Here is a 67,831-nt window from a genome sequence, read left to right as displayed (position 1 = left end):
GTATGTGGATTGCTGTAGTTGCTGGGGGTGTATGTGGATTGCAGCTTTGACCTCCTGGGCTCAAGAGATCCACCCACCTCAGCTCCACAAGTAGCTGAGACTACAGCCGCATGCCACCACGCCCGGCTAATTTTTAAATTTTTGTTTAAAGATGAGGTCTCGGCCGGGCGCGGTGGCTCAAGCCTGTAATCCCAGCACTTTGGGAGGCCGAGGCGGGTGGATCACAAGGTCAGGAGATCGAGACTATCCTGGCTAACATGGTGAAACCCCGTCTCTACTAAAAATACAAAAAACTAGCCGGGCGCGGTAGCAGGCGCCTGTAGTCCCAGCTACTTGGGAGGCTGAGGCAGGAGAATGGCGTGAACCCGGGGGGCGGAGCTTGCAGTGAGCCGAGATCGCGCCACTGCACTCCAGCCTGGGAGCACAGCGAGACTCCGTCTCAAAAAAAAAAAAAAAAAAAAGATGAGGTCTCACTGTGTTGCCCAGGCTGGTCTCAAACCTGCCTCAAGTGATCCTCCTGCCTCAGCCTCCCAAAGAGCTGGGATTATAGGCGTGAGCCACCGCACCTGGCCAACAACAGAGCTCTGTTTCCTCACAGCTCTAGAGGCTGGAAGCCCAAGATCAAGATGTCAGCAGGGCTGGTTCTCCTGAGGCCTTTCTCCTTGGCTTGCCTTTGGCCATCTTCTCCCTGTGTCCTCACATGGTCGTCCCTCTGTGCGTGTCTGTGTCCTGATTTCCTCTTCTTATAAGGACATCAGTCACACTGGATGAGGGCCCGCCCACTCTAGTGACCTCATTTTACCTCTTTAAAGACCCTCTCTCCAAATACAGCCACATTCAGCAGTATGAGGGGTTAGGACTCCAACATATGAGTTTTGGGGAGACACAATTCAGTAATAACACAGAGGGCAATAATGCGGCCACGCAACAGCACACCTCGGGAAGAGGCGCAGACTCAGAGATCCAGCCCTGGGTGCTCACAGAGCCGGAGGCATGAGCAGTAACGGGCGGGGGCGATGCCAAGGAGGCCCCTCCACAGGCGTTTCACTGAACCTGCACCTGGCAGCTGATGGCTCAGAAATTAAAGAAACCAATCTGGGCGCAGCAGCTCACACCTGTAATCCCAGCACTTTGGGAGGCCAAGGCAGGAGGATTGCTTGAGCCTAGGAGTTTGAGACCAGCCTGGGCAACATAGCGAGATTGTCTCTACAGATTTTTTTTAAAAAACTTAGCCAGTTAGCAGGAATTTCTGGCGTCAGGGGAAAAAAAAAATTAGCTGGGTGTGCAATTAGCCCTGTGTGGTGATGCACAAATGTAGTCCCAGCTACTCGGGAGGCCTGGGCAGGAGACTCACCTGAGCCCAGGAGGTGGAGGTTGCAGTGAGCCACGACTGTGCTGCCGCCCTCCAGCCTGGAAGACAGAGAAAAACCCTGTCTTTAAAAAAAAAAAAAAAAGGTGGGGGGGTATGTGTAGTGGCTCATACCTGTAATCTCAACGCTTCAGGAGGCTGAGGCAGGTCATCACCTGAGGCCAGGAGTCCGAGACCAGCCTGACCAACATGGTGAAATCCCATCTCTACTAAAAATATAAAAATTAGCTGGGTATGGTGGCAGATGCCTGTAATCCCAGCTACTCAGGAGGCTGAGGCAGGAGAATCGCTTGGACCCGGGAGGCAGAGGTTGTAGTGAGCCAAGATCGCACCACTGCACTCCAGCCTGGACAACAAGCATGAAACTGTATCTCAAAAAAAAAAAAAAAAAAAAGAACAACATCAGAAGTTCCTGTCTTCAGGGAGTTTAGCTTCTAGGAAATCGTTTCCACTCGTGACAAAATCCACAATTCCTAACTGGCTTTCTTTTTTTTTTTTTTTTTTTTTGAGAGAGATTTTTTTTTTTTGAGACTGAGTCTGGCTCTGTCGCCCAGGCTGGAGTGCGGTGGCCGGATCTCAGCTCACTGCAAGCTCCGCCTCCCGGGTTCACGCCATTCTCCTGCCTCAGCCTCCCGAGTAGCTGGGACCACAGGCGCCCGCCACTTCGCCCGGCTAGTTTTTGTATTTTTTAGTAGAGACGGGGTTTCACCGTGTTAGCCAGGATGGTCTCGATCTCCTGACCTCGTGATCCGCCCGTCTCGGCCTCCCAAAGTGCTGGGATTACAGGCTTGAGCCACCGCGCCCGGCCCTAACTGGCTTTCTTACCCAGGATAGGTTACCTTTCCCCCAGGTGTCTCAAAAATACCTTTTTGCCTCAAACACGGCTTTGCTGTCATGAGAAGCCAAACGAGGTCATTGGAGAAATTGCATGGTATCCCTCCATCTCCATAGCTATGGGCTTGTAAGAAAGCAGGGTAGAAATTCACCACATACTGTTATTGTTTTATTTAACTTTTTAGAGATGCCACCACGCTCAGCTAATTAAAAAAAAAATTTTTTTTTACTCTGTTGCCCAGACTGGAGTGCAGTGGCACAATCTCGGCTCACTGCAACCTCTGCCTCCCGGGTTCAAGTAATTCTCCTGCCTCAGCCTGCAGAGTAGCTGAGATTACAGGCATGCGCCACCACATTCGACTAGTTTTTTGTGTTTCTAGTAGAGAAGGGGTTTCACCATGTTGACCAGGCTGGTCTCGAACTCCTGACCTCAAGCGATCCACCCGCCTCAGCCTCCCAAAGTGCTGGGATTACAGGCATGAGCCACAGTGCCCGGCCTTTTTAAAACTTTTTTTTAGAGATAGGGTCTCATTGTGTTGTCCGGGCTGGTCTTAAACTCCTGGCCTCAAAGGATCCTCCCGCCTCGGTCTCTGAAAGCATTGGGATTTCAGGCCTGAGCCCCCGGCTGGGCCCCAGCACGCTGTAACTATTGGCACTGCTGGTGATGCTTGGGTGGCCATGCTGTTAGGGTGGGCTCTGGAGGGAGGTGGGAGTTGGAGGAGGTGGAGATGGCCTATGGGAAAGAGTCCAAGCTGAGGGGCCATCGGGGGGACCACAGGGGAACAGAGCAGCTAGCCCAGGTGGCCCTTGGCTTCTGCACACCTCCCACACTTGTCCCTCTGCCCCAGGCACACCCCTGGCACTGAAGCAGCTCCCGAAACCCCGCACGTCCCTCCGCGGCTTCCTGTACGAGTTCTGTGTGGGGCTCTCGCTGGGCGTACACTCAGCCATCGTGACAGCCTACGGCATTGGCATCGAGTCAGCACAATCCTACAGCTTCCTGACAGAGCCCGTCCTGCACGGGGACCTCATGGCCTTCATCCAGCCCAAGGTGCGTAGGCAGACCCCAAGCCGCCTTCGAGTGCCTCTCCTGCCTCACAGGAACGTCCTGAGCAGCCTGGGCCGCAGGAACCACAGCCACTGCGTTGGGCCTCCCCGGGCCTCCCCTACCCCCCGGAGGCCCCTCACGGGGCCCACAGGACTCGTGGAGTTGTTAGGCCTCTTTGGAGTTCACAGACATCACAGAACCCACACGATACACTATGGAGACCCACCAGCTAGCATCGGGTCACACTGGACCCCAATCAAGTCACAGGCCCTACAGGGTCACCCGAGGCCCCACTTAACCTACAGGCCCTACAGGGTCACCCGAGGCCCCGTTTAACCTACAGGCCCTACAGGGTCACCCGAGGCCCCGCTTAACCTACAGGCCCTACAGGGTTGCCCCAGGCCCCACTAAACCCACAGGCCCCATGGGGTCACCCCAGGTCCCACTAAACCCACAGGCCTCATAGAGTCACACTAGGCCTTATGGGGTCACTCTAGGCCCCCTAAACCCACAGGCCTCACAGGTCACACTAGGCCCCACTAAACCCACAGGCCTCATGGGGTCACACTAGGCCCCACTAAACCCACAGGCCTCATGGGGTCATACTAGGCCCCAATAAACCTACAGGCCTCACAGGTCACACTAGGCCTCACAGGGTCACCCTAGGGCCCCACTACACCCACAGGCCTCATGGGGTCACACTAGGCCCCAATAAACCTACAGGCCCCATAGTCATACTAGGCCTTATGGGGTCACTCTAGGCCCCCTAAACCTACAGGCCTCACAGGTCACACTAGGCCTCACAGGGTCACCCTAGGCCCCACTAAACCCACAGGCCTCATGGGGTCACAGTAGGCCCCAATAAACCCACAGGCCTCATGGGGTCACACTAGGCCCCAATAAACCTACAGGCCTCACAGGTCACACGAGGCCTCACCTGGTCACCCTAGGGCCCCACTACACCCACAAGCCCCATGGGGTCACAGTAGGCCTTATGGGGTCACCCTAGGCCTCCTAAACCCACAGGCCTCACAGGTCACACGGCCTCACGGCGCTATTCACCATCTTCCTTACCGGCCTCCTAAGTGTCCTGGGCCTGCTTCCTGGGCTGAGGAGGGGCCCCGCGGTCTCGGTTGCCTTCCGTGGCCTCGGGGCACTGGGCCCTGACCCCTCTCCCGGCAGGTGGGCCTCCCACAGCCCGCAGTGCACCGCTGCGCCGCCCAGCTGGCCTCCGCCCTGGAGCACATCCACGCCCGCGGCCTGGTGTACCGGGACCTGAAGCCGGAGAACGTCCTGGTGTGCGACCCGGACTGCCGGCACTTCAAGCTGACCGACTTCGGCCACACGAGGCCTCGCGGGACCCTGCTGCGCCTGGCCGGGCCGCCCATCCCCTACACGGCCCCCGAGCTCTGCGCGCCCCCGCCCCTCCCGGAGGGCCTGCCCATTCAGCCCGCCCTGGACGCCTGGGCGCTGGGCGTCCTGGTCTTCTGCCTGCTCACGGGCTACTTCCCCTGGGACCAGCCCCTGGCCGAGGCCGACCCCTTCTACGAGGACTTCCTCATGTGGCAGGCGTCGGGCCAGCCCCAGGACCGTCCTCAGCCCTGGTTCGGCCTGGCCCCCGCGGCCGACGCGCTTCTGTGGGGGCTGCTGGACCCTCACCCCCGAAGGAGGAGCGCTGTGAGCTCCATCAGGGAGCACCTGGGGCGCCCCTGGAGGCAGCGGGAGGGTGAGGCTGAAGAAGTGGGAGGGGTGGAAGAGGAGGCTGGGCAGTGAGGAGGCCTCGGGGGATGCAGAAAGGAAAGCTGCGCCATTGAGGCCTCCAAGGCCAAGGGCTTTTGGTTTCTCCTCTGTGTGTTTTCATCCATGGGGCTTGGGGCTCCCCTCTGCGTCCTCCTCCTCTCTCCTCTCTGCAGGCTGTATGCCTCCCTGGGTCCATGGGGGCCTCAGACCTCTGCATGTCCCTCCATACCTGCCGCCACCTTCCCCAGGGTCTCAGACCTCCGCGTGTCTCTCGGTACCTGCCGCCACCTTCCTCAGGGCCTCTGCACTCGCTGTTTGCTCGGGACACTTTAGGCTCATCCCCTCACCCCTGCGTTTTCATTTTGTTTTGAGACAGGGTCTCGCTCTGTCTCCCAGGCTGGAGTGCAGTGGTGCGATCTCTGCTCACTGCCGTCTCGAAATCTACAGCTCAAACAATCCTCCTGCCTCAGCCTCCTGAGTAGCTTGAGACTACAGGCATGTGCCACCACTCAAGGCTAATTTTTAACTTTTTTTAAGAGATGGACGGATCTTGCTATGTTGCCCAGGTGGGTCTCAACTCCCGGCCTCAAACAATCCTCCTGCCTCAGCCTCCTGAGTAGCTGGGACTACAGGCATGTGCCACCATGCTCGGCTAATTTTTAAAATTTTTTTAGAGATGGTGGGGGGCGAGTCCTGCTAGCTCAGGCTAGTCTCAAACTCCTGGCCTCAAGTGAGTCTCCCACCTCAGCCTCCCACAGTGCTGGGGTTACAGCTGTGCATCCTAAATGCTTACTGTCTGCCTCCTCATCCCCCCACTCTATTATTTCTCTAGAACACGGGTCTTCTTCTAACTGTATGCCTTACTTTTTGTGGTTATTTTGTGAGCTCCTGGCGTTGGAGGTCTTTGCAACCTCCCATTTGCTGACGGACTCATGTACCCAGCCATGGCCTGCAGCAGGGGTCAGGAAACGTCTGTTAAATAAATGAACCCGTCCGGTGTGGCACGGCCTCCCCTCCGTCCCTGTCCTCCTGCCGTCCTCTCTCCTTCTCTCCGGCCGGGTCTCCCTCCCATGCGGCACCACCCTCTCTGTGATGTGTTTTGCCTTCTCTCGCCCCAGCCGCCCTGCAAATAAACTGCGTCTGGCACTCAGATCCCAGTGCTGCTGTGAGTCTGTCTGCTCGGGAACAAGAAGGGGAATTTGCATCAGAGGGCGTGTGGAGGGGGACGGGAGGTGCAGAGGTGGAGAGACAGAGACAGAGAAACAGAGAGCAGGGAGAGATGGAGAGAGACAGAGACACACACACAGAGAAACAGAGAGATGGGGGAGAGAAAAAGGAGAGATGCAGATAGAGAAACAGACACCCAGAAAAAGAAACAGGTGGAGGAAGAGAGAGAGAGAGTGTCAGCGAAACAGAGAGACACAAACACATACAGAGGTAGAAAGAGAAATGGGGAGAGAGAGAAACAGAGAGATGGAGAGAGACAAACACAGAGAGAGAGAGAGAGAGAGAGAGAGATGCAGAGAGAGAAAGACAGAGAGGAAGAAAGAGAGAGAGAGACGGAGGGGCGAGGATGAGCCGCCTGAGCTCATGGTGCTGCCTGAGCCTCCCCGCTGTCCTCTAGGGTGTCCTGGCGGCAGCCTCCCCGCTGTCCTGTAGGGTGTCCTGGCGGCAGAGCTGTGGGCAGGAGGGAGTGAGCCACTTGCTTCTAAGAATCCCTTTCCTTTACCAAAGTGTGTGTGCTAACAATGGAATGAAAAATACGGTCCTCAAAGCTTCCATCAAGGAACTCTATATGCATGTGTGGATAAGTGTGAGTGTGTGTGTGTGAGAGTGTGTGTATGTAAGAGTGTGTGTGAGAGTGCATGAGTGGGAGAGTGTGTGTGCGCATATGTGAGCGTGCACATGCGTGCAAGTGTGAATGTCATGGGACCATGAGTATGTGTGCACCAGTGTGAGTGTGCATGTGTCCATGTGTGCACGTGTGTGCCAGTGAGTGTGCGTGAGTGTGCGCATGTGTGCAAGTGTGAATATCCTGTGTGCATGAGTGTGTGCATGTGTGTGACTGAGTGTGTGTGCATATATGAGTGCAAGTGTGCACATGTGTGCAAAGTGTGTGTGGTGTATGCATGTGCATGTGTGAGTACAAGTGTGCACATGTGTACAAGTGTGACGGTCATGTGTGAGCACGAGTATCTGTGCACCAGTGTGAGTGTGCATGTGTCACCACGAGTGTGTGTGTGCATGTGTGCGTGTGTGTACATGTATGTGTGCACATGTGTGCAAGTGTGACTGTCATGTGTGAGCATGAGTATGTGTGTGCCACTGAGTGCATGTGTCTCCACGAGTGTATGTGTGCACGTATGAGTGTGCACATGTGTGCAAGTGTGAATGTCATGGGTGAGCATGTGTACGTGTGTGAGTGTGTGTGTGCACGTGTGCAAGTGTGTCGTATGAGTATGTGTACGCCAGTGTAAGTGTGCATGTGTGAGCATGAGTGTGTGCACGTGTGTGAGTGCATACGCATGTAAAGGAGGGAGGATGGGGTTATGTCTCACTGCGCATGGATGATAATACGGCTTTATGCCTGTTGTGTGTCCATGAGCATCCGAGCTTGTGTGTGCTGACGTACTTGTGTGTATGTGGGGTGAATGTGACTCGCAATGTGTGGACATCGGATCCGTGTGTGTGCGCACACATGCCTGTCAATGTGTAGCCAGGGTGAGAAGGTCACGCAGGCGCCGCGGGCGGGCGCCGCCTGGGCCCTCTCTCCTTCGCACCTTCCTCCTCTCTCCCTGGCCCCTGCTTGGCAGCTGCCCTGTTTGCAAACACTCAGTCTTCCTCTCGGCTCCCTCCTTGGCCGCAGGCCCGGAGCGAGGCTACAGCTCGGAGCTGGATCGTGTGTCACGCACTCCCTGGCCCCTGCATACCCCGCAGGGCCCCTGCTGTGGCCACGGAGGTGTCGCCTGGAGCAGGACTGACAGCAGGTGTTCTCCTGTGGAGTGACCCCAAGGAGCCTTTGAATCCAGGTTCGAACCATAGCGCTGGGGCCTCTGACCTGGACAATCCGGGTGAGCTTCCTGGAGTAGGGATCATTGGAGAGAAGACAGGCGTCAACAACGGGAGTGGGGCAGTGGGGGGTGGGGGTGGAATATTTCAAGACCTCCTGCCCCTTTATCTGTGAATGTGAAATAACCTGAGCTGTTAGGCCAAGAATGTGTCCCAAAAAGCAAGAGGTGGGTGGGATGCGGCATGCTGGGTGGGAGTGGAGACTGGGCAGGGGGCAGCGGGGACGGGGTGCTGATTGTTGGCGGCAGCTGAGGATTATCTGGAAGGCGATAATGACCAGCTTGTCACCGGCAAAACGCAGGGGAGGGACATAAACTTCCCAGGAAGGGCCTGACACTGACAGGCAGGCAGGGACGACACTAATTAATGCTTGGTGCTGACCGTAGGCTGCACCCCAACCAGGGATCTCGGAGGCCACATCTGCTCCCCGACCTGTCCCCAAGATGGTGGCGGGGGTCCCTGGGCTCACCCCACGGGGCAGCCAGGTTCCTGCCATGCCCACATACCAGGCCGGGGGGGCAAGGCCCAGAGTGGAACCCAGCTGGTCTCCTGCGCATGGTCCCTGCTGTTAACCTCCAGGGATGTCCTGCCGCTCAGAGGGAGGAGGGGCTTGGGGGCATGGGGGTGAGGGTGTGTGCGCGGGTGTGAGTGTGTGAGCGTGAGGGAGCTGTGTGTGGGGGTGAACATAAACGTTTCAGAGTATGGGTGTAGGTGTGACTGAGGATGAGTGTGAGATTGTGAGATTAGTGTGCATGAAAGAGACCAAGACATTGTATGAGAAAGCATGCATGTGTGTGAAAGAATATAAAAGCATGGCCGGGCGCGGTGGCACATGCCTCGAATCCCAGCACTTTGGGAGGACATCACACTTCTACTCAATGAAGAGAAACATTTTTCAGCCCAGAGGTCTCTTATTTTTTTTTTTTTAACACCTATTATGCCATGAATTCATAGGGAATAGGTTCCAGCAGCTCAGGCTCCTTCAGGATCACGAGGTCAGGAGATTGAGACCACCCTGGCTAACGTGGAGAAACCCCGTCTCTACTTAAAAAAAAAAATTACAAAAAATTAGCCAGGCGTGGTGGTGGGCACCTGTAGCTACTTGGGAGGCTGAGGCAGGAGAATGGCGTGAACCCAGGAGTCAGAGGTTGCAGTGAGCCAAGATCGCTCCACTGCGCTCCAGCCTGGGCGACAGACTGAGACTCCATCTCAAACAAACAAACAAAAAAAATAGAATATAAAAGCATGGGCCGGGCACGGTGGCTTACGCCTCGAATCCCAGCACCTTGGGAGGCTGAGGCAGGAAGATGGCTTGAGGCCAGGAGTTTGAGACTAGCCTGGGCAACTAGTTTATTGAAAGTGTGTATTATCTTTTTTTCTTTTCTTTGTTTTTGTTTTGTTTTGTTTTTTGTTTTTGAGACAGAATTTTGTTTTTGTCACCCAGGCTGGAGTGCAGTGGTGCAATCTTGGCTCACTTCACCCTCCGCCTCCCGAGTTCAAGTGATTCTCCTGCTTCAGCCTCCCAAGTAGCTGGGACTACAGGTGCCCAACACCACGCCCAGCTAATTTTTGCATTTTTAGTAAAGACAGGGTTTCACCATGTTGGCCAGGCTGGTCTTGAACTCCTGATGTCAAGTGATCCTCTTGCCTCGGCCTCCCGAAGTGCTGATATTACAGGCGTGAGCCACTGCACCTGGCCTTAGTGATTTTGCTTTTCAGTATCATTATTTAAGAAATACATTTTGTAAGGCTACAGGTGCCATACATAGTGATTCCTCTGATGGATCTGGGCAAAGTCAATTGAAAACCTCCTGGAGGGAACCGCCATCTTCCAGTAATTTGCCAAAATGACGAACACAAAGGGAAAGGGGAGAGGCACCCGATATATGTTCTCTAGGCCTTTTAGAAAACATGGAGTTGTTCCTTTGGCCACGTATATGCGAATCTATAAGAAAGGTGATATCGTAGACATCAAGGGAATGGGTACCGTTCAAAAAGGAATGCCCCACAAGTGTTACCATGGCAAAACTGGGAGAGTCTACAACGTTACCCAGCATGCTGTTGGCATTGTTGTAAACAAACAAGTTAAGGGCAAGATTCTTGCCAAGAGAATTAATGTACGTATTGAGCACATTAAGCATTCTAAGAGCAGAGATAGCTTCCTGAAACGCGTGAAGGAAAATGATCAGAAAAAGAAAGAAGCCAAAGAGAAAGGTACCTGGGTTCAACTGAAGCGCCAGCCTGCTCCACCCAGAGAAGCACACTTTGTGAGAACCAATGGGAAGGAGCCTGAGCTGCTGGAACCTATTCCCTATGAATTCATGGCATAATAGGTGTTAAAAAAAAAAAAATAAGAGACCTCTGGGCTGAAAAATGTTTCTCTTCATTGAGTAGAAGTGTGATGTCCTCTCCCCCAAAGAAATACTTAAAGCAAATTTTAGTTGTGTCCTAATTCATTATGTAATGTCTTTCCTATTCAAATTTAATGTATTCCTTGCTGAAGGATGTAAGGTAGCTTATTGTGCAACCGATTACTCAGTTGGTTAGAAAATGGCCAGGTATTATGTATGAAATATTTGTACTGGTTTGAAGATAGTCTTAAATCATCAAGGAAGAAATAAAGTAATTTTTTTTTCAAAAAAAAAAGAAAACCTCCTGGAAAGGATTCACCATTCTAGATGTCATCATGAAGGACATTCGTGACTCAGAAAAGGAAGTCAAAATGTCAACATTAACAGGAGTTTGGAAGAAGTTGATTCCAACCATTATGGATGACTTTGAGAGGTTCAAGACTTCAGTGGGAAGTCACTTCGGATGTAGTGGAAATAGCAACAAAACTAGAATTAGAAGCGGAGCCTGAAGATGGGATTAAATTCCTGCCATCTCATGATAACACTTGAACAGACAAGGAGTGCTTCTTATGAATGAGCACCAAAAAAAGCAGTTTCTTGAGATGGAAAGTACTTCTGGTGAAGATGCTGCGAATGTTGTTTAAACCACAATAAAGGATTTAGAATGTTAATAAACTTACTTGATAAAGTAGAGGCTGGGTTGGAGAATATTAACTCCAATTTTTTTTTTCTTTTTTAGAGTCAGGGTCTTGCTCTGTTGTCCCGGCTGGAGCACAGTGGCACAATCATAGCTCACTGCAGCCTCCATCTCCCGGGCTAAGTGATCCTTCCATCTCAGCTTCCCAGGTAGCTGGGACTATAGGTGCACTCCACCACACCTGGCTAATTGTTTGTTTGTTTGTTTGTTTTTGAGATGGAGTCTCACTCTATCGCCCAGGCTGGAGTGCGGTGGCGTGATCTCGGCTCACTGCAAGCTCCGCCTCCCGGGTTCACACCATTTTCCTGCCTCGGCCTCCCGAGTAGCTGGGACTACAGACGCCCGCCACCACGCCTGACTAATTTTGTTGTATTTTTAGTAGAAACAGGGTTTCATCGCGTTAACCAGGATGGTCTCGATCTCCTGACCTCGTGATCCGCCCGCCTCGGCCTCCCAAAGTGCTGGGATTACAGGCGTGAGCCACCGTGCCTGGCCGGCTAATTTTTAACTTCTTCCTACAGACAGGGTCTTGCTATGTTGCCCATGTTGGTCTCAAACTCCTGGGCTCAAGTAATCCTCCTGCCTCAGCCTCCCAAAGTGCTGGGATTACAGGCGTGAGCCACTATGCCCGGCCTGACTCCAATTTTGAAAGAAATTTTTACTGTGGAGTAAATATTATCAAACAGCATCGCATGCTACAGAGAAATCTTTCAGGAAAGAAAGAGTCAATTGATGCAGCAAACTTCATTATTGTCTTATTTTAAGAAATTGCCACCCCAGGCTCCAGTAACCATCACCCTGATCAGTCAGCAGCCACCAACATCAAGGCAAGATCCTCCACCAGCAAAAAGATTATGACTTGCCAAAGACTCAGGCGGTCATTAGCATGTTTAGCAATAAAGTATTTTTAATTAAAGTATGTAATTAAATACTTTTTTTTTCTTTTTCAGATAGAGTCTCGCCCTGTCACACAGGCTGGAGTGCAATGGCATCAGCTTGGCTCGCTGCAACCTTCGCCTCCCGGGTTCAAGCAATTCTCCTGCCTCAGCCTCCCTCCTGGGATTACAGGCGCACACCGCCATGCCCAGATTAAATACTTTTTTAGACATGATGCTACTGTACACTGAATAGTCTACTGTATGGGCTGGGGCAGCGGCTCACGCCTGTAATCCCAAGACCTTGGGAAGCCGAGGCAGGCAGATCACCTAAGGTTGGGAGTTTGAGACCAGCCTAGCCAACATGGTGAAACCTCATATCTACAAAATTACAAAAATTAGCCGGGTGTGGTAGTGAGCATCTGTAGTCCCAGCTACTCAGGAGGCTGAGGTGGGAGAATCGCTTGAGCCCAGGAGGTCAAGCCTGCAGTCAGCGGTGATTATACCACTGCACTCCAGGCTGGGCAACAGAGCGAGACCCTGTCTCAAAAAAAAAAAAAAAAAAAAAAAGGCCAGGTGTGGTGGCTCACACCTGTAATCCCAGTACTTTGGGAGGTCAAGGTGGGTGGATCAGGAACTCCTGAGGTCAGGAGTTCAAGATCAGCCTGGTCAACATGGTGAAACCTGCCTCTATTAAAAATACAAAAATTAGCTGGGCATGGTGGTGGGCACCTGTAATCCCACCCACTGGGGAGGCTGAGGCAGGAAAATTGCTTGAACCTGGGAGGAGGAGGTTGTAGTGAGCTGAGATCACGCCACTGCACTCCAGCCTGGGCAACAGAGCAAGACTTTGTCTCAAAAAAAAAAAAAAAAAGTTTAAAAAAAGGCAGAATTTGCTTTGGTGGCTCTGGGCAGAGCATGAGATTCCGGGTTTATAAACAGCTTCCACGTGAGGCCAATGCTGCAGGCCTGTGGGTCACATATTGAGGTGCCAGGAATATGAGAAGATGACTTTAGAGTACGGATCCAGCATCGGACCCAGCTCTCACTCACGCAAACCGCTTACCTGCTGCGTTCTTCGGACCCTCCTGTGTCAGCGCTCATAGGAGACCATGTCCAATGCCCAGGGAAAATCAAAGATATGTGTCTTCCTTCATACCCCTTATCTCATGAAGGAAATCCTCTCTGCTCCAGCTTTGTTGTGTGTGTGTGTGTGTGTGTGTGTGTGTACCATAACCGCTGTTGAATTTCATCAAATGTTTTCTGCGGTTCTGTGTGTGTGTGTGTGTGTGTGTGTAGCATGTACCATAATGGCTGTTGAATTTCATCGTATGTTTTTCTCTGTGTCAACTGAGCTTGCTGGGCCTATGCAGCTACTGTTTTGGGCTCATTGCAAGCTGGCAGGCAGAGGATCGAGCTCAGCTGTCCCGTGGGAGGTGTCCGGAGCCAGGGCCAGCAGTGGGCGGGGGCTGGCCACCCATTCTGGCCGTGGGCCCTGGGGCCAGATGTTTGGGCTTAACTGCCTGGCCAAGCAGGGATAGAGTGACTGGGTAATTAAGCACTACCTTCTACAGAGCTGGCAGAAGGTGGCAGGGGGCGGAGGGGCCTAAGACCAGAGTGCCCGACAGCACCCCCCTCCACCTCTAGCCTGCAGAGAGGGGCCGGGAGCCCGAACCCCAGGCTGGGCCCTCTGTTACTTTTGATGGGGGTGACCCAAAGCCAGGGTTCATCTGCTCCCACCTGGACATGGAAAAGGAGCCGTTTTCTTCCACGTTGGGGTGCTGCCCTGTGACCCCCCGACTACCCAGGGCAGAAGCTCTCCCCTCAGCCTCCCCAGGGAACCAGTCAGCAGTTATTTAAGTCTCGGGGCTTAATGAGATCTGGGGAACAGAATTCTCAGCGTGTTCCTTCGCCCGCTGGCAGGAGCACACAGTCCATCCATCAGGACCCCCAGACATTATCCGCCCCCCTCCCCCCGCCACGCAAGTAACTGGACCCTGTTGGCCTTTGCAGGTCTGCGGGGGCGCCAGCCTCCATCACCTTCCACGACCTCTGAGCCGAGAGAGGAGGAGGAGGAGGAGGAAATGGTTTCCTGCCTGAGGCTGCAGGAGCCAGAATCAGAGTAGCGGGGTCTTCCAAGACGGCCCCCAATTTACAAACCAGCAAGCTGAGGCACAGAGATGGGAAGGAGCCCACCCACGGTCGCTTGGAGTGGGGCAGCCATGGAAGCCCTAATCTGGAAACCCAGGCCACGGTCAAAGCACGGAAATTCCTATCATCGTATTCAGGGTTTGAGTCCCTGGCTCTGCTGTGTGCCCTTTGGCAACGGGCCTGCCCTCTCTGAGCCTCAGAGTCCTGTCTGAAACGGGGATCAAAGTTCCTCCCTCAAAGGGCTGTGGTGAGGACTGGATGTGCGTTAGCACAGAAAAGTACAGGCAGGCGTGGTCACAAGCACCGTCGTTAACCGAGCACATTCTACATGCCACTTTGTCCTTATCCGCACTGCCACATTTAATCCTCACAACCCCACGAGGCAGGTGCTATTGCTCTTCCCATTTTACAGGTGAGAAAACTGAGGCTCAGAGAAGGGTGGGAAACTGCCAGAGTTCCACAGGCGGGACATGGTTAAGCCAGAACTTGAACCCAGGTCAGTCTGACACCGCTGTGGAATATTTTCTTTCTTTCTTTCTTTTTTAATAAAGATGGGGGTCTCACTATGTTTCTGGTCTGGAACTCCTGGCCTCAAGCCATCCTCCCACCTCGGCCTCCCAAAGTGCTGGGATTATAGACATGAGCCACTACGGCCAGCCGAAATATTATTTTAAAAGCAAGGGCCCTGCGTGCCAAGCATGGCCCACCACGTGTTCCCTGAGTGATCCGGGGCACATGACCAAACCTCTCTGTGCCTGGATGCCCAGATCTGCAGAATGGGGATAAATACAATAATTGCTCTCACACGACGGGCGCTTGTCAAGAGCCATCGTAAGCACTCTCCTAGGTATTAACTTATTCAATCATTACAGCAACCCCATGAGGCATGTGTACTATTATTATCCCTGTTTTATAGTTGGAGAAGATGAGACCCAGAGGTTAAGTAACTGGTTTATGTTTACTCCCAGCAAGGACTCAAACTCAGGAATCCAGGCTGCAATACGCACCTCCTCATCTGCTGAGCCGTGGTAACAGTACCCTCCTCGGCAGGCACTCGTTAACACAAAATGACATCACCATCCATGCAAAGCCCTTAGAACAGAGCCTGACACATAGGAAGTGCCCAAGAAATATCAGTCATGATGATGATGATGATGATGCACTCTTTCATTCAAAAGATATTAATTATCGAGTGTGTACTCTGCATCGGCTTCTTTCCTAGAAACTGGGCTTCCATCCATGAACAAGGCCAAGTTTTTGCTCACATGAAGCTTCATCATTGTCACAGCCATCATCACAGTCATCACCACCGGGATCATCTTTACCACCATAATCACCATCACCATCACCATCATTACCATCATTGCCTCGTCACCACGGCTGTTCCTTCACAGTCATCACCACCATGATCACCTTTCACACCATCATTGCCATCATTATCACCACCACTACCACCATCACCATCACCATCAATGTGACCATCATCCCCATAATCACCCTTATCACCATCATCACCACCACCACCATCATCATTACCATCATTCCCTCATCCCCATGACCACTCCCTCATGACCAGCGCCATCATCATCACTGTGATCATCACCACCATCATCATCATGGTCATTGCCTCATCACCATGACAATTCTCTCACGATCATCACTATCAGCATCACCATCATTTCACCATCTTCATCATCAACATTCCCACCATCACCACCATCATTACCATCATTCCCTCATCCCCATGACCACTCCCTCATGACCAGCGCCATCATCACCACCACCATCATCACCATCATTTCACCATCTTCATCATCATCATCATTCCCACCATCACCACCACCACCATCATTATAGTCACTGCCTCAACACCATGACCATTCCCTCATGATCATCAGCATTATTTCACCATCTTCACCACCACCACCACCACCACCACCATCTTACCATTCTCATTATCATGATCCTCACCACAGTGATCGTCCTCCTATCACGATCACCATCAAGATCATCACCATCATCACCACCCTCATAATCATCGCCATCGTCAACACCGCCTTGCATGGCACCTGGGCTATTCACATATCAAGATCAATCTTGTAATTCTATTTCTCTAGAATTTCCCAAAAACACCATCCACACCTTGTTTTTAATTAGGCACTTTGGTTTTTTTTGTTTTGTTTTGATCGGGAATGTCTTACGCCCCTCAAATCCTGGAGAGGGTCACACGTCTCCCCTCAGAGGCCTTTCTTCTTCCTCTGGGGTAGTGGTGGTTGGTGCAGGCATGCTGGTGGTCCAGGCCATCTCTACCACTCTCTTCACGGCCTCACCCAGCTGCCCCAGACCCCGGGCAGCCTCTACCAGCTGGGTCAGCCCCAGCAGCAGGGCTTGGCGCTCCTGCCGGTCCTGTTCCACGACCTGGGTCAGTCTCTGCAGCTGACCACCCACATCCCTCACGGCAGCCACCAGTTCCACCAGGGCAGGTGGCTCACAAGCCATGACCCTTACAGGTGGTGTTGGGGCCACACATGGACCATGGGGGCCTGGGCTCTGACCAGGGGTTGGCCCTAGGGTGAGGGGGTCAAGGGGAGGATGATCCAAGGGGTGGGCTATCAGGGAGAGGTGGGGGTCAGGAGACATAGTGAGGTCAGAGGCTGAGTGTGGGGTATGGGTGGGTGGAGGGGTTAGGTTGGGGCTCTGGCTTCTGGGTGGCTTGAAGTCCTCAGTGGACAGTGGGTCCATGCTTGTGGCTGTGGAGGACCTGGAGGGGCTGGACTCCAAGGCTGGAGAGGGCTCTAAGGTGGGTATCTGGGATGTGGAGGTGTGAGGGGCAGGTGCTGTGAAGGTCAACTGGGGGTGCAGACTGGGCTTGACTGTTGGTGCTAGAGTGGGAGAGGAGAGTTCTGTCCCCAAGGAGGTTGGAAGGGACTTAGTAGTGATGATAGGGGTTGAGGAAGAGTCAGGAGTTGTGGTGGGGTGAGGGGTCGTGGTGGGGTCAGGAGTCGTGGTGGGGTGAGGGNGGAGTTGTGGTGGGGTGAGGGGTCGTGGTGGGGTCAGGAGTCGTGGTGGGGTGAGGGGTCGTGGTGGGGTCAGGAGTCGTGATGGGGTGAGGGGTTGTGGTGGGGTGAGGGGTTGTGGTGGGATGAGGGGTTGTGGTGGGGTGAGGGGTTGTGGTGGGGTAAGGAGTTGTGGGGTGAGGGATCATGGTGGGCTGCATGGTGGTGAAGGGTTGAGGGGTTGTGGTGGGGTCAGGAATCATGGTGGAGTGAGTGGTGGTGGTGGGATGAGGGGTTGTGGTGGGGTGAGGGGTTGTGGGGTGAGGGGTTGTGGTGGGCTGCATGGTGGTGAAGGGTTGAGGGGTTGTGGTAGGGTCAGGAATCATGGTGGAGTAAGTGATGGTAGTGGGTTGAGGGGTCGTGGTGGGGTGAGTGGTGGTAGGGAACTGAGGGGTCACAGTAGGGTTAGGGGTTGTGGTGTGGTTAGGGGTCATGGTGGGATCAGGGATAGTAGTGGGGTGAGGGCTTGGGGAGGGGGCTGGGGATCTGGAATATTCCGAGACTGTACTGGAGTATGGAGTTGTGTCCAAGTCTGGGGTTGTGTCAGATTCTGGGATCTGCTCTGAGGTAGGGGAAAGGCTGGTCACCTCCAACGGTGTAGAAGGGTCAGAGGTCAGCTCTTTGGGCAAGGTGGGTAAGGGCGTGGGCGAGGGCTCCGGGGTCAACGCTGGAACCACACTGGAGTCAGGGGTGGACAAAGCAAAGTCAGGGCTTGTCAGGATGAGGTCGGGGTTCGTCCGGGAGGTCGGGTCTGGGGTGGGTGGTGAAGTGTCCGGAGGGTCAGAGGTCGCCTCGGGCGTCAAGGCTGGGTGGGGAGTGAGCTCTGGACTGCAGTCAGAGGTCAGCGCTGGGCCTGGGGGTCCCGGAGAGGCGGAGGGACCTGGGGACGGGGTTGCGGGCGCTGTCCTGGTCGCACCGGGCCGCGGTGGCCGGCGCTCGGGCCAGGGTTTCCTCGGGGAACCTGGAGGAGGAGGAAAGACAGACGGACGGTCTGAGGTCAGCCGGCTCCGCCCACTACGCGTCCCGCCCCGCCCCTCGAGGAGTCGACCAATGGAGAGGCGCAGAGCCTCGAGACGTCATGGGTCACCGGCAGACTTCACCCGGCCCTAGGGCCCCTCCTCCCTGCCTCCTCCGATGTCTCCAGGCGCCACCTGGTGTCCTCCGCTGCGGAGGGGCACGCGGGTCGAGGGAGTGGGTGCAGGAGGGTGAGGTGAGGGAGGGATGCGGGGGATGCTGGGGCGCGGGAGCGGGGGGAGTGCTCAGAAGCGTGCAGCATACGAGAGGATTCCGAGACAGCGGGGGACTGGGCGATGTGGGGAGCCGGGGAAGGCAGGGAGACGAAAGAGGCTCCGAAGGGAAATTTTAGTAATCAAAATACATTTATGGAATTTTTAAATTTATTTTTATTTTTCTTTTTATTTTTTTGAGACGGAGTCTTGCTCTGTCGCCCAGGCTGGAGTGCAGTGGCGCGATCTCGGCTCACGGCAAGCTCCGCCTCCCGGGTTCACGCCATTCTCCTGCCTCAGCCTCCCGAGTAGCTGGGACTACAGGCACCTGCCACCATGCCCGGCTAATTTTTTGTATATTTAGTAGAGACGGGGTTTCCATCTTAGCCAGGATGGTCTCGATTTCCTGACCTCGTGATCCGCCTACCTCAGCCTCCCAAAGTGGTGTGATTACAGGCGTGAGCCACCGCGCCCGGCCTAATCATGCTTAACTTTACTAAATACTGCTGGACCGTCTTTATCAAACAGCTCTGTCCAATGGGGTTGCCTGTCTCCCCACATCATCACTCACACTTGATAATACCCACCTTTCTCTTTCTCCTCGGTACTTGCCATTGTTTTAATCTGTATTTTCTGGTTCCTGGTGAGCGTGGGCATTTCTAAACACACTCAGCCATTTGGGCTTCCCTTTCTGGGAATCACCTGTTTGCATCTTTCCCTCTTTCTCATCTAGGGCTTCCTATCATTTTCCTCTTTGTCACAGTGACTTATGACTATCTAGGCTGGGGTTTCTCAGCCTCGATACTGTTGTCATTTAGGGCTGGGTGGTTCTTTGTTATGGAGAGATGTCCTGTGCATTGTGGGATGTTTAACACCATTCCTGGCCTCTACCGATGAGGTGCCCATGGGTGACCTCTCACTTCCTGCCATGACAATCCAAAATATCTTCAGATATTGTCAAATGCCCCTTGGGGGCAAAATCGACCCTAGTGGGTGACCAGTGGTCTAGATAATAACCCCTTGGTTCTGTTTGTTTTGTTATGTTTTGTTTTGTTTATGACAAGGTCTCGCTCTGGCACCCAGGCTGGAATGCAGTGGCACAACCACAGCCTGGAGCACCCAGGCTCAAGGGATCCTCCTGCCTCAGCCTCCCAAGCAGCTGGGACCACAGGTGCGTACCACCACACCCAGCTAATGTTCATATCTTGGGGGCTTCACCGTGTTGCCTAGGCTGGTCTGAAACTCCTGAGCTTAAGCAATCCTCCCAACTCGGTCTCCCAAAGTGCTGTGATTACAGGCGTGAGCCACCATGCTCAGCCGATAACCCCTTATTTAAGGATATATTTCTGCTGAGTCTTTCTGGGGTAAGGGTTCCACCAGCGAGTCTGGAATCTGTCTCTTTACCCCACGACACATACCACCCCAGTCCCCTGACCCCAGCCACGTGCCTCACCTGTGTCTCCATGGACCCTCGGAGTTGGAGGACTGCCTGGGCTCCTGGTGGTGCCAGCCCCAAGAGTGGGTCCTAGTTTGCCTGCGGTGGGGGTCCCCTCAGCCAGGCCCCTTCCTGATGGTGTGTCCCACGTCCAGGGAAGCTTGTAACCATCTTTGCCACCTAGAGAGATATGGGGAAGAGGATTGAGTCTTCAACTCCCCTGTGAGTTTGACTCCCCATCTCTCTCCTCCTGGGCCCAGCCCCAGTTCAGGCATCGTCCTGTCTCAACTGCACCACCACTGCAGCCCTCCCTGACCTTGTGGAGACCTTGTCCATTCAGCTGGGATGCTTCTGGTTACCAAGAACAGAAACTGTCACTAAACTAGCACATAAAATAAGGGCATTTGGGCCGGACGCAGTGGCTCAAGCCTGTAATCCCAGCAATTTGGGAGGCTGAGGCCGGCGGATCACTTGAGGTCAGGAGTTCAAGACCAGCCTGGCCAACAGGGAGAAACCCCGTCTCTACTAAATATAAAAAAAATTAGCTGGGCGTGGTGGCACACGCCTGTAATCCCAGCTACTCGGGAGGCTGAGGCAGGAGAATCGCTCGAACTCAGGAGGCGGAGGTTGCAGTGAGCCAAGATTGTGCCATTGCACTCCAGCCTGGGCAACAGAGCGAGACACCATCTCAAAAAAAAAAAAAAAGAATTTGTTATTTTAATTCCCTGAGGCTTCTGCCCTAGGGGAAAAAAATCATAATATCTTTATTAATTAACTGCCTGGAACATTTCTATAATACTATTTTTCCTATTTTTTTTTTTGGCCGAATGCACTTAATCTCTACACAATAGCAATTTTATATAACATATAAATGTATTTTACATATATACATATATGTATGCCATTTTATTTAGGGAGAATAGAAAGATAATTCAGTCCCAGCTTGGTTGATAAAAAGCTTATATGAACAATAGCTTTCTTTACTTTTCTTTTCTTTTCTTTTCTTTTTTGAGACAGAGTCTCACTCTGCCACCCAGGACAGAGTACAGTGGCGCAGTATCGGCTCACTGCAACCTCTGCCTCCCGGGGTCAAGTGATTCACCTTCCTCAGCCTCCCAAAGTGAGCTACAGGTGTGAGCCACCGTGCCCAGCCTCAATGACAGATTTCTTGAGATATAATTCACATATCATGCAATTCATCAACCTAAAATGTGCAATTGGGTGGTTCTTCTTAGCATAGTCACAAGATTGTGTGGTCATTGCCACAATCAAAATTAAGAATATTTTCGGGCCGGGCGCGGTGGCTCACGCCTGTAATCCCAGCACTTTGGGAGGCCGAGGCGGGTGGATCACGAGGTCAGGAGATCGAGACCATCCTGGATAACATGGTGAAACCCCGTCTCTACTAAAAATGCAAAAAATTAGCCGGGCGAAGCGGCGGGCGCCTGTAGTCCCAGCTACTCGGGAGGCTGAGGCAGGAGAATGGCGTGAACCCGGGAGGCGGAGCTTGCAGTGAGCCGAGATCGCGCCACTGCACTCCAGCCTGGGCGACTAAGCGAGACTCTGTCTCAAAAAAAAAAAAAAAAAAAAAAAAACAAAATTAAGAATATTTTCATCACCCGAACAAAACACCCCATACTCATTGCCCTGGTTGTTCTTATCTGAATCATCAAACCAACTTCCTCTGAGACCGTGGCCTCCCACACTGACCCTGGAGGCCTCTTAAACACAGGCAGACACCTGCCCCTTTCCACCCTAAACCCTTCCATGAGTCCCCACGGCCCACAGCATGAACCCCACAGACACCATCTTCCTTCATAACCAGCCCCTGCCAGCTTCTCCAGCATCGTCTCGTCCCACACAATGCTCTGCTCATGCTGGACCCTGACTTTGAGTGAGGAGGGCAGGTTTGCAGTGTTTAGGGGGACATGCCAGCTTCCCCAAGCAATTCCACAAGGAGGTGCTGAGAAATCCCTGCCCATGAGGCTCGGGATGTGGGTACAGGGAGTTCACGGCAGCCATATTTGTGACAGCAAAACACTTGGAACAACCACAACGCCCAGGCTTTTTGCACCTCCCAGCCTCTGCTCATGCTGCCGCCCCACCCCCCACCCCCCTGGAATTCCCTTCCTCTTCATTTCCTACCCAACTGAGCCCGTTAGGATGTTTTCTCATTCCAAACGCAAAACCAGGCTGAAGGGCAGTGTCCAAGACCTTGGGCAAGTTCACCGATGTCACCTTGAGCTCTGTGGCTAGCGATCCCAATCACAGAAATCCCTTGCTCTGCTACCCGCTAACACATTGCACGCTGATCGAACAAGGGTCACGTTTCACCCTGATGCCAGGCACAGCAGACATCTCAGTCATGCCTTTGTATTATTAACCATTCTTAATCAAATACCTTTCCATTTCTATTAGACACCTTAACAGGGTAGCTATAAAATCCTACCAGATAACCACACCCATTAGGAAACCTGAAAAACCATTAGTGGTAATGGCCGGGCATTGTGGCTCACGCCTGTAATCCCAGCACTTTGAGATGCTGAGGCAGGCAGATCACCTGAGGTCGGGAGTTAAAGACCAGCCTGGCCAACATGGCAAAACCCTGTCTCTACAAAAAATACAGAAATTTGCTGGGCATGGTGTCGGGCACCTGTAATCCCAGCTGCTCAGGAGGCTGAGGTGGGAGAATCACCTGAACCCAGGAAGCAGAGGTTGCACTGAGCTGAGCTCACACCACTGCACTCCAGCCTGGACCACAGAGTGAGACTCCTTCTCAAAAACAAACAAGGAAACAAACATAAAAGCAAACCAAGAAAAAACAAAACCACCACCATTAGTGGTACTATTAATTAAAAAAAAATGCCGGGCGCCGTGGCTCACGCCTGTAATCCCAGCACTTTGGGAGGACGAGGCGGGCAGATCACAAGGTCAGGAGATCGAGACCACGGTGAAACCCCATCTCTACTAAAAATACAAAAAATTAGCCGGGCGTGGTGGCGGACGCCTGTAGTCCCAGCTACTCAGGAGGCTGAGGCCGGAGAATGGCGTGAACCCGGGAGGCGGAGCTTGCAGTGAGCCGAGATCGCCCCACTGCACTCCAGCCTGGGAGACAGAGTGAGACTCCGTCTCAAAAAAAAAAAACAACGAAAACAAAAAAGAAAAATTAGTCCAGGGGAAAAAACCCATTAGCAGTAAATCACTAAAGATGTATTTTCAGCTGGGCACGGTGGCTCACATCTGTAATCCCAGCATTTTAGGAGGCTGAGGCGGGCGGATCATGAGGTCAGGAGTTTGAGAATAGCCTGACCAATATGGTGAAACCCCGTCTCTACTAAACATACACTAGCCAGGCACGGTGGAACGCGCCTGTAATCCCAGCTACTCAGGAGGCTGAGGCAGGAAAATCACCTGAACCTGGGAGGTGGAGGTTGCAGTGAGCCAAGATCACGCCACTGCACTCCAGCCTGGGAAACAAGAACAAAATTCCATCAAAAAAAAAAAAAAGATGTATTTTCAAGATGCTGGGTTTTAGGAAGACTCCATTAAGAACACAAATCAGATATACCTAATGTAAATGACGAGTTAATGGGTGCAGCACACTAATATAGCACATGTATACATATGTAACAAACCTGCACGTTGTGCACACGTACCCTAGAACTTAAAAGTATAATAATTAAAAAAAAAAAAAGGAACACAAATCAAGCTGGGCACGGTGACTCACACCTGTAATCCCAGCATTTTGGGAGGCTGAGGCAGGTGGATCACTTGAGCCCAGGAGTTCAGAACCAGCCTGGCCAACATGTTGGCCAAATAAAATCAGAGAATCTTTCAAGCCACAGTGAGAGAGAAAAATACGAAAGCAGAAGAAAGGTCAGAGAGATGCAATGTTGCTGGCTTTGATGATGGGGGATGAAGCCACAAGCCAAGGAGTGCAGGTGGCCTCTAGAAGCTGGAAAATGCACGGGAGCGGATTCTCCCCTAGAGTCTTCCAAAGAGAACCATCCTGCTGACACCTTAACTGTGACTCGCTTAAGAGACTCGCTTAGCCCACTAAGCGAGTCTGACTTCTGACCTACAAAACTGCAAGATAGTAAGTCTGTGTTGTTTTAAACCACTAAATTTGTGGGGATGTGTTATGGCAGCAATGGAAATAGATACAGATCTTTCACAGAGCTTCAAGTCTAGCAGAGATGGATAACACCGATGCAAATTTCTGGCAATGCAAATTTCTCCCACCTTTTGCTCCTCTGAGAATTCATTTCTCCTTATGGTCTGCTGATGAAATAATACCATCTCCCCTGTGAGGTTTCCTTGATTTCTCTACTACAATCATTGCTCCTTCCCTGGAATCCTGCAGCTGTTGTTCGTTTTCAGCAAATAACCCTAACAAGCAATATTCTGCGGTTTTAAACGATTTCACACACATTCTGCTCATTGAATTGGGGCCTGAGGTCACCCAACTAGTTCTAATCCAGGTTGGAACCATGATTGGAACCCAGTAGGAGAGTCGGACTCCAGACTCGTGCTTCTGTTTTAGCATACACGGTTCCCAATCCAAGGAGCAACACATGTGAAATCACTTAAAACAGATTATAATCATGGCTCTTAAGTTAAACTTCTCTGAGCCTCACTTTTTCTCCATCTGAAACACAGGTGTAGCAACAGTTCCTACCGCCTGCAGTTGGAGTCACGCATGCCCAGCACAGACCAAGTGAGCTGTTCTTCCCCCTTTCCAACAACCCTGGAGCCCCCTTTTTTTCCCCCAGAGAAAGAAATGGGTGGCCGGGCGCGGTGGCTCACACCTGTGACCTCAGCACTTTGGGAGGCCGAGGCGGGTGGATCACGAGGTCAGGGGTTTGAGACCAGCCTGGCCAACAGGGTGAAATACTGTCTCTACTAAAAATACAAAAATTCGCCGGGCATGGTGGCAGACGCCTGTAGTCCCAGCTACTCGGGAGGCTGCGGCAGGACAATCGCTTGAACCCAGGAGGTGGAGGTTGCAGTGAGCTGAGATCGCACCACTACACTCCAGCCTGGGTGACAGAGCTAGACTCCGTCTCAATCAATCAATCAATCAATCAGTAAATAAAATAAAATAAAATATACAATATAAATAAGAAACGGGGGCCGGGCGCGGTGGCTCACGCCTGTAATCCCAGCACTTTGGGAGGCTGAGGCGGGCGAATCACAAGGTCAGGAGATCGAGACCATTCTGGCTAACACGGTGAAACCCCGTCTCTACTAAAAACACAAAAAACTAGCCGGGCGTGGTGGCGGGCGCCTGTAGTCCCAGCTACTCGGGAGGCTGAGGCAGGAGAATGGCGGGAACCCGGGGGGCGGAGCTTGAGGTGAACCGAGATCGGGCCACTGTACTCCAGCCTGGGCGACAGAGTGAGACTCCGTCTCAAAAAAAAATAAAAGAAAAAAGAAACGGGGACTCAAAGAGACGAAGTCAGTTTTTCAAGGTTACGTTGCTACTGAAGCTAAGAATGCCTGCCTGCCGTGTCTCCCACCCCACCCCGCACACACCTCCAAGCCTTCCTATTGATAAGGTTGCATACATGGCTGTCTTTTCATTTCCCCGGCGCAGTTTGTAATTCTGCATTTCTTTCTTTCTTTTTTTTTTTTTTTTTGAGGCAGAGTCTCGCTCTGTCGCCCAGGCTGGAGTGCAGTGGCCGGATCTCAGCTCACTGCAAGCTCCGCCTCCCGGGTTCACGCCATTCTCCTGCCTCAGCCTCCCGAGTAGCTGGGACTACAGGCGCCGCCACCACGCCCAGCTAATTTTCTGTAGTTTTAGTAGAGACGGGGTTTCACCGTGTTAGCCAGGATGGTCTCGATCTCCTGACCTCGTCATCCGCCCCCCTCGGCCTCCCAAAGTGCTGGGATTACAGGCTTGAGCCACTGCGCCTGGCCAATTCTGCATTTATTTCTGCTCACGGGCTGGCTGCCTCCCTCCCCTATGGGAGGAGGGGTACCGGGGCCGGGGCCGGACCCGCTGGCTCCGCAGCTGCCGCGCCCGGCACGTGCCCGCCTCCACCACCAGGGGGCGCTATGGGCCTGGGAGGCGCTGCAACCCTGGCAGTCCTTGAACGAGAAGCATCACCTCTCGGAGCTCCCGCTTCCGGCTCTGGAAACGGAATGATAGCTCTAGCTCACAACTGGAGCCCACTCACCCACAAGTCACGGCGCCTCCAGGGCCTGCTTCTTCCCTCCCTTTCCCCACCGCGAGGCCCGCTTCTTGGGACCTGGTTGCCCTTCGCTCAGCTATTATTACCGCTGGCCGATGCGCCAGCTGGCCAATCAGAAGGCGCAGCGCGCCTGTGACGTCACGAGGTGCGAGGCAGATAAACGCCTGCCCCTCCCAGCCCTCCATTCCCGGACCCTCCGCGCGTGCGCATGCGTGCTGAGCGCCAGAAAAAAAAGGCGGGAAAGCACGCCTGCGGCGAGACTCTCCTACGGCAGCGGGAGGCTTGGGCCCCTCAGGAGGGCACAGTACGGGGCGCGGGCGACAGAGGCAGAAGCCCGGGCAGTCCCGGATGGCGTGCAGGACGGGAGAGTGGAATGGAGGGAGAAGACGGAGAAACAGCGACCGCGGCGGATACAGAGGCAGGGCCGAAACGCTGCCCCTTAGGTGGGGAGTGAAACCTCCCGTGAGGGAGCGGCGAGGGCGGCGCGGACGGTGAGAAACGGACAGAGGAGCCCGCGGGAGACAGAAATGGAGGGAAGGGGGCCGATCGTGAGAGAAACGACGGGGAGAGAGAAGACAGCACACGGGAGACTGGGGGGAAAGCACGGGAGATGGAGACTAAGAAAACAACGGTAAGAGACAAAGGAAAAGATACCACAGCCCTGGGCCTGGGGAGGAAACGCAGTGAGAAATGGAGATGATGAGAGTGTGAAGTGATCATGGAAAACCCGACCGTGAAAAATGGAGTTTGAAGCAGGTGGTGAAGCGGAGAACTGAAAGTGAAAGACAAGAGGACAGAGGATAGAGAAACAGGTTGGGCCCCGCTCCCGCCTGCAATTCCAGCACTTTGGGAGGCCGCAGCGAGCCGATGACTTGAGCCCAGGAGTTTGAGACCAGTCTGGGCAACACAGTGAGAACCCATCTCTACAAAAAATTTAAAAATCAGGCCAGGAGCGGTGGCTCATGCCTGTAATCCCAGCACTTTAGGAGGCTGAGGCGGGCGGATCACGAGGTCTGGAGTTTGAGACCAGTCTGGCCAACATGGTGAAACCCGTCTCTACTAAAAATACAAAAAATTAGCCGGGCGTGGTGGCAAGTGCCTGTAATCCCAGCTACTCAGGAGGCTGGGGCAGGAGAATCGCTTGAACCCGAGGTTGCAGTCACCTGAGACCACGCCACTGCACTCCAGCCTGAGCAACAGAGCAAGACTCCATCTCAAAAAAAAAAAAATTAGCCAGGCATGGTGGTGTGCATCTGTAATCCCAGCTATTCAGGAGACTGAGGTGGGAGGATCACCTGAGCCTGGGAGTTCAAGGCTGCAGTGAGCTAAGATCACACCACTGCACTTCAGCCTGGGCAACAGAGCAAGACTCTGTCTCAAAAAAAGAGAAACTTACCATGAAAAATGGAGTGAGAAACAGAGGTGGTAAAGGTGAGATCTGAAAGAAAATAGAAAGCCTGATGAGGAAAGACATAAATTGATCAGGAAAAACTAGGTGAGAAACAGAAATCATGAGAGTGTGAGACTGATAATGAAAGAAAAAGACAGAAGGACAAGGGAGAAAAAAATAAAGAGAAACTGACCACGAAAACTGGAGTGAGAAACAGGTAATGAGGGTGAGAAATTGAAAAAGAAACACATAGGGAAAAAGAAATGACGGGAATATGAAACTGACAATGAAAGAAAAAAACGAGAAAGATGGTGATAGAGCAAGAGAAATGACCATGGAAAAAAAAATACGGCATAAAGATGAGCGTGAGAAATTGAAAATGAAAGAAAAAAGGAGACTGGCACAGAGAAGAAAAGATAGAGAAATTGACCATGGAAAATGGAGTGAGGCCAGGCATGGTGGTTCACACCTATAAGCCCAGCACTTTGGAAGAGCAAGACAGGAGGATCGTCTGAGCTCAGGAGTTTGAGACCAGCCTGGGCAACATAGTGAGCCTGTCTCTACGAAAAATGAAAATGAGCCGGGTGTGGTGGCGCACATCTGTAGTCCCAAATTCTCAGGAGGCTGAGGTGGGAGGATCACTTGGGCCCGGGCAGTCAAGACTGCAGTGAGCCAAGATCACACCACTGCACTCCATCATGGGCAACACAGAGATAGAGATGACAAGGGTGAGAAATGGATAATGAAAGAAAAGAGACCAATAGCGAGTGAGAAACAGGAGCAGAGATGGATTCAGAGGGACCCTGAGAGATGGGGATACAAGGAAGACAGGCAAAGAAAAATGCAAAACAATGTGGTGGCAGCAATGTGGAGGCCAAAGCAGGGCAAGGTCCCAAATGTGGTCCCAGGTGTGGAAGGAGTTGCAACAGCAAGACAGACGCCACAGAGCAGAGGGGGACGGAGCTGTGTCCCTGGAGGCTGATTCTGCAGGCCGGAGGGAGGGGATGGCCAGGGTAGGGAGAGAAGCAGCACTCCAGGAGTCCCCACCTCTGTCTGAGCCATACCAGACCCGGACCAGAGCATGAGCTTCAAGAATGGGTAAGGTTTCGCTTGCTTTGGGGGAGCTGGGGTGGGGACGATTATGTGATGACAGAGTGGCCCTTGGTTGTGGGTTTGACTGAGGGGCCCAGGCTCTCGTATTGTGTGGTTTACAGGAGGGCCATGGACTCAGGATTGCTGAGCTTAGCCTGATCTCTTAGATGGTGTCCTCGGCTCTCGAGAAGTGTCACCATTGAGCCCAAGGAGATAATGCGTTTAGAGTCTCAGGAGCTGAGGAAAACCTTTCTGGGGTGCCCCGAGACCTCAGCAAGCTCACTGAGAAGGGTCTTTCTGGAAACCCTGCAGGGAAGCGAATGGAGGTTTATGGAGGCCCCCCATGGCCACCCCAATCACGCCCCTCACCTGTGTCTGGCAGGCGCCTTGTTGCTGGAGAGGAGATCCCCGTGCGCCTGGTGGTGCCCCAGGGGAGAGTGTGTCCGGGTACCCGTGCCGTGGTGGTCCCCTTGGCCAGGTCCTCTGTTGAGGTGGGGTCCCAGGTCCAGGGGGGATAATCATCATAGTCTGTGTAGCCTTTGGAGAAATTGGGGCAATGGTTGACCCCATCCTCTTTCTCAGAGGTCCTTGCTGCTGCTCTTCCCTCCTCTTTTGGAATCTTCTGGAGCAACTCTGGGATCTCCCCACCCCAACCCCTCAAGCCCAGTTCTTTAGAGTCTACCATGGTGCGGTCACCTGGCCCCACCTTGACTCCATTCTCCTGACCACCCCCCGTAACCCCCTCCACCGCCGCCATGCCCTGGTACCAGTGCAGGTGAGCCCCACATCTTCCTCGTGGTCACAGTTGTGCTTCCCCCATGCCCCCGAGGGGCAGTCGCTCAGTGAGGCCTCGCTTCCCTTGCAGCCCATGTCATCCAGCCAGATGGGCCCAGTCCCAGGGCCGTAATGGGTTTTGCCTACTCGGGGCCGGACCTTTCCACAGCCCAGTTCCCAGCAGGCCACAGTGGCATCCCGCAGGTCCCAGTTGTCATCACACACTGTTCCCCAGCGTCCGGCATGCCACACTTCCAGCCGGCCGGCACAGCGGTTGGGCCCATCGGCCAGACGAACCCGGAACAGGCCTGCGTGGAAGGCCCTGAGGTTAGGAGGGAGGGTCAGTCTCTCCCATTCTCTCCCCACACCCCTCATGGCCACTCACCTGATTCCCTGGTGGTGCTAGCACTGGGAGAGGGGGCCGGGTCTTTGGGTGACTCTGGAGACCCTTCTGGTATCTCAGCAGATGGCTCCAGGGAGGCCTGAGGGATTCTCTTGATAGTGGCCTCAGAGGTCATTTCTTGGGGGCCTTGAGTGGTCAGCATTGCCGTGGTCTTAGTGGTCCGTTCTCGGGGTGCCTGAGGGGTCAGCGTGGCAGTGGTGTGAGAGGTCCATCTCCGGGGGGCCTCCGTGGTCGGCCTTCTGGTAAACTCAGCAGTGGGTCTTCGGGAAGCCTCAGTGGTCAGGGCTGTAGTGGTCTGTGAGGTTAGGTCTGGGGGGCTTTGGGCCCTGGAGTGCTTTGTGGTTGGCGTCAGTGGAGGTTGAGTGGTTGGTCTCTTTGCATATTTTGTCACCCACTTCTTAGTACTCTTAGGCATTTTCCCTGGGGCCTTCGTGGTTGTTTTCTCCAGAACACTGGCAGTCACACTTGCAGAGGGCTTGGTGGCCAGCTCTCCTGGGAGCCAGGCATCCCGATCTCTCCCCAGTCCAGGAATCCAGCTCCAGCTGAAGGGGTCTGAGATGGAGTCCAGGCCTGGGGGCCCTGGAAGGTGTGTGGGGCAGGAAGAGAAGACAGAGACACCATGATGACAAGATCATCTACCCAGACCCCTCCTCTCCAGTCACTTACCCAGTTCCCATTCATTCATCATTCATTCATTTATTGTCACAAATCAGGCACCTCCTATGAGCCACACACTATGTTAGACCCTTGGGGAGCCTGTGGTAAGCCAAACCTGACACCACCCCCTGCCTTCTTGGCATTTACAATCTGGACATGACTGACCCCCTCACCCCTTCACACCTGACCCCCCTCCATCTCCTCAGCTTCTGCTCTGAGTCAGGGCCTCATTTCCTGTACCTTCGGATGGGTTTCCCTACCTCCTGTCAATTCTTACCACCAGAGGGGTACCCAGGTCCGACAGGCCACTCCTGAATTCAGAATCCTTCTGTGGTGCCCCCATGGCCCTCAGGAAGAGGGGGACAGAGGGAAGAGCCATAGCTTCCAGCAGAGGTGATACCTCCATCCTTTGAGGCACCACTCTCCATCTTCCATCCTTCTGATTAGCACACGTGTGCAGTAAAGGATTAACCTTGCCCAAAGAAAGGTTTAGCCCTTTCCCCGGCTCCTGGGAGATGGCTTCGAAGCCTTTGGAACACCTTGCCTGATAAGAGATTGTGTCCCTGGGGGACTTGGGCCATGCTGGATCGCCTGTGCTAACAGTGTGATTTATGGTCAGCCACATGTACGTGGCCGAGCCCCCATGAACACTCTGGACGCCACGGCTCGGGGGAACTTCCCTAGTTGGCGGTTCCTCATGTGTGTTGTCCCACTTTGTTGCTGGGATAATGAAGTGCTGTCTGCACAGCTCCACTGGGACAGGACAGTTGGAAGCTCACACCTGCTCTCACCTGAGCCCTGCCTCAGGCGCCTCTTCCCTTGGCTGATTTTAATCTGTATCCTTTCACTGTGATAAACAATAACCCTGAGTGTAACAGATTCTTTGGTTCTATGAGATCTTCTAGCAAATTATTGACTCTGAGAGTGGTCTTGGTGACCCCAAACTATAACGAGTCACACAGGTTTGCAATGATTTGTTAGAGTAGTTCTTTCTCTCCATGAGCTGTGAGGTATTCAAAGACCAAGACCATGTTCATTCCATTCATGAGCCCAGCATGAGGACCCTGCGCCTAGCTCAGCCTCTGCCATGTAATAGCAGGCATTGCCTGAGTTTATGTTAACTGGCTCTCGCTTTGGCTTCTCTCCATCTCCCAGTGCCCTGCCTGCTTCCTTTCATCTTAGGAAAGCTAAAGCTTCCTTCTTAGTGGGAGATTTCCTTGATTCCTGGAAGGAAGAGGAAGCAGCAACTTCTCTGAGTGGGAATCCCAGGTCTACCAGTCAGTTGTTGCTGTGTGATCTTGAGCAAGTTACCTAACCTCTCTGTGCCTCAGCTTATTTATCAGTAAAATGGGCATAACACATACCACCCTAGACTTATTATGTGATTTCAATGTGGTCATATATGCAAAAACACCCAGCACAGGGCTGGGGCTTAGGAAGCGCTCAATGTTAGTGCCCATGTTAGTTACTGTTCCCCCTCCAGGAAGCCCTCCTGGAGTCAACAGATAGCTAGGGCCTCCTTACCAGTGCAGGTGACCCCAACATCCTCATTGTGAGCACAGTTGTGCTTTCCCCAGGGAGCAGCAGGGCAGTCGGACAGCGAAGCCTCGGTCCCCACACAGGCCACATCATCTAGCCAGATGGGACCTGCACCCCAGCCAAAGCGGCCAGCAGCAGGGTCTGGCTGCCGAGGTCCACCACAGCCCAGCTCCCGGCAGACCACGGCTGAGTCCCGCATGTCCCAGCTATCGTCACACACGGTCCCCCAGCGCTGGTCATGCCACACCTCCAGTCGACCTGAGCACTTGCTGGGCCCAGCCACCAGGCGCAGCTGGGGGGACCCTGAGGTAGAAGAGACCCAAAGAATTAAGAGTCAGGGAAGCCACCCAGCCTCCTGACTCTTCATCTACCTTTCCCTCCCTCCATCTTCCTTTCCATGCATCCATCCGTTCATCCATCTAGGCCTCCCCTCCATTCAACCATCCTTTCCTCCAGGCAGCAAATATTTAATGAAGCCTTTTTTGTGCCATTTTCTGCATTAGGCACGAGGGATAATGAGCCAGGCAGAGTTTGGAGGATCCTCAAAAAGCTACACATCAAATTACCATATAATCTAGAAAGTCTATAGTAGGGATATACCCAAAATAAACTGAAAACAGGTATTCAGACAGACACCGGTATGTGAATGTTCATAGCAGCACCATTCACAGTAGCCAAATAGTAGTGGTTGTACAACATTTTGAATGTATAAATACCACTTGAGTTGTATACTTAAACTGGTTAACTTTATATTACATGAATTTCACCTCAATTAAAATAAAAGTCTTTTTCCCTGCAATTGTTCACCACCCTTAATTTTCTCTCATTATTATTGGTTTAATAAGGGGTTTTTTTTCTTCTTTTTTAGATTTTATTTTCCTAACCACTAGACCACCAGGGATAATAAGGTGTTTTGTTGTTGTTTATGAGTCAGGCACAGCCTCTGCTTTGAAAAACTCTCGGTCTTTAGAGAAGGTAGTATGCACACACTTCATTGCAACTCAGCGAGCTAAAGGGAGTAGTGGAAGTACCAAAAAGGCAAGGCAGACACACAACGAGGAGAAGGTGAGAAAAATTCTGCCTGGGGAAGCTGGAGAAGCTTTCTCAGAGGAAGTCCTTTAAAAGACAGGAAGCAGCAGGCCAGGCACGGTGGCTCACGCCTGTAATTCCAGCAACTGTGGGAGGCTGAGGCAGGCAGATCACCTGAGATCAGGAGCTCGAGACCAGCCTGGCCAACATGGAGAAACTCTGTCTCTACTAAAAATACAAAAATTAGCCAGGCACGGGCCAGGCGCGGTGGCTCACGCCTGTAATCCCAGCTACTCAGGAGGCTGAGGCAGGAGAATCACTTGAACCTGGGAGGCGGAGGTTGCAGTGAGCAACCACTACACTCCAGCCTTGGTGACAGAGTGAGACCCTGGTTTTTTTTTACAAAAAAAAAAAAAAAAAAAAAAAAAAGTCTGTTAAAAATGGTAAATTTTATGTCATGTATGTTTTATCACAATTTTTTTAAAAGAACGTGAGCCCTGGAACAAGCGTTTTTGCTTGAATCCTGGCTCTCCCATTTCTCAGCTGCGCTGCCTCATCTGTAACATGAAGACCTGTCAATGCCCACACCGCAGTGGCTGCGAGCGTCACCTGGACTGAGACATGGAGAGAACTGGGAACAGCATCAGTGACCAGGAGCCAGCGCATGCTCGATCAGTGTTAGCTGACATTATTATTCAGGAAAAGGGGAAAGAGGCCTCTGGGAATGGTGACCATGGTGAAAACAAGTTGCTGCTTTTGTTTGGCCTTTTCCCGTCTTGAGGAGACAGCTGTGTTAACCACGCCTTCTTATTTTCTGTATTTCTGATGCTTTGACATCTTGGAGCATTCCTGATCCTGAGGGACTGCCCCTCCCAGGGTTAGCTAATTCCTAGAGATGGTAAACGGCTTGAGCATGCCTTCTGTGTGCAAACCACCCTCTCCACTGGGCCCTCACACCCTGGGCCACTCTGCACCTGTCCTCACTGCCCCAGGGCCAGGTACCAGCCGACTGAGGACACCCCTTCTGAGCCACCCCCACCCCCCACTGAAATTCTTCAAAGCAGCCAATTCTAAGCCTGCTTACCCTGTCTCACCTATTCCTTCCTGCACAAAACACAAGAAAGACCCCTGCACCTGGCCGGGCATGGTGGCTCACGCCTATAATCCCAGCACTTAGGGAGGCCAAGACAGGAGGATCACTTGAGGCCAGGAATTTGAGACCAACCTGGACAATAGTGAGGACCTGTCTCTACAGAAAAAAAAAACTTAGCTGGGCACGGTGGCATGCAGCTGTAGTCTTAGTTACCCAGGAGGCGGAGGTGGGAGGATCACTTGAGCCCAGGCGTTTGAGGCTGCAGGGAGCTGTGACTATACCACCGCACTCCAGCCTGGGCAACCAAGTGAGACTCTGTCTCTAAATAAATATATGGATAAAGATTCCTGCCATGCCTCCCTCTCACTCCCTCTACCTCCTGCCTGGCCCTGGTGCTCCCCTGTGTGACCCCGTGTGGCACGCCGTCCTCTCGAGAACCGTGAGTCACAATCTTTTTAGTGGCTGTCATCTGATCTCCTGGCCTCACCGCACCTGGGTAATAATAACACCTATATTTTAAACAACAGTCCTTTCAATACTCATGACAGAGGCCAGGCGCGGTGGCTCACACCTCCAATCCCAGCACTTTGGGAGGCTGAGGTGGGCAGACGGTTTGAGCTCAGGAGTTCGAGACCAGCCTGGGCAACATGGCAAAACCCCATCTCTGCAAAAAATACAAAAAATTAGTAGTCCCAGCTACTCAGGAAGCTGAGGTGGGAGAATCACTTGAGCCTGCAGGTTGAGGCTTCAGTGAGCCATGATCACACCACTGCACTCCAGCCTGAGTGACAGAATGAAATCCTATCTCAAAAAAAGAAAACAAAACAAAACAAAAACTGGTGGAAAGGAGGCAGGCAGAACCATTGATCATATTTGCTAAAGAACTAGAGACTCTGGAAAGTAAAGGTAATGTTTGAGCAGGGCTGTTCCTTCAAGCTGGCCCGAGTACCCCATGATGGATCCTACAGCTACACCGTGCAGCTCCGGAATAGAGCAGACCCAGCCCACCATCCTTTCTCTTATCCAGGACTGGTTACAGAATTTTGGGGGCTCAGTAAATGATGAAAGTCAGGACCCCTTGTTCAAAAATTATCACACGCTTCCAGACATGACAGCAGAGCACTGAACCCAGCTCAATGTCCTGGGTGAGGCCCCTGTGCTCCTCTTCTCCACCTTTCTCTTTGCAAGAGGCCCCCCATAAGACAGTCTCAGAGCTGAGAGAAGGAAACAGAAGGAAGGACCTTGTTTTCCTGCAGAGCATGGAGGGACTCACCGGCTTCCGGTCCGGGCTCCCAAAGGACAGTAGGGGAGGCTGGAGGAGTTGAAATGCCTGCCGTCCCCCGAGCCTGGCTCGTCATGGTGGACGGGGGCCTGGAGGCAGCCTCCCTGGGCGTGGAGTTGTTGCTGTCCGTGGGGGCCGTGGGAGGGACATAGCCCAGGGGCATGCCTGTGGAGCAGGGGGTAAGTGATTGCCACCCACACACACCATCCGGGAGCTGGAGCCGGCATCCCCACCTCCCGCATCATCCTTCCTCAGTCCTCTCAGCTGCACGCGGAGATCTCTTCCTGCCGAACCTCCTCCCTAGACACAGCCCACGCTTTCCACGTTCCTGACCTGGGGAGAGGGGGTGTGAATGGGGGGCAAGAGAGCAGAGAGAGCAGAGGGCATGGTAGCTTAGGGGTGACAGAGAAGCGGGAGGTGACTTTATGCAGAGTAGAAGGCTGGCGTCCGCCAGGGGCCAGGAGGCAGGGCCAGCCAGGGCTGCCACAGGGCTGAGGTTCATCCTCAGCGATGTTTCCATTTGGGGCTGGATTGTTCTCGGCTGCGGGGGCGTCCTGTGCACCGCGGGATGTTGAGCAACACCCCTGGCCTCCAACCCCTGGATGCCAGGAGCACCCCCACCCCCAGCTGTGACCATCAAAAATGTTTCCAACACTGTCCAATGTCCCCTTGGGGGCAAAGCCACGCCCAGCTGAGAACCACTGACGCAGGGTGAGGATTCAGAGAGGAATAAGATGGGGGAGTGGAAAGTCCAGACAAAGGGCAGGAAGGGCGTGTAGGGACCCCCCCCATCTTGCCCCTCTGCTCCAAGCACCACCACGCCCACCTCCCAGTCCACCACAGCCCCCTCACCGTCACACACGGCCCCGGCGTCCTCGCGGTGGTGACAGTCATGCTGGCCCCAGGGCCGAGCTGGGCAGAATCGTAAGGCCGTCTCGTTTCCCCGACACCGAAGGTCGTCCAGGACGATGGGTCCAGACCCCTCCCCAAAGAAGGCGCCCCCGGGGGCGGCCAGCGCCCCCCCGCAGCCCAGCTCCCGGCAGGCCACAGCGGCGTCTCGCAGGTCCCAGGCGTCATCACACACGGACCCCCAGCGCCCCCCATGCCAGACCTCCAGGCGGCCAGCGCACCCGTGGGGGCCATCGGCCAGGCGCAGCCGAGGTGCTGGGCCTGGATAGTAGGAGAGGGAACACAGGGCCAGGAAACGAGGGTGGATGAGCCGGGACTAAGTTATGCTCGGGCGGGCTGCAACCCCAAGATGACTCTGGGAAGCAAATATTCCATCTTCACTATCCAAATGAGGAAAAGGTTCCAAGACAGGAAGTCATTGGCCCAGAGTCCAGCTCCCGCGCATCCCCCATGTGCCTTGCCTCGGGGTGGTGGGGGCTGGGGATGCTGGGAGCTCTGGCTCTGGTGCCCTGGATCCACCTCCCATGCCTGGCCCCCCAGATCCTAGAGAGCGGGATTTCCAAGTCTCAGCACCACTGGCACTGGGCATCCTCCTTTATCATGGGGACTGTCCTGTGCTGCATCCTCTACCCACCGCATGCCAGTAGCAACCCCTCCCCTAACTGTGACAACCAAAAACGTCTCCAGACATTGCCTCATGTCCTTTGGGGAGGAAGGGGATGAGAAAGTCCTCACTCCCTTGCCAGTTGAGAGCCACTAATCTAGATACTAACCTCTTGCTGGCCTTGGGGTGCATAGGGTACACTTCATTTTTTTATTTTTGAGGGGAGGGGATCTGGGTCACCCAGGCTGGAGTGCAATGGTGCAATCTTGGCTCACTGCAGCCTCGACCTCCTGGACCCAAGTGATCCTTCCCGCCTCAGCCTCTCCCAAGTAGCTGGGACTACAGGCATGCGCCACCATGCCCTGCCATATATATATATACACACACACACACATATATACACACACACACACACACATATATGGCGCATATATATATATATGGCGCATATATATATATGGCGCATATATATATATATATGGGAAAGAGTTTCACTATGTTGCCCAGACTGGTCTTGAACTCCTGGCCTCAAGAAATCCTCCCAAAGCACGTGGGTTACAGGTGTGAACCTGTAACCATGCCTGGCTCTTAGGGTACATTTCTGTTGAGGTAAGAGTTGAGTCATCATTGGAGGATTCTGGAGTCCCTCTCTCTGTCCCCCAACGTGGGGGGTGTGGAATCACCCCCAGTCACTGTTCTAGAGAAGAGCACAGAACTAAGGAGGGTTCTAACACACCTGTCTGCTTTTCCTCATCTGCAGACAGGGAAGGGGAGCGTCTCCCTCCTGGGGTTGCCATGATAATTAAATCAGATGCTGGCGAAGCTCCCAGCTTCACCGGGCGCCTTAGTTCATTCGTTTCCTCTCTTGGCACTTTCACCCTCGCCTCTCTGGAGCCTTAACTTCCCTCCAATGAACTCTGCCCTGAAGGTCCCACTTCTGCCCCCACAGCTTGTACACTAGGCACACGAAGGCACCACCCCCGCCCCGCACAAGCCTTCTCTGCCCCTCACTCCCACTCTGACCTCTGTGTCCTGGTCTCCATCCCCACCATGTCCCTACGGCCGAGTGTGTGGTGGGAGAGGTGGGGGGCGTGGGTCTATACAGACCCAGAAGGGTCAGCGGCTGGGGCTGGGGCTTGCTAGGCACATGGGTCTTGGGCCATTTACATCACCACTCTGAGCCTCGGCCCCACATCTGTGAAGAGAGGGATGAGAATCCACCCTGTTGGGGCTGCCGGAGGCTTAGAGCGGCCCCAGGTAACGTGCACAGCGCAGGGCCCAGCACACAGCAGGGACTTGAGTCAGCCTCCTTCTCTCTTCTCTTCCCCCTGGACACCCACTGACGTCAGCGTTTCCCACCCCTCCTGGGCAGGCACCCAGCTTTGCCTGTACTTCCCCCCGCCCAGCGCTGATGAAACGCCAGGTGGGTACCCTCCGCCTGCCGGCCTCCTACAGTCAATGGACTGCAAAGTGCAGCAGGGCGGGGACTGGCCTTTCTCCTGTGGTTTCCAGGCGCTGCCATGGTGCTGTGTAAAGATTTGTGGAAGGAAAGAAAGGAAAGAGAAAGGGAAAGAGAGGGAAGAAGGGAGGAGAGGAGGGAGGGAGCCCCTGAGCTCTCACCTAACACCCCGCCGACAGCCGTTTCTGGGTTCTATCCCAGGTCCAAGGGGGATGGGAGAGGGGAGGGACCCCTGGGAGACAGCTAGACCCTGTGCTGAGGGGGCGTGTATGAGGGGAGGTAGAGGCTCACCCGTGGGGGTCCCCACCCTGCCTCAGTCTCCCTCCCTCCTTCCCACCAGCTCGCTTGAGGATGGGGGAGGAGCAGAGGTTGGCCACAGAGACAAGGGCTCTCCGAGAGCGACCCTGCCGTGGCCAGCCCCGTGGCAGAGGGCAGGCAGGGCTTCCTGCACTCCAGCACTTGGCTCAAGCCTGAGGCAGGCATTCCTAGCTCCATCAATCCTTCAGGAAAACTGAGGCTTAAACAAACTGTCACTGGCCTAGGGCCCGGGACAGGGCTGAGCGCTAGCCCAGGCCTCAAGCCTTCTCCTCCCGTTCCTGGCAAGGAGAACGGCAGGAGCTGCAGGAGGAGGGGCTGGAGAGCGTGGCCAGTGGGCGCTGGACAGGCAGAGAGCAGGTGGGCAGGAGGCAGAGCTGGGAGCAGGCCCTCTGCAGCTTCCTGGAGGGGGAAGAGGGAGCCGGGGTCTGAGGAAGGTGGGAGGGGGCCAGGCCCCAGCCCCGACGTACCGGTGCAGACCAGCCCGGCATCCTCGCTGTGGTCACAGTTGCTCCGGCCCCAGGGGCTTCGGGGGCAGTCTCGGAGGGCCTGTTCTCCTCCTCCACAGCCCACGTCGTCCATCCACACGGGCCCAACACCAGGCCCGAATCTGGCACCCCCGGGGGCCGCCAGCGCCCCCCCACAGCCCAGTTCCCGGCAGGCCACAGCGGCGTCACGCAGGTCCCAGCCGTCATCACACACGGTGCCCCAGCGCCCGCCGTGCCAGACCTCCAGGCGGCCAGCGCACCTGTGGGGACCAGAGACCAGGCGCAGCCGCTCTGTGGGGTGAGCAGGGAGGGGAGGGTGTGGCCAGTGAGAAATGATTCAAACAGCCCTTCCTCGATTTCCACCCGGGGGAAACAGGCCTCAGGGAGCGGTGGCCTGAGATCTGCCCGCCAGCAGCCCGTTAAGAGGTGAGTCCACAAACTGAGTGGGCCAGGACACCTGGGCCTCCTGACAGGGCAGGAAGAAAAGGGGAGACCAGGCCTGACCGTCTAAATCTCTGGGGCAGGGACACGGTGAACACTGGGATCCTTCCAGGGCCCCGGCTAAGGAGAGGGCACCCACGGGTCCTGTTTGTCTGGGCCCTGGGCCTCACAGCATCCAGGCTGGGGGTCGGGGGAGCCTGCAGGGAGCTTACCTTGGCGGGGGGCTCCAGTTGTCAGCAGAGGGGCCCGGGTGGACTTGGCCTGCTTGGGCCGGGGGCTCTTCTTCCGGGAGGCATTCTGGGGGTTCCCAGCGAGGCGGGGGCCTGGGAGGGGAGACAGCCAGGGGTCAGGAGCTGAGCCCCTCATCCTTCCTCCCATCTGGGGGCCAGGCCTCTGTCTCTGAGGGTCTGAAGTGATGGAAGTTTCCCTGGGCTATGAAGGAGACGGGGTGGGGCGGAGAGGTGGGCAGTGTGTCCCCTGGGGGTTCTCAGTGCAGAGGTCTCTCTCCCCTCGGCGGGAGCAGGAGGGTGCACTGGGTGGGGGTGGGCAGGGCAGTCCCCTGGGCTCACTGTGTGTCACCGGGGGCTCCTCCGTGCTGGGGCTCAGCTCCACCGACAGCCCTGGCCAGGGAGCCCCATCCAGGGGAGACGTTGAATCGTCCCTGGAGTTAGCCACACGCTGACCTGCGGCGGGGGAGGCGGGGACAGAAGCTATGAGGAGAGTGGGGGAATCCAGGTCACTTGGGTCCCTGGAAGAGGAAGTGAGACTCCTGGCTTTGGAGGGGATGGGAGGCTGAGTGTCTCTGGACTGCTGCACACTCAGACTTTCTGGGGCTAAGGACTTGGGATTCCTGGGACATCTCCAAAGGAAATCTCCGTGAAGGAGCAGCCAGGGTGTCCTCACCTGCACAGACGACGCCCGCGTCCTCCTCGTGGGAGCAGATGTGGGCCTTCCAGCCCCGGTGGTGGCAGAGGCCCAGCTGCCCTTCGTTGCCCCGGCAAGCCAGCTCGCTGAGCCACACGGGCCCTGCCCCCTCCCCGAAGAAGGCGCCTCCGGGGGCGGCCAGCGCCCCTCCGCAGCCCAGCTGCCGGCAGGCCACAGCGGCGTCACGCAGGTCCCAGCCATCATCACACACGGTGCCCCAGCGCCCGCCGTGCCAGACCTCCAGGCGGCCAGCGCACCCATGGGGGCCATCGGCCAGGCGCAGGCGCTCTGAGGGTTGGAGGAATGACTGTGACTGGGGAGGGGCATCCTTGGGGTCCCAGGGCCAGGGTGACTGGGGGCAGGGGGCCATCCTGCGGGTACTGTCGGTAGGCCAGTGGCCCTGCTCACTGGCCCCTGGGTCCAGACTCCTGGGTGCTCAGAGAGATGCGGCCAGACACCTGGGGGATCCCAGCGCAGAGCAGGGGCCAAGGTCACAGTGGAATTCGGGTGGGCCAGGGACCCAGTGGGGTTGAGGCCAGGCCTGGACGGGCAGAAGGGGGAGTCCTGGCGCTGGGTGGAGGGGGGGAGATGGGAGGAGTCTGGGCACTTACCAACAGCCTGGATCCCCACCAGTGCCGCTGGAAGGGAGGGCAGAGGGTGGGGCAGAGTGAGGGGCAGGGCGGGAGTGGCCCTTTCTCCAGCGCAGGCCCCTCATCTTGAATACCCCAACACACACACACACACACACACGTGCACACACACACGCACACACAGAGTCCTCACACACGCGCGCACGCACACACACACACACGCCCACACACGCGTGCGCGCACAGAGTCCTCACACACGCACGTGCACACACATGCACACGCACACACACGCGCAGTCCTCACACACGCGCGTGCACACACACGCATACGCACACACACGCGTGCACACACGCGCGCGCATGCACACACACGCACACACGCGCACACACAGAGTCCTCACACACGCGCGTGCACACACACGCACACACGCACACACACAGAGTCCTCATACCTCTGAACCAGAAACCCCGCTGCTGGGAGGCAGGACTCTGGACAGAGGGGCGGGCTGAGGCACAGGTCTCTGAGGCGGGTGGGGCTGCCGATGCCGGGTCCCTGAAGTCAGGGCTGGGGACCCCGGCTTTGGTACTCTCACATGGGCTTGGCTAAAGGTCAGGTGTCCGGGACATCCCCTGCAGGGTCAGGGCTGGGGGGTGGGCAGGGGGCAGGTCCCTTGGGCTTCTGGGCTCGCAGAAGGCTGAGCAGATCAGGCAGGGATCCTTAGAAGGGATGTCAGGGTGTGCAGGAGCACCAGGGACCAGTCCCGGAAGTTTGAATCTCTAAACTGGATAAGCTAAGGGGTCAGAGGTGGGGGCCTAGGCCCCCTGAGTCCCCAAGGAGAATGGATCACTCACCAAGGAGGCAGGCCAAGACCCTCATGGTTGCAGCCAGGGCAGGGGATGGGGTGAAAGGGGAAGGAGAGCGGGAGAGAAAAGGAGGAGGCAGCTGGGGAGAGAGGGAGGGAGGGAAGCGCCTGCCGGAGGCGCCCAGGCCCGAGGAGAAGCAGGCAGGGCTGGACACTTTGCCAGGAGAAAGAAAGAGGCTGCAGGGAGGCGGCAGGGGACGGGGGGGGCGGGAGGGGGCTGGCCGGCGGCTCAGGCATTGGGGGGAGGGGGGTGGCGGGCGGGAGGGAGGGTGTCCAACTGCAGACACCCACACGGGAGACGTAGACGACGGCCAGGCATGCTGCAGCCAGCGAAGTGCTATGCTCAGAGATGCTCAGGGGGTGGCTGGCTGCAGGAAGGCGCAGGACAGGGGCTGGGGGACGTGTGCGTGGGGGTGCAGCATGAGCAGGAGAGGGTGCCCACCTGTCTCCTCTCTTGTCTGGTCAGGGAAATCCACTGAGACTGCTGCTAGGGTTGGGGCTTGGGCAGACCCAGGGGCTCTTGGTGCAGCAGCAAGAAGATTTGCAGCCAGACACCAGGAGGGACTTCCTGGGTTAGGAAAAGAGACTGAAAGACCCGTCCCTCCAGTCCTCCCCGTCACTGGTGGATCTGAGTGTGAGAGAGGAGAGTTTGAACTTCACCGTCCCAGAGGGAGCTGGGGTCGGGGGATAAGCAGCACAAGGGTCAAGGCTTGGGAAGCGGAGGGGCCCCACACACTCCTCCACACACTCACACACACCCCACTCCCTGCACACCAGGCAGCTGTGAGGTGGAAAAAATTCGGTAATAGGGAGCGTGACTCAGAAGGGCTGGCAGGGCCCAGGGCTGCCCCTGAGCTCACAGCCTCCCCTTCTCCCAGTCCAGCACCGCCCCCCAACAATTAATGTTAACTGGGGAAAGGAGGAGCCAGACAGAAATGGGCGGGGGGTGTCCGGAGACAGACTGGGAAAGGCATCAGAGATGAGACAGGCACACAGCGGTTCCAGGCTTTATTAACAAATGGTGTAAAAAACCAGACGGGTCTGGGGGAAGGGACAGGGCTGCCCATCTCAGCTCTCGACCGACCTTCCCGGAGAGGGGCCAGGCCTGGCAGCCCTGTGTACCGCGCCCGCTAAGCAGTCAACCTTGTCCCCTCCAAGCACAGGCATCCGACCCAATCCGGGTCCCAGGGAGGCGGAGTCGCAAACCCTAACTCGAGGGCATATTCTGCTGGGCCTCCTCTCCCCCTCCCCAGATAGCTCTCCCAGGCTTGGGGCACAGACTTTGCAGACATCCACCGGGGAGATTTCCCAGGGCAGACATTGCTGAGGTAGGGGTTTTGGAGAGGCTGACCTCGAGAGGCCCCTGAGGGCCAGGAAGGAAAAGGAGTCATTGCGCTCTTAGAAGCTCAAACACTCCAGACCTCACACTGCCGACTGCCGGGCACAGGCCAGGCTCCTCCCCTCGGCAGGCCTCTGTTTCTGGGCCCTGGGTGGCTGAGGACTCACCGAGGGAGAGCACGTAAAAGTACCTGCACACAGTAGGCGCTCTTCAGGTGCTGGCGCCCCTCCCTCCTTTCCTGCCCTGGCTGTCAGCCTGTAGCCTCACAGGTCTTTGCTGAATTCCCTCACCAGCGTGTAGCCCAGGCAGCCCCAGCCCCCCTCGGCCTGGTAGCCGCAGCCCTCCAGCATCCCCGCCACTCCCCAGGCAGCCACAGCCACGGGGACCACGAGCCGGGCCCGGGGCTCCCCCATGCCCCCAGCCCAGGCCCGAGCCCGGGCCTCCGCGAAGGCCAGCAGCCTCCTGCCCACGCCCCGGCGGCGGTGCCAGCGAGAGACAGACAGGCGGGTGACCCGGGCCCCGTCCCCTGCGTTCGTGCCAGGGGCCAGGGCCAGGACCCCACACACGTCACCGGAGCCCCGCACGGCCACCCAGGGCCCCCCCAGGCCACCCGGTGGAGGCAGTGAGCCCCATCGGGCCCGCAGGCCCAGCTTCACCGCAGCCACAGCCAGGAACACCGGCAGGAGGAGGGCCAGGGCGAAGGAGGCCAGGACAAAGCGCAGGCCGCTGCTGGCCGCCGCCAGGAGGAGCAGGGCCGGCGGCCGTGTCAAGGCATGGAGGGCCACGCGGTTTTCCGTGTCCTTCACGCCGGCCTGTGGGCAGGAGGGGTGGCTCAGCCATCCAAAACACTAGGGCCTCCTAGAGAGAGGTAGACCCTGCCCGGGGTGGGGCGAGGGCTCCCAAATGGGAAGGGAAAGCAGCACAGTCCGATGGTCACCAGTGTGGCACGCTGGGTATGAGTGAATGAACGAGAGTGAATGATGGATGGAAGAATGAATCAGGAGCTGTGGGGGCACTCGATTCAGTAGCAATGCCGCAGTGAGGCGCCAGGGAAGTAGGGACAGGAAGCCTGCCTCAGGCTGGAGTGGAGGCTGGAGGGGGGCTGCTAGGCTAGACTGGGGGCTGGCTGTGCTTTGAAGAGCTGGGGTCGGAGGCACAGAGCTGGCTGTTGCGCTGGAGTGCCGGGCCCACTGGAGATGCGAGACTAGGGAGGGCGTTAGTGCTGCGGTCCCAATAGGGCTGGGGGGTGAGCCTCCGGCTGCCACACCTGCTGCGGTTCTCAGCAGCACCTGGAGCTGCTGAACACCTTCCCGGCCCCCAGGGCGGCTGAGGACCAGGAAAAAAAGATCCCGCTCCGGGGGTTCAGGCTGGCTTAGGTGGGTGGGAGGGGGTGGCTGAATCCACTTGCAATGCCCCCCACTCCAGCCACTCCCAGGCCCCCTGGGGCCCCTGCCTCTCACCTTCAGCATCTCCAGCACCAGGGGCTTCTCATCCTCCCTCATCTCCCGCACTGACAGGTGGCTGGGGGCCATGGCAGCCCCCAGGCCCCCGCCCCCAAGAAGGGAGCTGGCGTCGTGCACCTGGTGAGAACACAAGCAGGTCAGCGCCAGGGGGGCACCTCTGTCCCCAAAGCCCCCCGAGGGGTGGGGAGCAGCAGCAGCAGCACTTCCCCATCAGGACAATGAGAGCCCTCGGGACAAACAAGCGAGGCTCTGGGCAGGACAGGCGCCCCCCACAATACTCAGCGACCTTGCTAGTCTCCAGGACCCCCCTCCCCCGTATTACTCAGCGATCTCCACTCCTAAACACGCTGTGGACGCCCACACTTTGCAGCACGGGGCTCCCTCCCAGGCACGGGGCCACGAGCCCCCTCCCCACATGCCAGAGAACGGACCACGCTCGCTCCGCCCCGGTCCCCAGCGCCCCCTCCCCCACAGTCGTCCCCGTCCCGCGCCACAAGAACAAGGACCCGCAAGCACCTGCACGGGTCGCCTTTGGTCCTTTGACAGGGTTTCGGGAGCGGGTCTGGAGGGGGTCGCCGGCGGAAGTGACGTCAGAACGCGCGCGCTGGGGGCGGGGCGTTGCCCGCTGCGGGTCGTAGCAACCGTTGCTAAGCTCCCGGGAGGGCGGGCGGGGAGCAGTGACCCTGCGGCGGGCCGGGAGGTGACCTCTCCTATCCCTAGAGAAGGAGCAACGGGGAAAGGGGACCTGGGGAAAAAGGGCAGCGGGCGCCGGCAGGAGACGGGCGGCCGGCTGGGGACCAGCGCGAGCTCCCGCCCCACGTTCCCTCGTTGCTGAGCAACCTGAGCGCCGGGCAGCGATGCCCGCGGGTGGATTCTCATGGGTGCCGCGCTCAGCATCCCCCAGCCCAGCGGCGCCCCACCCCCCCTATCCCCAGGGACCCCATTCCCCCCACGGGGCGCCCGGGCTCGCAGGGCCCTCCAGCGTAAGGACCCCCTATTTCTCAGACGAGGGGTGCAGCAGGGCGACCTACAGTGAACAAGTGGCGCTCCCTGGAGTCAGATGCCACCACCTCCCCACTGTAATGACCCCTGCGTCTTTTGGTTTCAGGACAGGGGAACTGAGCCCCACGTAGTGGCTGACCCCAGGACGCTGACCCAGGACGCACGAGTTAAGACTTCACGCTCCCAGGCGGGAGCTAGGACCATGACTTTCCCCCTCCCCTCCCCTCAGGAAAACAGAACACAGGCGGGGAGACTCGGGTCTTTATTAGGCAAGGCCAGCCTGCAGCACCCCGCCCCGCCCCGCCCCGGCTGGCAGTGAGTCGGGGTCTCTGTGTGGGGCGGGAGGGGAATCACTGGCTCTGCTCAAAATGTGTGCACCAGCTGGACTGCGGGTAGAGTCTGGACAATCTGGATGGAGGGCAGGCCCTGCGGGGACATAACACCAGGCCCAGCTCCTGCGGGGACCACTTGTACCATCTGGGAGGCTGGAGCCGCGGGGAGCCCCGCGGGGCCCGAGGCTGGGCCTGAGGGCGGTGGGGCCAGGAGCTGCAGCGTGGCGGCGCCTCCTCCAGTGTTGCTGCTGTCCAGCAGCTCAGTGGCTGGAGCGCTGCGGATGATGAGGAGTTTCTGTCCGGGTGGGCCGGTGGCAGGCGGCTCGGTCAGCCCAGGGGGAAGGGTTTCTACCTCCTGTACGCAGAGCCGGGTCTGCTCGCCATCGGCCCCGCTCAGCACCAGCACGCTCTGCAAGCCCTCGTCCGTCTGGAGTGTCTCAAAGAGGACATCCTGGACCACACCGGTGCTGGCCTCACCATCCCCCGCCTCCCCAGGGCCGGGGCCCGTGAGCAACTCCTCAGCTGCTCCGCTCTGAACAACCAGCAGGTTGGGCGCCTCAGTAGCCACAGCTCCCCCACTGGAATTGGAGAGCTGGCCGGCCACAGGCTGGAGCTGGACCGTGGTCACCTCCTGTGCTGGCTGGAGCTGGACCGTGGTTACTTCCTGTGCTGGCTGAAGCTGGACCGTGGTCACCTCCTGTGCTGGCTGGAGCTGGACCGTGGTTACTTCTGGGGCTGGCCGGAGGGACTGGAGCTGCACCCCACTCACTTCCTGTGGCCCTGCCTCCCCACCCCCCACATTCTGCAGAACGATGAGGCTCTGCGCTGCCCCGCTGGCCCCTGCGCTGGCCGCTCCCTGCACCCCTAGACCCCCAGGGCCTGGCAGCCAGACCACTCCCGCCCCCTGGCTGGCTTTCCCCACTGCCCGCGGGCCCTGCCTTGCACGGCCGCTCCCAGCCCCAGCACTGGAGGAGGGCAGCAGGATGAGCTTGGGAGGTGCAGGAGGGGGCGGAGGTGTAGGGGGTTGCACGCTGCTAGGGATCAGCTGGAGGCCCTGGGCAGTTTGCACCAGGAGGAACGTCTGAGAGTTGGGCGCTGCTGGCCCCAAGCTCGGGGCCTGGGCCGTGCCCCCCGCCACCTCGAGGGAGAGCGTGGCCTGGAGGTGGGGCAGGACATGGACATCTTGGGTGGCTGGCGGGGCCCGGGCGGCAGCCAGTGGAGCAGGGGGCTGGGAGCCGGCGGCGGGGGCTGTGGTGCTGGGAGCCGTGTTGGCCGGGGCGTGCGTCCTCAGGTGCCGCTGCAGGTAGGCAGCCATAACGAAGCCGCGACCGCAGATGGGGCAGGTGAAGGGGCGCTCGGCTGAGTGCGTGCGCTGGTGCAGCAGCAGGTTGGAGGAGTGGGTGAAGGTCTTGGGGCAGAGCGGACAGCGGAAGGGCCGCTCGCCCGTGTGCACACGCTGGTGCTGCCGCAGGTTGGAGGTCTGCGCGAAGCTCTTGCCGCAGACACCGCAGGCGTGGGGCCTTTCGCCAGTGTGCACGTGGCGGTGGCGACGCAGGCACGACGTGTTGCGGAAGGCCTTGCCACACTCCCCGCAGGCGTAGGGCCGCTCGCCAGAGTGCAGCCGCAGGTGGTACTGGTAGTGGGACGACCATTTGAAGGTGAGGCCACACTGGCCGCAGGTGAAGGCCCGCAGGCCCGTGTGCACGCGCTGGTGGATAGCCAGCAGGGAGGAGCGCTTGAAGGCCTTGCCGCACTCGCCGCACTGGTAGGGCCGCTCGCCCGTGTGGTCCCGCAGGTGGTAGCGCAGCCCGGAGGAGCCCTTGAAGGCCTTGCCGCACTCGGCACATTTGTAGGGCCGCTCCGCAGACGCGGGGGCGGACGGGGGTGGTGGCGGGGCGGGGGCGGCAGGCGCCAGCGGTTCCTGGGGACAGGTCACCTCGGCGGCCTCAGCCTGCGGAGGCGGGCGCCCGGCCGCCGCCTCTTCCACGTGGCACTGCTGATGAGCCAGGAGGCTGGCCAGCTGCGGGAAGGAGCCGTCGCAGCTGCCGCAGCGGAACGCTTGCCCGCCGGCAGTCCCGTGGCTGTGCTGGTGGCGGGAGAGCCCGGCCACCGTCCGGAAGGACTTGCCGCAGGGCAGACAGGCAAAGCCAGGGGCGGGGGCGGCGGCGGGAGGAGGGGGCTGCGGCAGAGGGGACGGTGGCTGGTCGGCCTTGGGCGCCTCGGCGGGTGCGTCCTGGGGCTGGGGCGCCGCCTCCGGCCCGGGGCACGGCTGGTGCTCCAGGAGCAGCTCCTCGCTGCTGAATCCCTGCTCGCAGCCATCGCAGCGGTACACCAGCTCCACCGTGGTCTCCGCCGCCGCCAAAAAGAGCTCGGGCACCACGGGCGGGGGCGGGGGCGGCGGGGCGGGGGGCGCGGGCGGGCTGTGGGGCTGGAGGTGCCGCTGCAGGTAGGCGTCGCACACGAAGACCTTGCCGCCACCACCGCTGGTCTCCCGGGGCTGGGGGGGCGGGCCCGCGGGGGCGGCACCCGGGGCGGGGGCAGGGGCGGCGCCGTGGGTGCGCTGGTGCAGCAGCAGGTTGGAGGAGTGGGTGAAGGTCTTGGGGCAGAGCGGGCAGCGGAAGGGCCGCTCGCCCGTGTGCACGCGCTGGTGCTGCCGCAGGTTGGTGCTCTGCGTGAAGCTCTTCCCGCAGACGCCACAGGTGTAGGGCCGCTCGCCAGTGTGCACATGGCGGTGGCGCCGCAGGCTGGACGAGTTCTTGAAGGCCTTGGGGCAGTCCGGGCACGGGTAGGGGCGCTCGCCTGTGTGCTGTCTTAGGTGGTACTGGTAGTGGGACGACCACTTGAAGGCCAGGCCGCACTGGCCGCAGATGAAGGCCCGCAGGCCGGTGTGCACGCTGCGGTGGATCTGCAGCAGGGAGGAGCGCTTGAAGGCCTTGGGGCAGTCGGGGCACTGGTAGGGCCGCTCGCCTGTGTGGCCTCGCTGGTGGTAGAGCAGGGCCGAGGAGCCCTTGAAGGCCTTGGGGCAGTCTGGACACTTGTAGGGCCGCTCGCCTGTGTGCGTGCGCTGGTGGTGCAGAAGCCGGGACGACCACCGGAATGACTTGCCACACTCCCCACACTCGTACTGGGCCGCCGGGGCAGGGGCCGCAGGGCCTGGCTTCTCCCCGGCCCCCTCCGCAGTAGAGGCCGGGGCCATGTCCGCGTGGGAGCCAACCATCACACCTGGGGGAGGGATTCCGGGTCAGGGGCTCACCCCCGCACTGGGTCATCTCAACGCCAAACCCACACACTACCTCCCCGGGTCACCCACTTTGCAGGGGACCTTCCTTAGGATTAGGGTCTCCAGTGGTCCCAGTTTGCTTGGAACATGAGCAGGTGCCAGCGATGCTGGACTTTCAGTGCTGAAATGGAAACTCCCCAGCAAACTGGTGGTCACCCTCCTTAGGAGGCTGGCCAGGTCTGAGAAGGCGGGGCCCCGCCTTCAAGAGAGCAAGTGCTGCCTTTAGGAGTCTGCTCACTCCCTCTACAGACAGGTAGGGTCCCTGAAGACCACACACAGAGGAGCTCTCCGGGCTCTGCTCCTTGCTGCTCTCCCTCTAAGACTTTATCGTCCGCCTCGGCCTCAACACTCCTCCCACTGCCATACCCTAAACCTCTTCCTGCTAACTAAATCCTCCTCATGGGGCCAGACACGGTGGCTTACGCCTGTAATCAATCCTAGCACTTTGAGAGGCCAAGGCAGGCAGATCACCTGAGATCAGGAATTTGAGACCAGCCTGGCCAATGTGGTAAAACCCTGTCTCTACTAAAAATACAAAAATGAGCCCAGCGTGGTGGCAGGCACCTGTAATCCCAGCTACTCAGGAGACTGAGGCAGGAGAATTGCTTGAATACAGGAGGTGAAGGTTGCAGTGTGAGCTGAGATCATGCCATTGCACTCCAGCCTGGGCAATAGAGATTCCGTCTCAAAAAAAAAAAAAGTGTCCTCATGGTCTGAGCCTGGAACAACCTACTTCCCACCACCACAAAGCCTTCTAGGTCACTCCCGCTTGGTGCTTCAACTCCCCAAATCCTTAGACTGTAGCCCATCCCCATCTACCACCCAGCCCGCCCTGCCTCCTCCAGCCAGCCCACATCCTCACTCCCACCTGACCCTGCACAAATGCTGCAGGTGGCCATGACAGGCACCCCCTTGCCTGGCCTTGCTTGGCCTGGCCTCAGTCTCACTTTGCCTTCATGCCCATGAAATCTGCAGCCCCCTCACCATCACCCTCCCTGGCTCACACTACATGTCTCTGGTCCATGCACTCGCAGGTGTGCTGCTTTCTCCTGAAACCTCCAGCCCCTCCTCTCCCCTCCTGTTCTTGGCAGGCAACCCTGTCCTTGATCATGCCTCTGTGAAAATAAAGGTTCTCACATTCTGACCACGATACCAGTGGTTCTCAACTGGGACAAATTGTGCCTCTGACCCGGGGGACATCTGGCAGTGCCTGGAGGCATTCTGGGTTATCTGTTAACTAGAGAGGAAAGTGCTCCTGGCATCTGGTGGGCGGAGGCCAGGGATGCTGCTCAACACCCTACAATTCACAGGATGGCCCCGCAGCCGAGAACAATCCCAGCCACGATGTCAACAGTGCGAGGTCCAGAAACCCTGCGTGGTCCTTTCCCACAGGCTTGACCCGGTGCCCATGGACCCTGCCTTCCCACCCACATCCTCCACTTTTCCTCCTCTCCTGGACCATTCCCATCTGCAGAACCAACAATCTATGTCTCCCATCTTTAAAAACCAAAAATCTCTTCACTCCACTTCCCTGTCCAGCTGCAAACTCATTTCTCCATTCCTTCATAGCAGAGCAACTCCAGTGTCAACCCGCTCTTTCCCCGCTCAAACCCCTTCAGTCCCACACTGGTGCCCCCACTCCACCACGGCCTCGGTGGTGCATGGCCCGCAGTGGCTCACCTGTCGCTGGGTCCGTGGCCCGCCTCCCCTTGGCCTCCAGGATACCTCGCTCCCTCGTTGTCCTCCTTCACCTGTCACCCCCTCTCAGTCCCCAGCCTGGTTCCTTCTCACCTCCCTGACCTCTCGATATGGGAGCACCTGGGGCTCGGGCACCCCTAGGTCCTCTTCTCTCTGTCCTCTCTCCCTGGGAGCCCCCACCCACTCTCAGGACTCCACCATCTACGAACAATGACTCCAGGTCTCCAGCGCTGTGAGACCTACCCTCTGAATACCACACCACCTGCTAGACTGTGCCATCTGAACGCCTCGTAGACACCTCAAACTTCACGTGCCCAAAATCTATAGTCTTTTGCTCCTCGCCCCCAACTTCTACTCCATCCATAGCTTCTCCATCTCTGAAAACGGCAGCGGTCTTCTTCCTCAGGCCAGAGGCTCCTCGCCTCCTCTCGATCACCTCTGTCAGCAGATTCCCCTTCCAGCTGGAACGTATCCGGGATCTGGCCACTTCTCACAGGCCTCCACCTTGATCTGAGGCACTACTGTCTCTCTCCCAGGCAGCTGCAACAGCCTCCCCACGGATCTCCGTGTTTCCACCCGTGCCCTGCCCACCCTTCTGGTCCCAATACAGCAGCTGAAGTGAACCAGTCAACAGGGAGGGCTGGGCATTGCATTCCTGTGCTCAGAAATCTGCCACAGCTCTGGTCTTCGAGCCTGCTGACTTCCTGCAGGCTGCGGCCTGTCCCCTCCCTGACTTGTCCTCCTGCTGTCCTCACTGGCCACCTACCCCTGGTCACTCTGGTCACCCAGGATGGCCAGGCAGACCTGCTCCCACTTCAGGGCACCTGCCTAGAACCGCCCCTTCCTTTCCACCTGTGCCCGCTGCTCTCTTTCGCCTCCGAGTCTTCTCTGAAATCCACTCTGTGAGAGCTTCCCTGACAGCCTTATTGAAATCTACAATCCCTTCCAACTCCCCATTCCCTTTTCCTGCCTTATTTTTTCCCCCACAGCGATGATCACCTTCTAATGTACTGTACAGCCAGGGATTCTCAGCCTCAGAATGGTCTGTGGGGCCAGACCTGTCCTGTGCACTGTAGGGTGTTTAGCAGCATCCCTGGCCCCTGGCCTTGACCCACTGGACGCCTGACATTGGCCTATGAAGCCCTCCTCTACACTGTCCACAAAGCTCACTCCTGCACCTCCAAGTCTTAGCCGCAATGTTGCCGGAGGGGGGCACCGCTGCCCCCAGATGAGAACCGCTACTATATAACCAGTATGTTTTCTGTTTCATTCTGTCTCACCAGGCTAGAATGTCAACGCTGTGAAAATAGGGGCTTCTGTCTGGTTCACTGTTGTATGCCATCCCAGTGCCTACTAATGTCTGGCAGAGTGTGTGCTCAGTAAACAAGTTTTAAATGAATGAAGCCTGGGCATCCCCTTCGGACAAGCTATAAGAACTTCTTGGTTTTTGTTTTGTTTTGTTTTTTGAGACAGGGTCTCACTCTGTCACCGAGGCTGAAGTGCAGTGGCGTGATCTCGGCTCACTGCAACCTCCGCCTCCCGGGTTCAAGCGATTCTCCTGCCTCAGCCTCCCGAGTAGCTGGGATGACAGGTGCGTGCCACCAGGCCCGACTAATTTTTGCATTTTTACTAGAGACGGGGTTTCACCATGTTGCCCGGGCTGGTCTTGAACTCCTGGTCTCAAGTGATCCGCCCGCCTCGGCCTCCCAAAGTGCTGGCACTACAGGCGTGAGCCACCGCGCCCAGCCAAGAACTTCCTTTTTAAAAGATAAGCGTACCCTTTAATATGTAAGCAGGTTAGATCGCGCCATTGCACTCCAGCCTGGGCAACAGAGACTCCGTCTCCAAAAAAAGAAAAAAAGGAAAAAAAGAACCTTCTGATCCTAAGAAGCTGCACGTGCCTTTGAGAAGCCCGAGCATCTCCTTAAACGCGATATCCGTGCCCTGAAACAGCGGGGTCCCATTTAGCAAGAAGAGAGCATCCCCTTTAAAAGGCCGCGCCACACCCTTTCAGCAGGCTGGACTTCCCCTTTAAGGGGATGCTGCCACTGCAGCCCCATCTCCACCTTTGTTGAGCTAAACTAGGGATCGTTTTGAAGCAACCAGGACTCAGGAGTTTTTGCTTCAACGTTTGGGAAACGGCCACTGGCTTTTAATGAGATAACCGCCTTTTAAGGGAAAAAGTTTGTTTTAAGTCAGAAAGCTTCTGTAAAAATGCAAAGCCTGACCCGCCCTCTCAATGCAGCCCCTTGCCCTTTAAGAGGGCGGAGCCGGCCCAGCGGGCAAAAGTCGGCGGTGAAATAGCGACCTCCCCTTTAAGGTACCCCTTCCGGTTTCACGCTCCCCCCTCCCATCCCCAACGTCTCCGCCCTCCGGTCCCTCCCCCCACCCCCACCCCTCCGGTCTCTCACCTGCGGCCCCAATCGGGGGAACGAGGGTGGCAGCCCCAGGACCTTCTCGCGGGGGTCGACGGGAAGGTGGGGCCCCGGCAGCGGCGGTGCAGCTGTGGGGGCCGGGGAGGGGGGGCGGGGGCGCACTCCCTCCCAACGGCCCCCGGCGCGAGGCACCCAACCTTTATCGGCGGCCTCTCGCGCACACAAACCCCGACGTCTCCGTCGGCGCGTCACGACGCACGTACGCCGAGTTCCCGCCCCCGGACCCTCCCATTGGCTGCCCGAGTCCTCGACGAGGTCGGGCGCAGGCGGTGCGCGGCATCCTGGGAGTTGTAGTTCTCGCAGTTGTGGTCCCCGACTCCAGCTGTCAGGTCTTGGGGGCCGAGGCCCCGGTGAGCCCAAGGCGGGGGACGGCCAGCTCGAGACGCGCGGTCGCAAGTTCCCCTTTATTAGTCCCGATTCCCTCTCATCTGCAGAAAAATCCTTCCATGCACCACGATTGTACAAAACTCCCTCCCATGAAGCGGGCCCCGCCCCCAGGGTGTAATCGCTCCTGCGGGAAACCGAGGCCTGGAGCACTTCCCGTCCCTCAGTAGAGCCACGTGCTCAGGATTTTCGGGCGTGTGCTTCGTGCACGCTCATCCAGACGCTGCAGAACCTGGTTCCTGCTGGGCAAAGGTCCGTTCAGGGAGCCTGGAATCCAGAGACTCCTTACGGGGTTTTCGTGGGAGACTGAGCTGCTCCAGAATCCTTTTCCACGCCCCACCCCCGCCCAACCCAGCGTTCCAGCCACGTTGGCTTTTCTGAGGGTCATTCAACGCAGTTTCTCAGCCAGAACACTAGTGCCATTTGGGATGGACTCATTGCCGTGGGGACTGTCCTATGCACTGTAGAGTGGTGAACAGTATCCCGGGCCTCCACCCACTAGATGCGGGTAGCATCCCCCAGCCCTGCTCCACACACCCCTTAGGAGAGCTCAGAATATCTCCAGATGGAGATCTTCGCGGTGGCTCACACCTGTAATCCCAGCACTTTGGGAGGCTGAGGCAGGCAGGTCACTTGAGGTCAAGAGTTCGAGACCAGCCTGGCCAACATAGTGAAACCCTGACTCTACTAAAAGTACAAAAATTAGCTGGGCACGGTGGCAGGTGCCTGTAATCCCAGCTACTCAGGAGGCTGAGGCAAGAGAATTGCTTAAACCCAGGAGTTGGAGGTTGCAGTGAGCCAAGATCGTGCCACTGCACTCCAGCCTGAGTGACAGAGTGAGACTCCGTGTCAAAAAAAAACCAAACAACAAAAAAGAGTATCTCCAGACATTGCCAAATGTTTACTAGTTGAGAGCCACTGCTCAAAGGCAGTCCCCTTGGCCTGAAGGCCATTCTGTATGCTGTTTCTCAGGCCAGAAGGCCCTTCTGCCCTTAACCCATCCCTGCCCAGCAAGATTGTGGGGAAAAGAAAGAGATTAGCCTGTTACTGTGTCTATATAGAAAGAAGTAGACATAAGAGACTCCATTTTGTTCTGTATTTGAGATGCTGTTAATCTGTGACCCTACCCCCAACCTTGTCCTTGCAAGAGACATGTGCTGTGGTGACTCAAGGTTTAAAGGATTTTGGGCTGTGCAGGATGTGTCTTTGTTAAACAAGTGCCTGAAGCAGCTTGCTGGTTAAAAGTCATCACCATTCCCTTAATTTCAACTACCCAGGGACACTTACACGGCCAAAGGTCGCAGGGACCTCTGCCTAGGAAAGCTAGGTATTGTCCAAGGTTTCTCCCCATGTGATAGACTGAAACAATGCTGCTAAAAGGTTTATGGAGGTATTTGCATATGCATCTCAAGGCACAGCATTTTCCTTTAAACTTATTCATGTCACAGAGATCTTTGTTCCTATGTCTTACTGCTGATTTCCTCCCTACAATGATCCTATTGTCCTGCCACTCCCTTATCTTTAAGATGGTAAAGATAATTATCAATAAATACTAAGGGAACTCAGAGACCGGTGCCGGCGTGGGTCCTCTGTAAGCTGAGCGCCGGTCCCCTGGGCCCACTTTTTCTTTCTCTATACTTTGTCTCTGTGTCTCATTTCTTTTCTCAAGTCTCTCGTTCCACCTAACGAGAAACGCCCACAGGTGTGGAGGGGCAGGCCACCCCTTCAAAGATCCCGCTGGAAAACCTCCTGTGCTAGGTGGTGTCCCTCTTACATGCTCAGCGACATTTATCTATGTCCCATGACAGCGGGGACCTTTCATGTCTTCGCTGCCCACGTATTCCAAACCAGCATGGGCCCTGATGGAGAAGCAGACGGTACTTGTTTGTTGAATGAGTGGATTTTTCCAGCCTCCCACACCGTTTCCCAAGTCCACAAGCAGGCTGGAACTCAGGGCTGATCTGCGCTGATGTGGCCCCACCCCTACCTTACAGGGTCTTGGTGGTGATGTCTCCGTGCATTCATGCGTGTAAAAACCCCTGGCATCCAGCTCAGCCCAAACATTCCTTTCACGTCAGCATTAACCACACAAAGAGGCTGCCATGCGGGGTGGGGACACAGATGGGAATGCGCTGCCCAGCTGGCTGCCAGGCCAGGAAAGCCCAGAGGTGCGGATCCCACCTCCATCCCCCTTGCCTCAGGCCATCTGGGTCTCTGCAATAGTGAAAGGGGTCCTCAGCTCAGCCCCCCTCATTTACCTGCCCACCCAGAGGCATTACAAAAGGGATGGGACACCCAGCCTGGGCTATACTGCAAGACCTCATCTCTACAAAAAATTAGAGGCTGGGCACGGTGGCTCACGCCTGTAATCCCAGCACTTTGGGAGGCCGAGGCGGGCGGATCACGAGGTCAGGAGATCGAGACCATCCTGGCTAACACAGTGAAACCCCGTCTCTACTAAAAATACAAAAAAAAATTAGCCGGGCGTGGTGGCGGCCCCTGTAGTCCCAGCTACTCGGGAGGCTGAAGCAGGAGAATGGCGTGAACCTGGGAGGTGGAGCTTGCAGTGAGCCGAGATCGTGCCACTGCACTCCAGCCTGGGCGACAGAGCGAGACTCCGTCTAAAAAACAAACAAACAAAAAGAAAAATTAGCTTCATGTGGTAGTACCTGCCTGTAGTCCCAGCTACTCAGAGGATCACTTGAGCCTGGGAGGTTAAGGCTGCAGTGAACTGAGATTGCACCACTGCACTCCAGCCTGGGCAATAGAGCGAGACCCTCTCTCAAAAAAAAAAAAGAGAGAGAGAGGGAGAGAGATGGGCGTGGCTAAGACTGGCGCTTACTCTCCATACCATTCTCCACTTTGCAGCCAGGTGAGCAAAGGTTTTGAAGTCAATGGCCTCGGGCAACCTGCTGTCCCTGAAAAGGCGGTGTGGATTCAACTGGTTTGTTTTCAGAACAGCCTAGCAGCCCCTTGGAGACAGTGACGGGGCTCAGGCCAGCCTTGTGTCCAGCACTTTCCAGGCCAAGGAGGAGTCTCAGGGACCCAGACGGGGAGGTGGGGTTTTCCCCCAACCCCCCGGATCCTCTGTGTAGCCCTTCAAGGGATGTCATCAGGTCCCTCATGCTGACAAGTAAACAGAATCAGCTGGGTGCAGTGGCTCATGCCTGTAATCCCAGGCCTTTGGGAGACCGAGGCAGGCGGATCACAAGGTCAGGAGTTCGAGACCAGCCTGGCCAGCATGGTGAAACCCCCTCTGTACTAAAAATACAAAAATCAGCCGGGCATGGTGGCATGTGTCTGTAGTCCCAGCTACTCAGGAGGCTGAGGCAGGAGAATTGCTTGAACCCGGGAGGCGGAGGTTTGCAGTGAGCCAAGATTGTGCCACTGCACTCCAGCCTGGGTAACAGAGCGCACCCCTGCACCCCTGCAGGCCCCAGATGTTTCTGTTTCTGGCCAACAACACCAGGTGTTTTGGGGGCATGGTTTCCCCTACCCCAACTAGATCAGACTCCTTGCCCAGCCTCAGACTCTGAGCCCTGCCGCCTGCCAGCCAGGTAAACCATTCAGCCTTTCCAGGTACCCACCCTTTCCTGGGGACTGGGCTGTCACTCCTGCCCAGAGGCCCTGCACTTGGGAGATTCTTCTCCATCCACCCCGATCCCAGGAGGATCAGCCTAAGGCTTTAGAAGGAACCTGCCACTCCCCTTCCCTCCCTCTGTAGAAAGTGGGGTCAGGGGCTAGAGAAGGTATCTGGAGTAATGACTGGATTCCCAGGGCCAGAGACTAAAAATAAAACATCCTTTTTCAAACAAGTCGCGTAAGGAACCAGAGATGCATTTTTTTTTTTTTTTTTTTGAGACGGAGTCTCGCTGTGTCTCCCAGGCTGGAGTGCAGTGGCGTGATCTCAGCTCACTGCAAGCTCCGCCTCCCGGGTTCACGCCATTCTCCCGCCTCAGCCTCCCAAGTAGCTGGGACTACAGGCGCCCGCCACCACACCCGGCTAGTTTTTTGTATTTTTAGTAGAGACGGGGTTTCACCATGTTAGCCAGGATAGTCTCGATCTCCTGACCTCGTGATCCACCCGCCTCGGCCTCCCAAAGTGCTGGGATTACAGGCTTGAGCCACCGCGCCCGGCCCAGAGATGCATTTTAGACCAAAGGCAGAGGGGATGGGCAAAGAGAGTCACTGGTTGTCAGCCATCCCCAGGGACAGGGGACCCATGGGGCAGGCCCATGCCTCCCACAGGCTTAGGATGCTCCCTTCTTTTTTTTTTTTGGAAACGGAGTCCCACTCTATTGCTCAGGCTGGAGTACAATGGCACAATCTTGGCTCACTGCAACCTCGGCCTCCCAGGTTCAAATGATTCTCCTGCCTCAGCCTCCTGAGTAGCTCAGATTACAGGCATTTGCCACCATACCCAGCTAATTTGGCTGGTCTTAAACTCCTGACCTCAGGTGATCCACCTGCCTTGGCCTCCCAAAGTGTTCGGATTACAGGCGCGAGCCATGGTGCTCCTCCCTTCTGACATCTCTTAAGGCCCCTATGGCAGCCCCAGCAGGCCCCGAGCTAATGGGCCTCTCCACTCAGAAGGGGTGCGATCCCCATTTCACAGCGGGGTAAGGCAAGGCCCTCTGAAGTCTCATGGCCAAGCCACAGAACCAGGAAGTAATTCCTGCAACCCAGAAGTGGTTGGACCAGGAATGTGCCCAACCCCAGAGTCCACCCACTTCCAAGGCCTATTGAGCAGGTCTCACATGCACGGTCAGGCATTCATGGAGGCTGCCCAGGACATGGGAGCCAGGGGAGACTCCTCACGCAGCCTGTGGGAAGCCAGGGCAGACTCGCTGGAGGAAGCAACAATACACAGGGTTCCATCTGCACAGGTAAAACATTCCTCTAAGTGCAAAAACAGAGACAGATACATGCTAAATTTCCTCCCTAAGAGTGGCTGCCACCTTCTACGATGACCCCCAGGGACCCGTGCCCTTATGTGAGTGCCTTTGCATTATGTGGATGTGATGGTTATGTGATATGGTGAAGGCAAGGGGGGTCTTAGCAGATGCGGTCAAGGATCCTGAGGCCAGGCACAGTGGCTCATGTCTGTAATCCCAGCACTTTGGAAGGCTGAGGCGAGTGGATGACCCGAGGTCAGGAGTTCCAGACCAGCTTGGCCAACATGGTGAAACCCTGTCTCTACTAAAAATACAAAAAATTAGCAGGTCGTGGTGGCGGGCACCTGTAATCCCAGCTACTCGGGAGGCTGAGGCAGGAGAATCGCTTGAACCCAGGAGGCGAAGGTTGCAGTGAGCCGAGATCACGCCACTGCACTCCAGCCTGGGTGACAGAGCGAGACTCCATCTCAAAAAAAAATATATATATAAAATATATATTTATATATATAAATATATAATATATATTATATATTATATAATATATATATTTATATTATATATTATATTAATATTTTTATATATTTATATTATATATATTAAAAAAGCTGGGCCTAGAGGTCAGAGATGGGAAACGCAGAGATTCTTCTGCTGGCCCTGAACCCAGGACTCCATGCATTCTTCAGAGGCACTGAAATGAATGCTGCTGTGTCAACTTGGGAGCGGACCCCAACCTCAGATGACACCCCGGCCCTGGCCCACTCCAGGATTGCAGCGACCCTGACCAGAGGACCAAGATAAACCATGGTGCCTAGACTCCTGGCCACGGAACTCTGAGATAATGAATGTATGTTGTTTAAAGCCATTGCATCAGTGGCTAGTTCTTACACAGCGTAGACAGCGAATACACTCATTATATATACGAATCTGCTAGGACCCCCATAACAAAGTTCCACACTGAGTGCTCCCAACAACAGAAACTTATTTTCTCCCGGTTCTGGATACGGAAGTCTGCAGTCAAGGTGTCTGGAGGGTTGTTTTACCCCGAGGCCTCTCTCCTTGGCTTGCAGACGCTGTCTTCCTTGTGGGGCCTCGATGGTGGCCCCTCGGTGCGTGTCTGTGTCCTAATCTCTTCTGTAATTGACACCATCAGATTTCGTTAGGGCAGACCCTGATGACCTTGTTTAACTTCATTGCTTCCTTCCACCCTCTCTCTCTCTCTTCCTTCCTTCCCTCCTTCCTTCTTTATCGAAACAGAGTTTCACTCTTGTTGCCCAGGCTGGAGTGCTATGGCGTGATCTCGGCTCACCGAAACCTCCATCTCCCAGGTATAGGCGATTCTCCTGCTGCAGCCTCCGGAGTAGCTGGGATTACAGGCACATGCCACCACGCCTGGCTAATTTTGTATTTTTAGTAGAGACGGGGTTTCTCCATGTTGGTCAGGCTGGTCTCGAACTCTTGACCTCAGGTGATCCTCCACCCGCCTCGGCCTCCCAAAGCGCTGGGATGACAAGCGTGAGCCACCGCACCCAGGTTAATTGCTTGTTTAAAGCCTTTATCCTAATATTGTCCCACTCTGGAGCATGGGGGTGACAACCTCAACACTGGAATCTGGGGAGACACAGGCAGCCACGGCCAGCCTTCTCTCAGAAGAAGAGTTGTGAACCAAACATGACAGGGTTGGCCCCTCTGCTTCTGGGTTGGGAACACCAGGGTGATGATACATTGTGACTCTGCTATCTGTACATTTTAATAATAAATTTTAAGGGGGCTGGAGGCAGTGGCTCACGCCTGTAATCCCAGCACTTTGGGACGCCAAGGCGGGTGGATCGCCTGAGGTCAGGAGTTCGAGACCAGCCTGTCCAACATGGTGAAACCCCGTCTCTACTAAAAAATACAAAAATTAGCCGGGCGTGGTGGTGCGCGCCTATAATTCCAGCTACTTGGGAGGCTGAGGCAGGAGAATCTCTTGAACCCAGGAGGCAGAAGTTGCAGTGAGCCGAGATTGCACCATGCACTCCAGCCTAGGTGACAGAGAGAGACTCTGTCTCAAACAATAATAATAATAATAATAATAATAAAATAAATTAAGGGAAACAAGGTCCCACAATAACTGGATAGAGGGAGCAGATAGCAGATGAGTGGATGGGGACAGGGAAGGACACACTGTGCGTTGTCCCTGGCTTCCTGGCCTGGCCCTGACACCCCCATCCAGATTGTAGGGGGATTAGGGGGTGCGGTCTCCACATTCCAGCTGTAGCAAGGCCTGCAAAGGAGGTTGGGGGCAGGGTCTACCCCTGCCCCAAACCCTCTATGGTTCTCCATCACGCTTACCCTCATGGCCCAACCTGCCTGGCTCACCTCCTCCATTGCTGGGTAAAGCAAGGTGCTCCACAAATGTTTGCTGAATGACTAAGTCCACCCTCAACACACACAGCATTTCAAGGGCTGGGATAGGGGAGAGGAGCCTGTAAGTGTAGGTCCTCAACAAACACCCCATGAAGCCCGCTTCTCACCGTGGTTGATGGTTCTCAAGGACAGGAGACAGGAGAGGGCCCCAAGTTCTGGGGCCGCACCCCTTGAGCCGGGCCGCCCAGCACCGGCCAGGCGGGCGCCCCCTGGTGGACAGTCCCGAGGCCGCAGCCTGCAGGCGGCCCCCCTGTGCATTCCCGGCCGGCCTGAAAAGGACAGAGCTGGCCGGCGGAGGTTGCTCTTGGCCCCTGGGCTGTGGAATGCAAATTTTGAAATAAGAGCTACCAGATGTGAATACACACGATAAAGTGTGTATCAAGGTAGCAAAAGTCATGCCCCAGCCACGTGACGGGACCAGCCTGAGCCCCTTCCCGGCCCTCAGGGCCAATCCTTCCCTTCCCATCCTCCAGAGACCCAGGGGTCCTCTCCCTTCGGCCTCTTGCCAAGGGACCCTGGATCCTCCCCTCTGTGCCTGAGACCTGGAGCGGAACAGGACAGGAAACCTTCAGGCCACCCCCAACACCACAGGCGTGAACCAGACTCTCGGACCTCTTGAGGCAGGAGAATAGCAGAGGAATTGGGGGAGGCAAAGGGGACCTTTGGACGTAGGTTAGCTTAAGCAGTAGCAGAAGCAAAACGTGTCAGATGGCAGAAGCAGGACATGCGAAATAAGGGAGGAAGCAGTGAGGTGGAACATGCAGGATAAGGAAAATAAGCCAGAAGGACTCGCAGTAGCAGTTTGGTCACGAAAAATAAAGCTGAAGATGAGTAATTTGGTGAGAAGAGATAAAGTGAGATTAGGCAAGGATGAGCAACTAACCTACAAGAGATAAAGTGAGGTTAAGCAAGAGATGAAAAACATATAAAAAGGCCATGAAATGTACGGCCAGGCGCAGTGGCTCATGCCTGTAATCCCGGCACTTTGGGCGGCTGAGGCAGGCGGATCATTTGAGATCAGGAGTTCAAGACCAGTCTGGCCAACATGGTGAAACCCCGTCTCTACTAAAAACACACAAAAGTTAGACAGGCATGGTGGTGCATACCTGTGATCCCAGCTACTCTAGAGGCTGAAGCAGGAGAATCATTTGAATCCAGGAGACGGAGGCTGCAGTGAGACAAGATCACACCACTGCACTCCAGCCTGGGCGACAGAGCAAGACTCCATCTCAAAAATAAAAAACAGGACGGCGCGGTGGCTCAGGCCTGTAATCCCAGCACTTTGGGAGGCCGAGACGGGTGGATCACGAGGTCAGGAGATCGAGACCATCCTGGCTAACACGGTGAAACCCCATTTCTACTAAAAACACAAACAATGAGCCGGGCGTGGTGGCGGCGCCTGTGGTCCCAGCTACTCGGGAGGCTGAGGCAGGAGAATGGCGTGAACCCGGAGGCGGAGCTTGCAGTGAGCTGAGATCCGGCCACTGCACTCCAGCCTGGGCAACAGAGCGAGACTCCGTCTCAAAAAAAAAAAAGACTCCATCTCAAAAATAAAAAACAGGACGGCGCGGTGGCTCAGGCCTGTAATCCCAGCACTTTGGGAGGCCGAGACGGGTGGATCACGAGGTCAGGAGATCGAGACCATCCTGGCTAACACGGTGAAACCCCGTCTCTACTAAAAATACAAAAAACTAGCCGGGCGAGGTGGCGGGCGCCTGTAGTCCCAGCTACTCGGGAAGCTGAGGCAGGAGAATGGGGTGAACCCGGGAGGCGGAGCTTGCAGTGAGCCGACATTGCGCCACTGCACTCCAGCCTGGGCGACAGAGAGAGACTCCATCTCAAAAATAAATAAATAAATAAATAAATAAATAAATATTTTAAAAAATAAAATAAAAATAAATAAATTTTTAAAAAGAGTCCTTTAAAAAAAAAAAAGGCCATGAAATGTAACAAACCAGGGCTGATCTCATCTCAGAGAGCTCAGTTTGCTCTCCCCTCTGAGAGTGGAATACTGTGCTTCATAAACGTTTGCTCCTTTCCTTTGCTGTCTGTGCACGTCTCATCCAATCCTTTGTTTTGGACACCAGGAGACAGGAACTGCACGGTACCACCCAGAAACAATCTGACACAGACACACACACGCACACACACAGACGACCTGCCCTAGGGAAGACAGAGAGACAGAAACAGAGAAGCTGAGAGACAGGCAGTGAAGAGCATTCAGAGCCTAAAACGTAAACACTGAGAGAAACTCCAGAGATGGTGAAAGAGACAGAGACAGGGAGAGGAACCAGAACACAAATGGGGGAGATGAAGTCAGAGAGACAATACAGAGGAGAGAGGCTGGGCGCGGTGGCTCTCGCCTGTGATCCCAGCACTTTGGGAGGTCAAGGCAGGAGAATCGCTTGAACCCAGAAGTTTGAGACCAGCCTGGGCAACACAGTGAGACCCCATCTCTACAAAAGAAAAAAAATCAGCCAAGCATGGTGGCAGGTGCCTGTAGTCCCAGCTTCTCAGGAAGCTGAGGTGGAAGGATCCCTTTAGCCCAAGAGGTCAAGGCTGCAGTGAGCCAGGATCACACCACTACAGTCCATCCTGGGTGGCAGAGCCAGACTCTGTCTCTAAAAATAGATATATACAAACATACACACATACATAGATGATAGATCCATAGATAGGTAGGTGATAGATAGTTGATAGTGGAGAGAATTGTAGACAACTCAGGGATGGACAGAAAGCCACGAGGAACAGAAGAGGAAAGAGCAAGAGCAGGGGAGATGGAGAGATAGCAATAGGGCTAGTGCGAGTCACAGACAGCTGGCAGGCAGAGGGACGAAGGGGCAGAGTACAAGAGGCTGTCTAGGAGGCTGCAGACCCTTGGAGACACCCAAGAGAAACAGGGGAGGCCCACGATGTCCCTGACACAGACACCGGCCACACCAGGCCCAGCAGCCCCACCTGTGCAGTGGTTCAGCACAGTGGCAGTGTCAAGCACGGCAGAGGTGGCAGTCAACGTGTGTGTGCCGTGGCTGGTGAGGGCACTGGGTGTCTGGCTGTCCTACTGCAGCTGGTCTCACCATGCTCTGCTGACAGGAAACTGGACCTCTGGCAACATCACTGGCTGCACTCACCTCAGCTCCCAATATGTCCCCACCTGCTTGCTGGCCCCCACCCTAGGCCTCAGCTGCTGACCTTGCCCATAGTACTGCTGGCCAGTGAGCGGGCCTGGCAAGAAAACTCATGACGTCAGGCTCAAATCCCTGCTTCAGGCAGGAGAATCAGCACGTGCGGTTCTAGGTACTAAGCCGTGGTCATTTCTTTTTTTTTCTTTTTTTTTTTTTTTGAGACGGAGTCTCGCTCTGTCGCCCAGGCTGGAGTGCAGTGGCCGGATCTCAGCTCACTGCAAGCTCCGCCTCCCGGGTTCATGCCATTCTCCTGCCTCAGGCTCCCGAGTAGCTGGGACTACAGGCGCCCGCCACCTCGCCCGGCTATTTTTTTTTTTTTTTTGTATTTTGTAGTAGAGACGGGGTTTCACTGTGTTAGCCAGGATGGTCTCGATCTCCTGACCTCGTGATCCACCCGTCTCGGCCTCCCAAAGTGCTGGGATTACAGGCTTGAGCCACCGCGCCCGGCCTACCGTGGTCATTTCTTACACCAACTTCGGGAAGCACCCTGGCTTCCCAGCGCACACCCCCGAGGGTGGGTTCTGAGCAGAGACTGAGGCTGTCACACCTGGCGCTCCCCCACCCAACCTGAGACCCAGGGTCCCCGCTCCGGCCAACACCCTTCCAGAAACAAGGGGACCCGGCCCATCCTCTGCCTCCCACAGACACCAGGGGTCCCAGTCCCTCCACAACACACCCTGGGGGAGACTGCACCCTGTTCTCTCCTCCCCTCCCGTCCTGCCTCCCCCCTCTCCTCTCCTCTCCTCCCTCACTCTGCTGCTCAGGATTCTATGAGCCCCAGGATTTCGGGGGCAACCGCCCAGAAGCCAACCCCTCCTGCAGTCTGGAGACCTCGGCCCGCAGCAGCCCCTTTGGGAGCCTCGGTTTCCCCTCCTAAGGCCCTGGGCTGAGCAGAGGGAGGGAGGCACAGGTGTGTCTGGGGGTGAGTGGGCAGATGCAGCCCAGCTCCCCTCCCTCCCAGCCCCCTCCCCACGGCTCCAATTAAGGGTCCTCCACGCTCAATCGCTGCATTTGACTCACTGGCGGCCTCACCTCCCGAACCACGCCTTTGTTCCCTTAATTGGCCATCTCCAGGCACTATTCTCTGTCCCCCACTGGCGTGCGCTGGTCCCATATCCTAGGTCCAACTATGCGCTAATTGGGCACTTAGAGGGCCCCAGAAAGCCCCTCCCCTCCCTGTTCCCTGCCTTCCTATATCAGCCCCCACCTGCCAGTCCCTCCGACCTCAGGTCGGGCTCCTGGGAGGTGGGGGCAGGGTTAGGGTGCAGTGGGGAGGCCTTGGCCCAATCACCAGCCCTGCCTCCTCCCCAGCCCGGGGTACCTGGGCCTCCAGAGTCCCCTGCCCCTCCCTGCTCACAGATTTGGGGGGTACTTTGGTCAGCAGTATTGTGGGGAGTCACTTCAGACCACCCTGGCCATGCATCCCGGGGTCCCCGAAGGCCCCGGGGTCTCTGAGCCCGGCCCCCGGGAGCTGTGTGCCTTCGTGAGCGGGGCGGCTGCCCACATGCTGCGGGCCCTGCAGCCCCGGCGCACCCGACCCCACAAGAGGCGGCCCAACCACAGAAGGTTTCTACACAACCAGATCTGCAGGTGAGGGGCCGTGGGGAAGGTGGGAATGGGAGGGGGAGGAGGGGGACGAGCAACCAGCACCCTTGGCTGGGGGAGACCAGGCACAAAGAGGAGCAGCCCCCAGGGCTGGATGCCAGCAACAGTCAACATGCATTTATTGAGTACCTACTGTGTGCCAGGCCAGTTAGCAAAGCAGATAAAGTTCCTTGCTGTCGTGGAGGTTGTGTTTTCATGGGGGTGGCAGGCGGTCAGGACTCACCAAAATAAATAACTAGCACGGTGTGATGCAACCACATGGGTGAACCTTGGAAACATGCTGGCCGGGGGTGGTGGCTCAAGCCTGCAATCCCAGCACCTTGAAAAGCTGAGGCAGGAGGATCACTTGAGTTCAGGCGTTAGAGACCAGCCTGCTCACATCTGTCTTTACAGGCAGTTCACCAAGATTGAGGCCGCCACCCAGCGCCTGGCCCTCTCCATCCTGTCCCAGGAGGCATCTCCCCAGAGACCCTCGCTCCAAAAGCCACCCCCGCCGCCTCCATCCCCCTTCCTGGGAGTGGCCTGTGCTGTGGCCCCCACTGAGGCTCCCCATGCCAGCGCCAGCCTGAGTCTCACTGCCCTGGACACCTCTACCCTCGACCTCTTTGACAACATTGTGCTCACCCCAGAGTGTACCTCAGTGCCACGGGACCCCTCCTCTGGTCCCACTCCCCTGCCAGTGCCGGGTCTGTCCTATCTCGACCTGGGCCAGCCGGACCTGAAGCAGGTCCCACGTTTCTGTGGCCCCCTGCCCCTTCCCCCGCATGCCCTGGGGGAAGAGGCTGATCTCGCGGCTCCCGACTGGGGTTGGGTGGACTGGTGGGAGGTGCCTCGTGCCTGGGATTCTCAGGGGATCCCTGAAGGTTGGGGGACCAGCTCCCCATAAGGCCAATCACAACCCAGTTCAGAACCCAGGACAAGCCAGAGGCCCCTCCATGACAGCTCTCCAGCCCTCTCCAGGAGCCCCCAACCTGTCCACTCCCTTCCTGGCAGCCCCTGGTAAAATAAACCAACCCAGACCACCTCCTCAGACCACTGCCTCAGGGGTCTCCTCCTGGGCCCAAGGGCCCCCCTCCACCTCTTCTGGAGGTCCCATTCTTGCTTTCTCGCCTTTCCCCTTCCTTCTTCCTTGCCCCATCTTGGCATCCACCCCTCGCTCTCAGCCGGACTTACCTCTGCCTAATGTCTGCTTTCCTCTCATTTACTCCCAAAGACGTATGGAGCGCCTGCTATGGACCAGGCCCAGGTCTAGGACTTGAGGATTCAGCAGTGAATGAGGCAGATGGGATCCCTGCCTCAGGGAGCTCCCTGTTCTGTGTGCATGTGTGTGTTTTGGCGGGGAACTGACAATAAAAGAGTATATCCATGCATTTTTCAAAAAGCAAGATTCATTTCCAATTCAGATTGGAGTTAGTGCTGAAAAGAAAATAAAACACAAGGCCGGGTGCAGCGGCTCACACCTGTAATCCCAGCACTTTGGGAGGCTAAGGCAGGCGGATCACTTGAGCCCAGGAGTTCAAGACCAGCCTGGGCAACAGAGTGAGACCTCCGTCTTTACAACAAAATAAAAAAATTAGTCAAGTGTGGTGGCGCATACCAGTGGTCCCAGCTACTCGGGAGGCTGAGGTGGGAGGATTGCTTGAGCCCGGGAGGTTGAGGCTGCAGTGAGCTGTGATCTTACCACGGTACTCCAGCCTGGTTGATAGAGCAACTTTTTCTTTTTTTTTTTTTTAATGTTTCAAAACAATTAAAAACAGCGACCTGATGGAGGGGCTACCTGACACCAAGTGGTCGGGAAAGGCTTTGAAAGCCTGGAAGGCTGGGCCATGGGAAGTCCTAGGATTCTGAGAGAGCACACGTGCAAAGGCCCTGCGGTGGGACATTGAGGGAACAGCAAGGGGAGACCCATGT

The 67,831-nt window shown here is 56.1% G+C and overlaps 5 protein-coding genes and 1 pseudogene across 7 annotated transcripts in view; 3 read left to right on the top strand and 3 right to left on the bottom strand.

Moving 5' to 3' along the window:
- SBK2 (SH3 domain binding kinase family member 2) overlaps positions 1 to 5,024 on the top strand; it is a 7,472-nt gene extending 2,448 nt beyond the window's left edge. The window contains exons 3-4 of the mRNA XM_025369106.1: positions 3,052 to 3,254; positions 4,434 to 5,024. Coding sequence (XP_025224891.1) covers positions 3,052 to 3,254; positions 4,434 to 5,024 — 794 coding nt within the window. The remainder of the gene's footprint in view (positions 1 to 3,051; positions 3,255 to 4,433) is intronic.
- A 4,853-nt stretch (positions 5,025 to 9,877) lies between these two features.
- LOC112612988 lies at positions 9,878 to 10,428 on the top strand (annotated as a pseudogene). The gene has a single exon (XR_003116901.1). The product of XR_003116901.1 is annotated as a 60S ribosomal protein L21 pseudogene (transcript).
- Positions 10,429 to 16,265: 5,837 nt separating this feature from the next.
- On the bottom strand, positions 16,266 to 41,990 carry SSC5D (scavenger receptor cysteine rich family member with 5 domains). 2 transcript variants are annotated; one of them, XM_025369311.1, is made up of 15 exons: positions 41,886 to 41,979; positions 41,056 to 41,082; positions 40,424 to 40,732; positions 40,090 to 40,203; positions 39,733 to 39,843; positions 39,062 to 39,370; positions 36,157 to 36,474; positions 35,296 to 35,469; positions 31,886 to 32,203; positions 29,687 to 30,283; positions 29,295 to 29,609; positions 28,897 to 29,064; positions 19,870 to 20,031; positions 17,168 to 18,151; positions 16,266 to 17,106 (listed from the first exon to the last, which is right to left on the bottom strand). In XM_025369311.1, exons 1-15 carry the CDS (start codon positions 41,908 to 41,910, stop codon positions 16,358 to 16,360), a joined length of 4,680 nt encoding a protein of 1,559 aa, XP_025225096.1. In that variant the 5' UTR covers positions 41,911 to 41,979; the 3' UTR covers positions 16,266 to 16,357. The 2 variants fall into 2 exon arrangements, with proteins under 2 accessions (XP_025225096.1, XP_025225098.1); XM_025369313.1 differs by lacking the exons at positions 16,266 to 17,106; positions 17,168 to 18,151; positions 19,870 to 20,031 and adding an exon at positions 25,772 to 25,984 and having other exon boundaries at positions 41,886 to 41,990.
- An 899-nt stretch (positions 41,991 to 42,889) lies between these two features.
- NAT14 (N-acetyltransferase 14 (putative)) lies at positions 42,890 to 45,491 on the bottom strand. Its single transcript, XM_025369121.1, has 3 exons — positions 45,215 to 45,491; positions 44,696 to 44,815; positions 42,890 to 44,047 (listed from the first exon to the last, which is right to left on the bottom strand). Exons 2-3 carry the CDS (start codon positions 44,765 to 44,767, stop codon positions 43,499 to 43,501), a joined length of 621 nt encoding a protein of 206 aa, XP_025224906.1. The 5' UTR covers positions 44,768 to 44,815; positions 45,215 to 45,491; the 3' UTR covers positions 42,890 to 43,498.
- A 452-nt stretch (positions 45,492 to 45,943) lies between these two features.
- On the bottom strand, positions 45,944 to 53,608 carry ZNF628 (zinc finger protein 628). Its single transcript, XM_025367571.1, has 2 exons — positions 53,422 to 53,608; positions 45,944 to 49,254 (listed from the first exon to the last, which is right to left on the bottom strand). The coding sequence occupies exon 2, from the start codon at positions 49,247 to 49,249 to the stop codon at positions 46,064 to 46,066; it is 3,186 nt and encodes a 1,061-aa protein (XP_025223356.1). The 5' UTR covers positions 49,250 to 49,254; positions 53,422 to 53,608; the 3' UTR covers positions 45,944 to 46,063.
- Positions 53,609 to 65,567: 11,959 nt separating this feature from the next.
- Positions 65,568 to 66,806, top strand: LOC112611947 (uncharacterized protein C19orf85). The gene is made up of 2 exons (XM_025365902.1): positions 65,568 to 65,905; positions 66,314 to 66,806. The coding sequence occupies exons 1-2, from the start codon at positions 65,733 to 65,735 to the stop codon at positions 66,804 to 66,806; spliced, it is 666 nt and encodes a 221-aa protein (XP_025221687.1). The 5' UTR covers positions 65,568 to 65,732.
- The last annotated feature ends 1,025 nt before the right edge of the window (positions 66,807 to 67,831 follow it).

The sequence above is a fragment of the Theropithecus gelada genome, chromosome 19 (genome assembly GCF_003255815.1).
Source record: "Theropithecus gelada isolate Dixy chromosome 19, Tgel_1.0, whole genome shotgun sequence".
In the NCBI taxonomy this organism is placed as follows: Eukaryota; Metazoa; Chordata; class Mammalia; order Primates; family Cercopithecidae; genus Theropithecus; species Theropithecus gelada.
Note: the sequence above shows the minus strand (reverse complement) of the source record. Positions and strands in the feature narration are given on the sequence as shown.

Bases quoted from the DNA above. Each gene is read 5' to 3' on its own strand.
- SSC5D (XM_025369311.1), bottom strand. From the start codon at position 41,910: ATGAGGGTCTTGGCCTGCCTCCTTG. The intron at 40,204-40,423 runs GTGAGGACACCC...CCCCCGCCGCAG, and splicing joins CGCGGGCGTCGTCTGTGCAG to GTCAGCGTGTGGCTAACTCC. The intron at 39,844-40,089 runs GTGAGCCCAGGG...CTCCCCTCCCAG, and splicing joins GGAGCCCCCGGTGACACACA to GCCCCCGCCTCGCTGGGAAC.
- NAT14 (XM_025369121.1), bottom strand. From the start codon at position 44,767: ATGGCCCCCAGCCACCTGTCAGTGCGGGAGATGAGGGAGGATGAGAAG. The intron at 44,048-44,695 runs GTGAGAGGCAGG...TCCTGCCCACAG, and splicing joins TGGTGCTGGAGATGCTGAAG to GCCGGCGTGAAGGACACGGA.
- ZNF628 (XM_025367571.1), bottom strand. From the start codon at position 49,249: ATGGTTGGCTCCCACGCGGACATGGCCCCGGCCTCTACTGCGGAGGGG.
- LOC112611947 (XM_025365902.1), top strand. From the start codon at position 65,733: ATGCATCCCGGGGTCCCCGAAGGCCCCGGGGTCTCTGAGCCCGGCCCC. The intron at 65,906-66,313 runs GTGAGGGGCCGT...CTGTCTTTACAG, and splicing joins CTACACAACCAGATCTGCAG to GCAGTTCACCAAGATTGAGG.